The sequence below is a fragment of the Papaver somniferum genome, chromosome 2 (genome assembly GCF_003573695.1).
Source record: "Papaver somniferum cultivar HN1 chromosome 2, ASM357369v1, whole genome shotgun sequence".
NCBI lineage: Eukaryota > Viridiplantae > Streptophyta > Magnoliopsida > Ranunculales > Papaveraceae > Papaver > Papaver somniferum.
Window position 1 is genome coordinate 156,816,500 of NC_039359.1, and position 72,089 is coordinate 156,888,588.

At 36.3% G+C, this 72,089-nt stretch overlaps 3 protein-coding genes and 1 long non-coding RNA gene across 6 annotated transcripts in view; 2 read left to right on the top strand and 2 right to left on the bottom strand.

Moving 5' to 3' along the window:
• The first annotated feature begins 16,072 nt into the window (after positions 1–16,072).
• Positions 16,073–20,811, top strand: LOC113349534 (protein HOTHEAD-like). Its single transcript, XM_026593506.1, has 6 exons — positions 16,073–16,416; positions 17,262–17,670; positions 18,999–19,309; positions 19,395–19,780; positions 19,869–20,437; positions 20,566–20,811. The coding sequence occupies exons 1-6, from the start codon at positions 16,332–16,334 to the stop codon at positions 20,621–20,623; spliced, it is 1,818 nt and encodes a 605-aa protein (XP_026449291.1). The 5' UTR covers positions 16,073–16,331; the 3' UTR covers positions 20,624–20,811.
• Positions 20,812–31,919: 11,108 nt separating this feature from the next.
• Positions 31,920–35,058, top strand: LOC113349535. The gene is made up of 3 exons (XR_003360249.1): positions 31,920–32,445; positions 34,254–34,338; positions 34,884–35,058. It is a non-coding gene; the product is annotated as an uncharacterized LOC113349535 (long non-coding RNA).
• A 2,078-nt stretch (positions 35,059–37,136) lies between these two features.
• LOC113352309 lies at positions 37,137–37,901 on the bottom strand. Its single transcript, XM_026596145.1, has one exon. The coding sequence runs from the start codon at positions 37,899–37,901 to the stop codon at positions 37,137–37,139; it is 765 nt and encodes a 254-aa protein (XP_026451930.1).
• A 29,828-nt stretch (positions 37,902–67,729) lies between these two features.
• The window catches only part of LOC113349536 (receptor-like serine/threonine-protein kinase ALE2), a 6,168-nt gene continuing 1,808 nt past the window's right edge, over positions 67,730–72,089 (bottom strand). Inside the window, exons 3-12 of one of the 3 annotated variants that reach the window (XM_026593509.1) lie at positions 71,789–72,089; positions 71,421–71,645; positions 71,250–71,321; positions 71,035–71,115; positions 70,856–70,930; positions 70,357–70,728; positions 69,984–70,241; positions 69,314–69,700; positions 68,981–69,224; positions 67,730–68,774 (exon numbers count right to left, since the gene is read on the bottom strand). The exon at positions 71,789–72,089 is cut by the window's right edge and continues 404 nt beyond it. In XM_026593509.1, the coding sequence (XP_026449294.1) occupies positions 68,075–68,774; positions 68,981–69,224; positions 69,314–69,700; positions 69,984–70,241; positions 70,357–70,728; positions 70,856–70,930; positions 71,035–71,115; positions 71,250–71,321; positions 71,421–71,645; positions 71,789–72,089 (2,715 nt within the window). In that variant the 3' untranslated portion in view covers positions 67,730–68,074. Of the gene's footprint in view, positions 68,775–68,980; positions 69,225–69,313; positions 69,701–69,983; positions 70,242–70,356; positions 70,729–70,855; positions 70,931–71,034; positions 71,116–71,249; positions 71,343–71,420; positions 71,646–71,788 lie in introns of all 3 variants that reach the window. The other 2 variants (XM_026593507.1, XM_026593508.1) reach the window with 2 other exon arrangements.

Consider the following 72,089-nt stretch of genomic DNA (forward strand, 5'->3'; position numbering starts at 1 on the left):
TCGACGGGCTTTCTCCAAGCAACTGAGTTACGTTGGTAAGTTGTTGATACAGCAACATGTAATCTTCAAAGTTGGACGGCTTGTTGGAAATTCTTTCGGGTATTGTCATCGGCAGAGGGGATGCTCTTAGCTTTGCTTTGTTGCCGTGTGACCCTCTTTGTGCTATGTGCAGGAATGAAATTGAGACAGGGGAACACTCTCTTATGCGCTGCTTGTTCACGAAAGTCGTCTGGGCTTAATGTTCTTTAAATCTATATAATGCTACTTATGGTTTTGATACTATCAATGAGTGGTTCTCTAGTTGGTTTCAAAACTACCACCCTCAAACACCTTTTGGACCTTGGGAAAACTTCTGTGCTACCATATGTTGGTTCATATGGAAAGCGAGATGCGAAACAGTTTTTCAAAAGACGAATCCTTGTCCCACCAAGACAGGAAAACTCATTTTGGATCACTTCAGATGCACAAACAATTTGCAAACTAGAAACCTGACTCGCATCTCAAACAGGAGCACTGACCAACACCTAAATGAACTTGTCTTAAATATCTCTTTCTCTTATATGAGCTACTTTGATCAGGTAAGTTGCCTAACATGTATTGGTGTTGCTATTACAGTTGCAAATGGACAAAACATCGAGAGAAGGACAAGAAGAGCTAGGGTCCATGGAAAGCAAGAAGGAGATTGCCTAGCTATCAAAGACGCTCTGGAGTGGGCTATCCAACTGAACTGGAAAGCTTTTTATCTTCAAGGAAACAACATCCAAATTAACAAAACGTTGGAAGGTGGAAGGAGCAAAACTAGCTGGAAATCCAATTCAGTTATAGACAACCTTCTTTTAATTTTATCTACTTTTGAAAATGTTATCTGTAAGGACATAAAGTCCAAAAACTTCCCTGGTCTCCAAAATTTAGCTAAAGCTGGAGTAAAAAATCCAAGTCCTCAAATGTGGGAGGCAAGTTCTTTCTGTTCAGAATGTCAGTAACTCTTTTTCTTATCTATAAAAAAAACTTGGTCATTAGTTTTGAAGGATTTTGAGCATGCGAATTTATCAAATGTCATAAAAATTGGTACAAAGTTTAATTTGAACCTTCCTAAGAAGTTGGTACTTTTTTATTTTTTCCCGCTAATTAGTTTTTGTTTTCTTTGCTTTGTTTTGTGGTTTAGGATTGTATAAAGCGTTTATACACCCTATTTTTCTTTTATTAATATATCTTTTTTTTGTGGATACACTACCACCATCTCCACATCTCTTTTGCCCAAGTTGTGAATACCAGAAGTAAAAGTCAACTCCAAATATCATAAGTAAAAATAATTTGTTTTCAAAAAAAAGTTAATATTTTTTATTTCTTAGAGTTATTCTGAAATTATATACAAACTAATTTCAAAAGAAAATTATTCTTGAAGTCGGAAAGTAATTTGTTAGATGATATCCAAACTTTAGTAAAAAAATTATCCTGGCATTAGATCTTAAATCGCTTTAGAGGCATGAGAATGGGCTTCAGTTGGTAGATGTTCCAATATACTTTTATTTTCCCCCGAAAAACCTCTGAATTTTACTCACTGGAAGCGGGAGTGACCAAGTTAGATAGGAGTTACAGTGCTCAGAGTTAAAGATCTTCTAAAGATACTCCTTTCCAGGTTTTCTTAATTCAAAATCTGTTTGCAACCCAAATTATCCATAATTTGTCAATCACAAAAGAGAGCTAAAACTTTAAAATTACTAAAGTTTTGGTTTGCATTTCCAAACACTTTGTTCTTTCACTTTGGCATACGTTCCTTTGAGAAGTAATAGAGTTGGTTCGGAATCACTTTGAAAGCTAAAAATGTGTCTACTATGTTACATTGCCCACCGGAAAGCTGCCTCGGCTCCCATCAATTCTAGTTCCTCTCTTGTTGAGCAGTTACCATGAGTTCTTCTGGCTTCAAATGTATTACCTGCATAGTCCATTAAAGTTGGTCCAATTCCTGAGCTTATTATAAACTAATGTGTCAATATCCCAACTCGCTATAGTCTATACACTAATGTTGTGCCTTGCTGGACGAACGGCGGTACGTACACGTAATATAACTATATAGGAGTGAATAGCCCCTTTACACGGTTGGGATAGAACAAACAAATACGATAAATAACTTAATGCTGCGCAAATAATTGTGCATAAGGTTTGCAATGTGTAATAATGATTCAATTGCTGAAGGAGTACTAAAAACAAATAAGTACAAGGCGAGATCATGGAAAGGCATAAGGGGTTATTAATACGTAGGGTTAGACAGCAGAGAAAATACACACAATATACTGCAAGTTGTGGGAACTTAAGATCTCTTTACATTTTTTTCGATTTGATGACACCGCGCCCCTCTCTCTAGCTATACCCGCACATAGAAAATGTATGTTCTGTTGAAACTTGAAACCTTTCGACAAAACCACCACCATTTATCGAGTAGCGGTCGTTTATGTTCCAAGCTTGGTTAATCCCAATTGATCACCGATATTTTATACTTGATGGTCGCTTTTCTTGCATTTTGCATCGATATACCACTAGTATACGTATACGTTCTACATTTTCTGTAGTACTCGTATAGTCAGTAGCAGTACTACTTCTTTAATACTGTAATTTTATTGTTGCTGACAAATTCGGTTGACGGTCGTTGCACATTATGGCCTACAGTTATCAAAAGAATTTCAATCTTCCATCCACCTTTGTCCAACAAGGGCCTACTATACAACCATTTTACTTGCTTCATTTCACCTTTTTGGTGTCTGTAACATACGAATTCAGGAAATCTTGTTATGAGTTGTGACAATAATTTTGTACTGCGAGGTATAAATGTCAACCACCATTTTAACTACTCTTCAGATGTATAGTTTTTATAGTTAAATCGAAGTTACAGATCCACATATGACATAAAATATCGACCATACAAAAGAAGATGCATTTATTTTGTTAGTTACCTACCCTGCAATGTGCTTGAATGCTACAGGCTAATATGCAGATTTAAATTTTGATGGGAGGGAAAGTTGAATTAAAAGAGAATTGGAAAAAAATTGTAATTTTGTAGTACTTACTTTTCATTTTTATCCTCCAGCCCACTAAAACAGCATTATTCATCATTCCCAGTGTTTCTGCTGCCTCTATATTTCTTTACCCATACTGTCTTATCATATCCTTTCTAGATAGCGGGACTGCAGTTTCATCATCATTGGGGTTTCAAGCTCAAGATAATACAAAGATTGAAATTATTGTTACAAATGTTTTGAAGCTTCAACGCTTATTGAAATTATTATTACAAATGTTTTGAAGCTTCAACGTTTGACATATGTAGAGGGTAGTATATGTATATTACCTTCCGTGGATTATTCCAGGCATGGCCTACAACATCAACTATTTTCATACCCAACGTCTGAGATTCGCGATGCAATAACTTTTTGCTAAACATTTCCTCTAATAAGAAAAACAGATGAAAGAAAAAATTAAGCAATTGCCAACCTACAACATCAAGCATTTCTAACCAACCATCTTTGTTTACTTGGTCACTTTATGTAACATGGAATTTAATAAATCTTGTTATGAGTTGTGACAAAGGTTTAATGCTGTCTAAACATATTTCACAAATTAAATCCACTTCTTGTAATTGGTAAATACATATATTTGAATCATCCGTTGGTTTTTGTAGTACTTACAGCAATCCTTTCGGTAACGTTGTTGATGGCGAACCATTTCAATACCGATGATCGATATACACTGTACACAAGCCTGGTTGACGTTGTGAACCATTTCAGTTTAACAATGATTATCAGTCCGTATCATTAGCTAACCTCACCTTAGTTTGAAGGCTATTCATGGTTGATGATGGTGTGAATAACTTTGAGTGGTCCATTGCATTGATGCAGAAATCAAGAAACGCATGCATGGTTCACTATCAACATGCTCTTGGCCCATGTTAAACTAGAGTAATTAAGGTTATATAATAGCTCGTAGTACTTGCAAAACAAATTGCACACAATTAGTGTTGGTTCTCTATCAATATTAAACTCATTTGGTTTGTTGGTAGGTGTTGCGGGGTATGTTTGTTCTAGCGTTTGTGAGGCCGTGCGTCTTGCTGCTTGTGATGTGTTTTATTTGGTCCGCTGCGCACTCCTCCGTGGTACTGATTTTCTTGGCAATCTCTCTGTAAATGGATGGAGTCGTATGTGACAAATATTTCAAACCCTCTTTGTTGTGAAATGAAATAATTAAACCTATAAACTCCTACACCAATTAAAATTACAAGAAGTTGTCAACAAGATCACCCACCTCCATCTCCACATCTCTTAATTTGCTCAAGTTCTGGCACACAAGACATCCTCTCAAAAATATATTTTCAATTGCCTGTCATGAACGTAAATATATATCTGAGTAGCCAGTTTATACGGCTGGGATAGGACAAATATAGGCAGCACAGCTTAAGGCTGGGAAAATAATTTTGCACAAGGTAATATGCAATGTGCAGTAAAGACCCAATTACTGAAGGAGTACCAAAAACAAATAAGTAGATGGCCAGATCATGAAAAGGCATGAGGGGTTATTAATACGTATGGTTAGACAATACATATAATATAATACAAGTTGTGAGAACTCAAGATCCGTCTATAAGTTTTCGATCACTTTATTTATTTATTTGGCATCTCCACTCTCTAGCTATACGCGCACACAGAAAAGTATATGTTCGTTTGAAACTTGAACCCTTTCGACAAAACCGCCACCATTCACCGACTGGAATGGCCGTTCATGTTTCAAGCTTGATGATCCCAATTAATCACCGCTATTTTATAGTTGATGGGTGATTTTTCTTTTTGTGCTTTAAAATATACGCAAGTAGTAACTTAGCATTTTTGCTGTTTTACTTGCTCGCAGTGAACAATGGTGAACTTTGAGAACATGTTGGTAAGCAGAGACGGTTGTCTTCACTTGACTAGCTGTTGTTAAATAGTACCACATCACCTAGGGTAACCTAGGTCCTAGTCTTGGGCAATCCTAACCTTGCAAGCCGATTTTCAAGGTTAGTTAGGCCCGAGGATTTCTAACATGGTATCAGAGTCAGGCCCCACTCAATATTTCCCGTGTGTCCGTGGTTTTCTTCCGTGCCACTCCGTTTGTGTAGTCCTAATTGTTGAGGGGGGTGTTAAATAGTACCACATCGCCTAGAACAACCTAGATCCCATACTTAATAAGCCTTGGACAATCCTAACCTTGCAAGCCGATTTTCGTTAGGCCCGAGGATTTCTAACAGCTATCCCTAGCGTATGTATGTTCCACATTTTCTTTACTCGTACATAGCAGCACTATTTTAATACTGTAATATCATTGTTGCTGACAATTTCAGTTGATGGTCGTTACACATTATCAAAAGAATTTTAATCTTCCATCTGCCTCTGCAGCTTTTTATCCTAGTTTAATTGGCCCCAAAAAACAATTAGGGGTCTCCCATTAGAGGACAAAAAAGGTCATTAAAATTCAAATTGAGTCACCCCTTAACCAAAATATTTTTAAATGGCTAAACTGCCCCTAAATGATTAGTATTAAAATTTAATTAAGTTAAGTTAATTAGTGTGGTTAGATTATGTTAGATTAAACTCAGATTTTAGAATCAATTTTTTTTTTTTTTTGTTGTTGTTTGAGTTGAGAAGAAGAAGATGAGGTTTTAGAGGAAAATTTAGGGTTTTTAGAATTGAGTAATTCAAGTAGGGGAAATGATGTTGGGGAAGGTTCAAGCAACAAAGATGATTGTGTTGATGGTAAGATTATCTTAAATTCTCCCATGGATTGGATGTATGTCACAACACAGAGAAAGAGTACTCAAAGTCGAGGGATGTATACCCCAACGACTCTAGAAAGTCGTCAATGTATTGACACCAAAAATGACGACTCAAACCCTGCAACTTTTCCAGGTTATGAAAAATCGTCAGGGTATTAAAAAATTTCATTGACAACCCTGAACAGTCGTTAATGTTTAGACTGTTTAAGTGACGACTCCAAACTGTCGAAGATTCATTAATGGCGGAAATGTACGACAGTTTTGGGTCGTCATAAAAATGATCAATTCCCTGACGACCCTTTGGAAGGGTCGTTACTGTTTTGGTTACGCATTTGACGACTTAAACAGTCGTTAATGTTTTAGAAATGTCGTTATAGACTGTCGTTAATCTCTAAAAAGAGTCGTTAGTGTATGACAGTTTAGAGTCGTTATTGTTTTGATCATGATGTATATGACGACCCTAAACTGTCGTTGATGTCGGTGAAGGATCGTTAATGAGGGTCGTTACTCGAAAAAAAAAATATTAATCAAGGGTAAAATAGTATATTCATCTTCCGATTTTTACACCCCTGAAAAATTTGGGGGGCAAACAAAATTCCATGGCCCCAATTAGAAATTATGGCCCCCAATTAAACTAGGCTTTTTATCTCTTAAAGGATAAAGGAAATTTAGTTACCAACAAGGGCCTACTACAACCATCTTTACTTGGTTATTTTTTAGAAAAGCTGGTGTCCGTAACATGGGAATTTAAGAAATATTGTTATGAGTTGTGACAATAATTCTCTACTGCGAGGTATAAATGTCAACCACCGTTTTTAACTACTCTTCAAATGTATAGTTTTTATGGTTAAATTGAAGTTACAGATCCATATATGACAGACCATATCGACCATACAAAAGTAGATGCACTTATTGCTTGTTCACCTTAGCTTGACATATGGCTGAATGTTACAGGCTGATATGCAGCAGACTTAAGTTTTGAGGAAAAGGAAGGAAAGTTAGGTGAAAAAAATGCTTGTCTAGCAAAAGAAAAAGTGAATCAAAAGAATCAGGTGAAAGTAATGCTGGTACTGCTACCCTATGGTCGACCCATGAGCAGCTCAGGTAGAGTTAGCTGGGGAGGGTCATTTCTATCGTGACAATTTAAACTGTTTTGCTTTCAGAGATAGGGATAGATTTGATGTCGGATCACGAATTTGTCCCTCACACTTTTGTCACGAATAGTTCTACGCCCACGGAGAAAAAAAAAATTAGGTTGTTCTCTACTGAACCCGTTAAAAGACGTGGTTTGATCCAGACTGTGTTTTGTCATGGGTTACTTTGTCTCACATTTCAAAAACAAATATCAAAACCATCAATTTGGTAGTAAGAATGAATTAGTGTTTTGTACTTCCTATCCATTTTGTCACTGAGCCCACAGAAATAACATTCATCATCCCCTGTGTTTCTGCTGCCATACTGATATTCCTTGCCCATACTGATATTCGTGTTTCCTTTCTTATCACTTCGTTTTTGGACAGTGAAACAGTTTATCATCACTGGGTTCTAAGCTAGAAATTAAAATACTACAAAGATAAATTTCATTGGTCGGAGGCGGATATGTATAAATAATTGGTTCCAGTATATACAAAATGTTCATGTCTGGCACCATGGCTGTAGATCTGTAGATGCTTAGAAACTATCCGTGCAACTTAAAAAAATAAATGTTTACCAACTTAGATAGCGCCATTGATTACCCCTGAAGCTCAAACGAATGGATTAGAACCACTAGCCACTGCAAAAATACAAGGCCACCCTGATTCACATTTATGACTGCTCCAAAGCTGGCTCTTTCTCCTTCGTGAGAGCCATTATTATTGATAACAAAGTAACCCCAAGGTCTTGAACCAATCCATATACAGATATCTGATTCCGAAGATTGTATGTAGGTAGGGCACTACATCTAGCTAACTGGCTCTAGTAAATAATCACATAAATACATACAACTTTTTTTTACCTACCACTCATTATACGTTTATATCTCTGCGAAGCAATTTTAGCAATGATATACATACAATCAATCAGTCTTCCTAAGGAGAACAAAACAATTAACATCCATGGCCTACAGAACATCGAATAATTTTTCCAACCTAACATGTGAGATTTTGTAATGCAACTTTGGCAAGAATCTCCAATAATAAGAAAAAGGAAGAAGAAGAAAGGATTTGCCAATTACAACAACAAAACATTTCTAACCACCCATCTTTATTTTACTTGGTCTCTTTGTTGTAACATGGAATTTAATCAATCTTGCTATGAGTTGTGACACAATTTGATGCTGTACACCTGTATCCTCATCCTTCTTGTAATCGAGAATCATTGATTTTAAGTACAATTATTTATGTACAGCGGGATTTTTGTAGTTATATTCAGTATCAACGCTTAGGCTATAGGGTGGTTGATGGTGAAACATTTCAATGCAACAATGAGCATCAGTCCACGGCTCCACGTTATAAGTTAACCCTACTTTAGTTTAATGGCAATTGGTAATATGGCGTGGTTGATGGTGAACCATTTCACTGGTCCATGCATTGTGATGTAGAAATGGTTGGCCGTCAAGGCACTATTACAACTCCGGGACCATGTAAACTGGAGTAAGGTTATAGCTAGTGCAATGACAATCGTAGTAGTACGTAATAACAAAAGAAATCACACATAAGTAGTGTTGGTCACCTAGCTGCAATATATGAATTCAGTTTCTATCAATGTGTGGTTGGTTGGTTGGTAGTGATATGGTGTTGTCAGTTCTAGCATGAGTGAGGCCGTGAGTTTTCCTTTTCTTTGATTTTAAAGCGCGCAGTTTGAGTTGTCTGTGATGTGTCTTGTTTGGAGCGGGGGCGCACTCCGTGGTACTCATTTATTTGACAACCTCTCTTTAAATGGGTTTAAGACTTTGAGTTAAACTCTGTATATAAGAGGACTGAACAGATGAGGATCGTTTTGTTATATAGGTATTTGATAAACCCCACGTGATTTGGTGATCCCCTATAACAGTTGGATACTCTCCCTGTTAAGAATATTATTCAGTCAAGTCAAAGTCTGTGTCAAGTCAAAGTCTGTGTCAAGTCAAAGTCAATTGATTTGAAATCCTGTAATAGTTGGGTACTAATAGTGTCGGAAAGCTTTGTATTCCGTGCGGTTTCTCAATAACAAAATGATGCATTTTTCTTCTTTATTTTCATACTCTAATATTTCTCATGGTATCAAATAGGTTTAGATCCAAAACCTAAAAAATTTACACACAATTCTTCCAAATCAAGCTCAATACATTTTTCATAATAATTTTTCATAGTTGATTTCGATCTTAATCTCATATATTTTCCTACCTCAGAAATAAATTTTCTAATCAATCAAGATCTTCAAGATTCTTGGTTCTGGTGATCAATTCTTCTTCTTGGATATGCAAGTTTATGTTAGAAGAAGCAAACGTATCAATTCTACAGTCGACAACGTCAATTCAACAATGTCTTCCGCTGCAACAACATCTGATACTGGTAACTTTACTCTTCCTTTCACCAATATCGCCAATTTTGTGTCACTAAAGTTAGACAATACAAATTTTATTTTATGGCGTGATCAGTTTGAGTCGATTTTAATCACAATGATTTATATGGTCATGTTACTGGTGAAGTTGAAGAACCAGAGGAAAGAGTGATGGTTAATGATGTTCGTAGTCTGAATCCCAAATGGGTTTATTGGAGAAAGATGGATAAATTTGTAATTAGTTATTTAAAAGTTACTTTTGCCTCTACGATCTCTGAGGATGTTATTGATTTAACCACAGCACCGGAAATATGGGAATATCTTGAATCTTGTTTCAAAACTCAGTATAAGGCACGCAAGAACATGTTAAGAGCACAATTGTTTGGAATAAGAAAATGTAATTTGAATATATTAGTGCACTTGCAGAAGATCAAAACAATTACAGATTCACTAGCTGCTGTTGAAGAAAAAGTTAGTGAATCTGATTTGATAATGCATATACTTAATGGTTTGGGGAGGGAGTATGACAACTTTGTTGTCGCAACTCAAAATAGAGATACTTCATATTCTTTTGGTGAATTGAAGGCAAGATTTCTCACACATGAGCAGTGGTTAGCTGATCAAGAATATGATACTACTGCAATATTTGATGCACATAATACTTCAAGTCTTTATGCAAGAAATGGAAGTTCCAATTCTGGAAATGGTTATACAACAAATACTAATGGTAATAAGAAAAAGAGTGGATCAAATTTATATGGAAGAGGAAATGGTAATAAAAATGGACAAAGTAGAAGTAGTTCTTATGGGTTACAAAGTAATAATAACACAAAGAATGGTTCTACATCTACTGGTGAATCTAGAAGGTTTGATCTATCACAAGTTGATTGTCGAATATGCAGAAAGAAATGTCATTATGCAAGTAGTTGTCATTTTAGATATCATCCTCCATCAAACTCTGGATTTGTTAGTATTTCTGATTAGCCTCAGTCTTTGGATAATGGAAATTCAACTACTTGTGCTCCTCAAGATTTTACCAGTCAACATACAAATTCAGTCCAATGTTAATGATGATCCTTCAAGTTCAACTTTATGGCTGTCTGATTCTGGAGCTTCAGTTTACATGGCTGGTGATTCTTCATTATTGCAGAATACTTCTACTTACAAGGGAAAGCACTCAGTCGGAATTGGTAGTCTTTACCTATTTCTTTAACTGGAAACTCTAGTTTACATAATCAAAGTACTAGTTTTCAGTTGCAGAACATACTTCATGTACCTGATATGAAACATAAGTTGTTGTCAGTGTGTCAATTTACTTCAGATAATAAGTGTTATTTTAGACTAGATCCTACAGGATATAAGATTAGGGACTTGTCCACTGATGCACTCTTGGCAAAGGGTAAAATAGCTAACAATCTATATCTTATATCTTCCTCAAACTTACAGCACGCTTTATCTGCCTTACATGCTTCTCCAGAAATTTGGCATAGTAGGTTAGGTCTCCCATCTGTTAAAATTATCAATCAACTTCATTCTTCTAAGAATATTATTATGAATTCTTTCGAATTATCAAATTCTATGTGTTATTCTTGTCAAATAGAAAAAAGAAAAATGTTACTTTTTCAATTATCTCCATCTCATGCTATTGCTCAGCTATCTTTAGTTCATTGTGATGAATGGAAACCGTCTCCAGTTCCTTCTTTACAAGGTTTATTATATAATGTTCATAGATGATTTTAGTAGGTTATCCAATGGAACTGAAAACTTATATTTAAAATGTTTTGTTCATTTCAATAAATTAATTGAAACTTTGTTTTCAACAAAAATACAGTCCTTTCAAACATATGGTGCTAGTGAACTTGTTAAAGGTTCATTAGGAAGTTTTCTTAATTCAAATGGTATTAATCTTAGAATTTCTTTTCCCAAAATTCTTAAAAAAATGGTCTTGCTGAGAAGAAGCATAAACACATAATTGAGATGGGAAATACTTTACTCTTTAATGCCTCTTGTCCAATATATTTCGGTATGATGCTTTCTTAATATCAACTTATCTCATTAACATAACACCAACTTCAATTCTTAAAAACAAGTCTCTTTTTGAGGTTATTCATAATACCTTACCTTATTATAGTTTTCTAAAAGTTTTTGGCACTGTATGTTATCCTTTTGGGGTCATTCAAGACCAGATAAGCTTTCTCCAAACTCTGTGAGGTGTGTTTTTATAGGATACATCTATTTACACAAAGGATATAAATGTTATGATCCTGTTCTTACAAAACTTCGTATCTCCAGAAATGTAGTCTTTTCAGAACAAGAATTTTATTACTCAAATGAGTGTCTACCCTCTAGTTTTCCTTCCTCTTCTACATCTTATATTCTATCTGAATTACCTTCATCTCCTGTTATTACTGAATTATCTTGTCATTCTACTTCATTTATTCCTTCTAGTACTGGTGTGACAAGGTCTATGAGAGGTATTATCAAACCAAAAGTCTTTCAAAATCATGTTATGCATTGCACTGCTAAACATCCTATACTAATTATTTTTTCTTCATTGTTAGTTATTCCACCTGAGCCAAAAAAAATTAATAATGCAGTCAAAAATCCAAAGTGGCGGTTTCCATGAAAGAAGAACATAAAGCTTTAAAGGATAACGATACTTGGGAACTAGATAAACCTGAACCTCATATGAATATTTTGAGTTGCAAATGGGTGTATAGAATTAAGATATAAGTAGATGGTACAGTGGATAAGTATAAATCAAGAATAGTGTCTTTAGGTTATAATCAACAAGATAGTGTTGATTATAGTGAAACCTTTAGTCATGTAGTTAAATCAACTACAATGAGAGTTGTGTTGGTTTTAGCTATTACAAATAATTAGAATGTAAAAATATTGGATGTTTCAAATTCATTTTTGCATGGTTATTTAAATTAAGATGGTTACATGACTCAACCATAAGGGTTTGTGAATCCTGAATTTCCAGATTTTGTTTGTCATTTGAAGAAGAGTTTATATGGTCTCAAACGGGAACCAAGAGTCTGGTTTGAGAGGTTTAGCACTTTTTTTTTTATCAAATTTGGTCTTACAAAATCAGTTTGTGATTACTCAATGTTCATTTATACTTCTTTTTCTGATTTGCTGATATTTCTATTGTATGTTGATGATATTATACTTACTGGTAGTTTTGATAGACTGATATTATTATGAATACTTTAGTTCAAGCCTTGAGTGTTGAGTTTGCAATGAAATAATTGGGGGATTTGAGTTATTTTTTGGGTGTTGAAGCTCACAGAGATACAGATTATATAGTTCTTACACACAAAAAAAAAAAACTTTAGAGCTTTTTACATAGTCGAATATGCTTGAGAGTAAACCTTGTGATACACCTGTAGTTGAAGAATCTAGAGTTTCTATAAATGATGGTGAGTTATTAGAAAATGCAGCTGAATACAAAATAATAGACAGTGTTCTTCAATATTTAACTATTACAAGACCTGATATTACTTTGGAGTTAACTATGTATCTCAATTTATGCATGCTCCAACCGATACTCATTATCTGTTAGTTAAGAGGATTTTAAGGTAATTGAAAGGAACTATCGGAGTTGGTCTCACTCTAAAGAAAGTGATATTTCTTCTGTGAGAGCTTATACAGACTCTGATTGGGCTAGCTGTCCAGATACAAGGAGGTCTACATCTGGTTATGCAATTTTTATGGGTAGTTCTCTGATTTCATGGTCTAGTAAGAAACAATCAACTTTTTCTAGATCTTCTGCTGAAGCAGAATATAAGTTCTTATCTTTAGCGGCTTCTGAGTTGAAATGGTTATCAAATGTGTTTAAAGAACTACATATTTCAGTCAAATTTTCAATACAAATATTTTGTGATAATACTTCAGCAATTTGTTTAGCTTCTAACCTGTTTTTCATGCCAAGGCCAAACATATAGAGGTTAAATATCATATTGTAAGGGATTTGGTTGTCAAAGGGTTTGTGAAGATGCAACATGTAGCTTTAGAAAATCAACTTGCAGATATATTCACAAAAGGTCTATGTTCACAAACTTTTACTTTTTTACTTCATCAATTACTGGGGGATACTTCTATTATACTTGATGAGTGTCAGAATTCTTCACATGCTGTTTTTGAAGAATAACTCTCTTCTGACAATGAAAACAATTCTTTTTCAAGATTAGTTATTCATTATATTTGACTGTTATATTTCTTTCTTGTTTTCTTTTTCTGTTTGTTTTTCAAGTTATTTACTGTGTCTGCCAGTATCAACTTGAGGGGGCTGTTAAGAATATTATTTAGTCAAGTCAAAGTTTGTGTCATCAAGTCAAAATCAATTGACTTAAAGTCCTTTAATAATTGGGTATTAATATTGTTGGAAAGCTTTGTATTTTGTACGGTTTTTCAATAAAAAAATAATACATTCTTCTTCTTTATTTAATAACAAAATAATACATTATTCTTCTTTATTTTTCATAATCTGATATTTCTCACTCCCCTGTAACAATTGTTACTCTTAGAAAAATTACGCGTGATACCTTAATCTCAGTCTTCCTAATAACTTCTAGAGGAATGTGCACAAAATTATATTTGATGGATTTGTGCACATTTTAATGTACTCTTATTTTATCATAAAATAAAATAACTTGTTTTCTAGTGTTGAATTAAATTTTCAACATCCACGCGAATTAGACAGGTGTCATCAAAAACTAAAACGCTATTCCATTACCCAAATAAATTTACGGTAAAGTGATTGAAATTTTACTCAGTCGCGAAAGGAGCCAAATAAAAACGAGTTTGATCATCCAAGTAAAGATAAGTAAGATTAGTTGATCTTAATCGTCGATTGATTTTAAAACCTCTTCTAAGTCCAAATTATGTTTTTTATTTTATGATCACCTTCAAAATTTACACTCTTATAGCCCCGTATAGGAGATAATCTCTTTTAAAAAATAGTATTTGCCCTCTCGTACTATAATCATGGCTTCATCCCTTATTCCGAGTTGACTAAATAAAATGAAATGTGGTTTTAGTTTTCCTTGACTGATGAAACATGAAACAAGTTAAGATTTTGTGTCATTGTAGTACAATGGTAAAGTTAATGGGTGGTGATACTAGTGATATGTATTCGAAACTCGCCAACACTAAATTCATTACCGATTAAAAAAAATAAAATTTGTTTCCGTCAATTGTCTCATCTGAATCTGATTTTATTATATATAACTAAAAATTATTTAATTCAGTTAAAAATGTAACCAGCAACTCAGGTACAAAATTGCTCTTGATTCAAATACTACGGAACGAAATATACGAACCGAGTTACGCCTCAAATCAGATATCAGGAAAATAACCAAATATTTGACGTTTAATTCAGGTGGAGTCAGATATCGAATCAAATTCCGAACTCTGAATCAAAACCAAGTAAACAAAGTGAAGGCCATATGTGAATTCGAGAGTTTTGTGCCAAGAAGTGCCAAAAAGAGAAGAAGTAAGTTGCAAACATAACATATCTGAAACCCTCTTTCTTTGCAACTGAAATAATTAAATCTAGCTAATCTCAATTTCATAACAGCAATTACACCACCGTTTTTGTCACGTCAAATTCTCACACTTTTCCAAAGAATCAAAACATCAATTGAAATGCTTAAATGCTTAAACAAGTATTTGTTTTGTTTCGTTTTGCATGATTAGATAAACATCATTTTCATGAAATTAATGTATTTATTCACAGCCCATCGTCCCATGCTAGATTCGATTTGACATTTTGGGAAATTAACACAATATTTGTTTTGTTTCAAAGTCATGATGCATACCTTTTTGTTAAATTTGGCAACAAAGTAGTACGCACTAGACACTACGTGCATTACGTAGATGCAAGTATGCAACTCCACTTGTGCTTCTTCTATGTGATAACTGTTGTTGTTTACACTTGGTGAGCGATATAAGGCTCTTTCACATCACATATGGTCATCTGGAATTAGGACATGACATAATTCACAAAGCCAACAGATTTATTCGGTGAACATTAAGTTTCATGGGCACACGTATATCAAAACCGGCCTTGTTTAAAATCTCTGAGAGAGACATCCCAACTCACATCAACACTAACTAAAACACCTAACACACCGAATGTGGCACCAACCCTTCAGAACCTTAAACCACCTCTCCGTTGAAACCACCGGCCGAGCCAAGATTCTCAGTAAAAAGGGGCAGAAAATACCTGGTCTTTAATAGAGTTTTAGAGCCAATTGGCAAAAATGGGCAGCTGATCTCGTATTTATTAGTTGGCTCAGCTCCTGATTGATTTAAAAAAATACATACTACCATACCATAGTCATTATTAGGTCTCAAGGCAGTGAGTCACTGACTTGAGAATATTTAAAAATTTACTACCTGTATAGGTACTGCTAGCTAGGTTATATCTTATCTTTTTTACTCTGGCTAGCTACTACATATTGCTGTACCATAGAGGGTCATCGTATGCATTTTTATTAAATGTTAACTCTTAACTGGCATGACAAGCTGGATATAGATGGTAGAGAGAAAAGTGTTGAATGAAAATACACTCACTAGAAAGAAAGAAAAGAAGTGGTTTGTAGAGAGTAGAGAGCACCGTTTCCTAAGTCCAACTGCCTGCATTCATTTCAGCCATTAATGCATATTCAAGTTCTTTCTCTCCTTTTTCATTTTTTTGAATTTTTTTTTGTTGTATAGTTGTACTTGTCCTTCCTATGTGTTATTGAAATTAATTATAGTAAGAATTCAGCTCATCAAAATTCACGTTCATGAAGTCCTCTGCTATATATTAATGTCCACACACCACACACTTTTACATAATTTCTTTCAACAACACCCAACCAGTGAGAGACAACACACTACTGCAGCAGTAGTAGTGGTGGTAGTAGTGAGAAAATTCTAGAGAGACAGACAGATAGAGAGAGAGGAAGAAGATCAACAACTCTCTCTTGGGAATTTCTTCTCTCTGACTAATCTTCTTTTTCTAATGGATTTTGCTGTGAGGGTCGTTGTAGTAAGGCTTTCCATCTTCTTTGCTCTACTCTCTTTCAACTTTCTCTCTGGATCTCAAGGTCTTGCTCTCTCCCTCTCCCTCTAATTATCTCTCTCTATCTCTCTCTATCTCTCTTTCAATCTCTTGCTGGTTCTAGTTTCTAGTAATTAAGCTTGCTCTTCTTCGCTTATTTAGATTTCTATACGTTAATTAATTAATTAGTTACAGTCATTTCTACTATATACTATATCGAGCAAAAAAGAAATTTCTACTATATACTATTTGGAAAGAATGGAGTGTTAGAGAAGATTTTTCTATCAACCCAAGTCTTTAAATCCAAATTCCATTTCAAAATTGAGCTATAAGAGAGTTGATTTAGATCATTAGTTTTTTTTCTTTTTTGAAAAATTATTTTTCTTGCAATTTAAAAATTTGAAATTCCCTAAAGAAAATACCCCCATAAGAACAAATCTCTTCTTAATTACATTCAAATACAATGACTTAATTTATTTGAATTTGGCTTGCTAGTTTTACCTTTTTTCTGTAATTTGTATGGTTTACTGGTGGATTTGTATATCCCAACCATCCCTTTCTGTTCATCATTTAGTTTCAACAAGTTTTTCTTTAGTCCAACATAGTAACATGGTACTAAGGTGGTTGGTCTCTGGTCTCTTCCGAAGTCTTCGTGTTGATTACTTTCGGTGATTGAAATTAATAAGAAAAAAAACAGTCTCTAGTGTATATAGACTCTCTACCAAAATTCAAGAGTAGCTTATCTATTAATAGTTTTTAAGTAAATCTGTTTATTTTGTTTTTTTAACTACATTCTGACTATTTCTAGAATAATATCTCACAACAGTAATAAATTGGTATTCTGCTCTCAGAGAAAAAAAAAATACTAATATTTTTGTACATGTACTGCAGGAATTGAAGAAGAAGTTCACTCACCCTACAGATACCCATTTATCCAAAAAGCAAGTTCATTCTCATCCCCTTCCCCATCATCTTCATCGTCGTCTTCGCAATCATCGACATCGAACGGTGTAGATAAAACGTATGATTATATAATCATAGGAGGTGGAACAGCTGGTTGTCCCTTAGCAGCAACCTTGTCTCAGAATTTCAGTGTTCTTTTATTAGAAAGAGGAGGTGTACCGTTCAGAAATTATAATGTTTCCTACATGCAAAACTTCCATTTAGCATTGGCAGACACTTCACCAACATCTGCATCTCAAGCTTTTATGTCAACTGATGGAGTTTTTAATGCAAGAGCTAGGGTCTTGGGTGGAGGCACTTGTATCAATGCTGGATTTTATACTAGAGCTAGTTCAAGGTACTAGAATCACTTCATTTCATTACCAATTTTCATTTACTTATCAATTTTGCCACCTTAAGTAGCTACTCGAATATTTTACAAGCAATGTCTGGTACAGAGCAGCCCAAACAATTTTCTCCAAAATTCATAGATATGCATTCAAGTCCCATAAAAGTGATGGGAACTACCAACTTTGAGTTTTGCAGAGCCACTAGAGTTGCTAATTGGTGGGAAACACAACATTATTTAGTAATCATGCATATGCTTTAGATTTGATAGATGTGTATCCATTCATACTCACAAATTAAGGTATGGCTGCCCTTAGCCTATAAGACAACCATTTTCATCTCCATGAGTCCATGACTATAAATGCTCTCTCCCATTTCTCTACCTGTCTCTCTTGTTGATTAGATAAGGAGAAGTGGTCCATTTAGGTTCTGGTTCTCTTGTTCTTGGTTCTTGATTTCACTATAAATGCATTTTGCTATAAATGGTGTCTTCATAACAATGGCCCATCTCTGGTTCTGGTTCTCTCTCAAGTCATGTCAATTTTATCTACTGTATATTTCAATACAATCTAGAGTTAGACTCAGTAATTACCAATTTAGATAAATTTTCCACTAGATCATTTGATTGTTTTTTCTATTTAGCTTTGTCAATTATAAGAGTGGAATAGTTATAAATTTATAAGTCGTTGGTTGTTGATATCTATCGAGTCGAAATTCATCGGCGTCTTAATTGCAGATAAAAGAAGTTATTAAGTGGTTAGATATGTTTTGCTTTTTCTTCAACTAAAAATTACTATTTGGTGTGTGATGTTCAATGAAAAATGTAGTAATATCAGTGGGACCTAAATCAAAATGTATATGTTATGTCACATGGAATTTAATGGTTTGTGATAATAATAATATTGGCATCTTGGGAGAGTTAATGATTTTTGCTGAAAATTTCTAGATTTAGGAGAACCTTTAGCCTGAAGAGAGAAAATATGAACTTTCATGGTTGGCTTTTTTCTAGCCAAACTTTATGATCCAGTCTGTGTGTTGTTTCAACTCCATTTTAACCACCTTATGTTGTTGCACTACACCATCTCTTTGGTAACAACATTCTGGCTGGCCTAAATGGTCCTACATCAACTTTGATTTAAATAGTGTTCTGATGAGAAGTCTTATCTTGCAAAGAATGCACATTTCTTGATAGGACCAGCCATTCAACCCACATATTCCTTCCATTTGTGAATGAATTTTTCACACGTTTTCAGTTTTGCTGTCAATCTGTCATGTCATGGGATAATTTATTTATTTTCTATATCATTTGAAGTTTGACGATGATGGATGTACATGCAGTGAAATAAAGCAACTAGGATGGGATAGGGAATTGGTGGAGGAGTCATACCCATGGGTGGAGAAGCAAATCGTTCGCTGGCCAAAACTTGCACCATGGCAACAGGCAGTAAGGGATGGTCTGATAGATATTGGAATGACCCCCTATAACGGATACTCGTATGAGCATATTCAAGGAACTAAAGTTGGAGGTACAATCTTCGATGCGAAGGGTCACCGTAGTACAGCTGCAGAATTGCTTGCTACTGGAAACCCCAAAAATCTCCAGGTCTTGATATATGCAACTGTGCAGAAAATAATGTTTGACAAAACAGGTAATATCTTGTGCTGCTCAATAGTTTTTCAATACAAAATCGCAACTAAACCGATTAATATGAATTTGCATTCTGATGAATTCAGGGAAGCAACCGAAGGCCGTAGGAGTGTTGTTCAAGGATGAGAAAGGGAAGGTGCACAAAGCCTTTCTTAAGAAGAGAGCATCAAGTGAAGTTTTGTTGTCCTCAGGTGCAATGGGTAGCCCTCAAATGATGTTGCTAAGTGGTATAGGACCCAAACGAGACCTAAAGAAGTTTAATATACCAGTAGCACACGATAACGTTCACGTTGGTAAAGGTATGTCAGATAATCCAATGACCGGCCTTTTTGTACCAACAAAGAAGCCAGTTGAGCAGTCTTTGATTCAAACTGTCGGTATCACAAGGAGGGGCTTCTATATTGAGGCTAGTAGCGGATACGGTGAGAAACCGAATAGCATCCACAGACACCATGGACTCATGTCAGCTGAGGTTAGTAAACTTTCTGGTATTCCATTGAGTTATGTGTATCATGCTGGTTCTTAAATAACATTCTAACTGCCATGATTTTTTGTAACAGATTGGGCAGTTATCCACCATTCCTCCAAAGCAGAGGACTTCGCAAGCGATTCAATCATTCATTTCGAAGAAGAAAGACCTACCGCATGAATATTTCCAAGGAGGATTTATGTTATCAAAACTATCAAGACCCTTGTCGAAAGGACAGCTGAATTTGGTCAATACAAATGTTGATGACAACCCCAGTGTCACATTCAACTACTTCTCACATCCGCGCGACACAAAAGCTTGTGTTAATGCTGTGCGTACAATGCAAAAGATCGTAAAGTCAAAGAACTTTGTAAAGATGGCAAATGATGATAAGTTGACACTGGCGATGCTGCGTAATATGAGTGTGGATGCTAGTATGAACCTTATACCCAGACATGCCAATACATCAACTTCATTAGCACAGTTTTGCAAGGACACTGTTATAACAATATGGCATTATCATGGTGGATGTCAAGTAGGGAAAGTTGTGGATTCTGATTATAAGGTGATGGGTGTCAATGGCCTGCGTGTGATTGATGGCTCTACTTTCCTTTTTTCACCTGGTACAAATCCTCAAGCTACTGTTATGATGATGGGCAGGTATGTATATCATTTCCTGGTGTCACTCCATTTTAACTGCATGCCGTGTCATACCGACACCGACAAACTTTACAGAAATACTCATTTTTGTTTACTCCTGACTGAATTACATTCTTTGTGATGTGCAGATATATGGGAGTGAAGATATTAAGAGCAAGACTAGGAAGAGCAGGTGCTGGTGTATAAATAAATTTAACTCTCTAAATTGCATTGCCGTGGAAGTGTCGCAGAATTTGATTATTCTTATTCTTCTATATATCTATTTCAGATATAAATTAATTATTGTTATATATAATTAGCAAAGAGGAAGAAAAAAAAATGGAACAGGGATATATTCCATTAATATATTGCTCGAGTTCTAACTTACTGGTTCATTTCTCTTTCCATTTTCCCCTTTTTATAATATAAATGTGTGTCACAGACGTTGGATTTGTTCCGGTGATAGTTTTGGATCTAAAGCACTGGAAAAACATTAGAGTACAGAGAATGAAAAGGGTTCTGCTGAATGTCATGGACTGTAGGCTCTAGCCGTGACCTTCACAAAAAAAAAAAGAAAAAAAAATAGGTGGATCTTATATCTATTTCCGCAATGTTTTTATCACTTTCAGCCTTAAATTTTTTTCACTCAAGGATACTGGGTAATTCCTTACGGTGCTAGAGACTGTGATCTCATTTCACAATCCAAAACCACCATCAGAATTCACCACTCACATTTGTTACACGCTATGGCACATATGGGTTCACAGAAGAAAAAAACAACATATTTTCGACTAGTGACTACCTATGGGCTGAACTACATCAACCACTATTAGCTCCGGGCTTCTCCCTAACAGTTCACAACAACAACCATTTTGTTGAAACCTGTTTTGAGCCATATTGATTATTTTTAGGCATACTAAATGATGATGCCATCTAAGGTATGCTTATAAAGGGCGTGTTAAAACTTTGGTAAATTCCTTTCTTCATTTTATTCATAGTAGTTCTATAGATATTTATACATGACCGATAACTTGAGACTCAAAACTTTCCTAAGACACGGATTTGAGACTTTCCTTATAAGTCTCAAAATCATGACTTACATGGACAATCATTTCCTAGTATATGACCACACTTTCCTAAAATATCACTTACCTTATCAGTCTCACATTAATGACTTACATGGACAATACTTTCCATAGACTGACCACTACTGTCTTGGAAAGTATTACACTTTCCTTAATACCCCCCCCTCAAGACGGAGCATGCAGGTCACAAATGCCCATCTTGGACAAAAGACCTTGAAACTGAACTCGTCCTAATGATTTGGTGAAGATATCCGCCAACTGCAACCCCGTAGGCGTATAAGAGGGAGAAATAATTTTCTGTACTATCGCATCCCTAATGAGATGACAATCCACTTCTATATGTTTAGTTCTTTCGTGAAAAACGGGATTCTGAGCAATATACAATGCCGACTGACTATCACAAAGAAGACTCATTCCCTGTGTATGACAAACTCCCAAATCACCTAGTAATTGCTTCAACCACTTCAATTCACAAGTAGCTGCAGCCATAGATCTGTATTCTGCTTCAGCTGAACTCCGAGAAACTGTGTACTGCTTTTTGGTCTTCCAAGACACTGGTGAATCTCCAAGAAGCACAAACCATCCTGTCAACGATCGTCTAGTCAAAGGACACTTGCCCAATCTGAATCACACCAGCCTTTTAAACTTAGACTACTATCAGAGCGCAACAAAATTCCTTGCCCAGGATTCTTTTTCAAATATCTAACTACCCGAAGTGCAGCTTCCCAATGTTCTTGTCTTGGATGCTGCATAAACTGTGACAAAATATGCACAGAATAAGCTAGATCTGGTCTAGTCACAGCCAGATAAATCAATCTTCCAATCAGTCGTCGATACCTTTCTGCATCAATCAGCAACGGCCCTGTTCCAAAGCTAGACGATGATTAGTTTCCATTGGAAACTCTGCTGGTTTTGCTCCCAATAACCCCGTCTCCATAATAATGTCCAATGCATATTTCCGTTGACAAACATAAATGCCTTGCTTACTGCGAGCTATCTCCAAGCCCAGAAAATATTTTAATTTTCCCAAATCTTTCATCTTGAAACACTGTCCCAAATATGTTTTAAATTTATTTAGCTCCACTATATTATCTCCTGCAACAATCAAATCATCCACATACACCAAAACATTAAGCTGCATCTTTCCTTTGATCATAGTGAAGAGAGAATAGTCTGAATAAGATTGCCGAAAACCATAATTCTTCAAAGCTGTTGATAGTTTTGCGAACCAACAACGTGGAGCCTGTTTCAAACCATACAATGATTTCTTCATTCTACATACCATATTAGGATTACCTCTCGCAAATCCAGGTGGTATTTTCATATACACCTCTTCCTCCAAATCTCCATGTAGAAATGCATTGTGCACATCCATCTGATGTACTTCCCAATTTTTAACAGCTGCAACAGCTAGAAAAGTGCGCACTGTTGTCATTTTTGCTACAGGTGCAAAGGTCTCTTTGTAATCTAAGCCTTCCACCTGATGATTTCCAAAGATCACCAATCTTGCTTTTAAACGAACCAAATTCCCATTTTCATCATACTTTTCTGTATATATCCATTTACTTCCTAGTGCTCTCTTGCCCTCCGGTAATTCTTGCAAAACCCAGGTATCTTGTTCTTCTAGTGCTCGTATTTCTTCCTCCATGGCTTTCCTCCATCCTGGATGTTTCATTGCTTCTTTAAAGTTGCGAGGTGCAGAACTCGCAGTTATAGCTGCAAGAAATTTCTTATACGGTCTAGAAAATTTATCACAACTAACATAATATGTCAAAGGATACGGTGTACCTGAGGAGGATGATTGTGATGAATGAAGATGAGATGGACTTTTCTCGAGTGGTGTGCGTCACAAATCCCTTAAGCCTACTCGATGGAATTTTCGTACGCTTTCCTTTACCCATATCACCTTCTACTGCAACATCATTGCCCGGACTCATAATGTCAGATATCTCTTGAACTGCTACACGTTCTTCTTCCGTTGCAGTCACATCTTGAACTGCTACACCTTCTCCTTGTGTCACAGTTACGCCCGGTATGCCTACAGCGTCTCCTGCTGTCGCAGTTACGCCTGGTACTGCCACACTTTCTCCTGTTGTCGCTGTTACGTCTTCATCATCACTCCAGTCAAACGCTGGATTCAGCTGATCAGTCTCAGCTGATACACCAGTCACCTCGGTCTCAAAATCATGACCAGGCTGAACACTCTCGTTGCGAGTCGAAACTGTTGGCTGCTGCAACACAGATGTTTCATTCTTATATGGGAAACTATTCTCACAAAACTGGACGTCTCTTGACACAAGAAATTTTCTTTCATCCAAGTCATATACTTGCCATGCCTTTTTACCAAACGGATATCCAAGAAAAACACACCTCCTTCCTCTACTTGCAAATTTATCACCTTTATTACTTTGATCATGCACATAACACAGGCATCCAAACACTTTCAACTGATTATACGGAGGTTGCTTTCCAAACAATATTTCATACGGCGTTTTATTTTCCAGATTAGGTGTAGGAGTACGATTAATCAAATACGCAGCTGTCAATGCGCATTCTCCCCAAAACCGTATTGGCAAGTTGGCTTGAAATCCCAAAGCCCTTGCCACATTCAATATATGTTGATGCTTTCTCTCCACTCTTCCATTTTGTTGCGGAGTGCCTACACACGATGTTTCAAAAACTATCCCATTAGTCTTAAAATATCCACGTAATGAATTAAACTCGGTACCATTATCACTTCTAACAACTTTGATATCTTTATCAAATTGTCGTTTCACAAGAGCAATGAAATCAAGAAACGTTCGTTCAACTGCCGTTTTATTTGGAAGTAAATGAATCCACACACCTCTTGAAAAATCATCTACTATTGTTAAAAAATATTGTGCTCCACAAGACGATGTAGCCCTATAAGGACCCCATAAATCTATATGAATCAACTCAAAAATACAACTGGATTTACTTAGACTACTAGTAAAGCTACTCCTATGTTGTTTCGCTCTTGGGAAAATATCACAAACTTCATTATGCTTCTTCAATCTACTCACACCCGGCAACCTTTGCAATACTTTTTCTGATGGATGTCCCATTCGTCGATGCCACAGCTCGTATGATTCTCCACTGACTGCCATAACTTCAACTCGAGGCACACCACAGAAAATATACAGTCCACCTTGTCGTTCAACCATTCCAATCACCTTCCTCGTCAACCGGTCCTGTATAAGACATAAATTTTTAGTACATTGTACCGTACACATTAATTCATCAATAAGTTGTGTGACTGAAATTAGGTTACAAGTTATTTGAGGCACATAAAGCACATTATTAAGTCTCAAACCGCCCTGCAGAATAATAGTCCCTATTTTCTCAGATTGTGCATATTTTCCATCTGGGAGTCCAACAGTACACTCCACAATATCTTTCACATCAATCATGTCATCTCTTCTACACGTGACATGATTTGTAGCTCCTGTGTCAATAATCCAATTCGGTTTAGTTTGCTTACCTTGAAGTTGGGACGTATTTTTCTTTGCATTCAAAAACTCAAGCACCTGTCTGAGTTGTGTTGCGGTTACTCCCATCAAATCTGAGCCGTCTGAGGAATATGGACCATTTGACTGCTTTGTCTCTGATATATTTAGATTATGTGCTCGAACCTGATTGCCCGTTCCTTGTCCTCTACCACCTCTTCCATTCGCAAATCCTAGGTGATATACTGGATTCTTCTTTTGCGTATCATAATATATATTCTTGTCTTTGCTTGATTCTCCATCTCCACCCATTCTCAACGATTTTTTTTTTTTTTCAGTTTTCAACCGGCTCGTGATGCCATGTTAAAACTTTGGTAAATTCCTTTCTTCATTTTATTCATAGTAGTTCTATAGATATTTATACATGACCGATAACTTGAGACTCAAAACTTTCCTAAGACACGGATTTGAGACTTTCCTTATAAGTCTCAAAATCATGACTTACATGGACAATCCTTTCCTAGTATATGACCACACTTTCCTAAAATATCACTTACCTTATCAGTCTCACATTAATGACTTACATGGACAATACTTTCCATAGACTGACCACTACGGTCTTGGAAAGTATTACACTTTCCTTAATAGGGCGTCCTAGCCTTGATGAAATTACTAGGTTATCTTTCAACTAAATTAAAAACCTAAACTAAAACTAATCAAAATCAGTTCAATCTTTCTTCTTCTCATCTCCCGCAGCCGAACTATTCCCTACATAAACGTTCCTACAAACCCATCTTGTTTTTCATTGTTTTTACATCGTTTGATCGATGAAATAGGATTTCTTAGATGAAATTAGAAGGGGGTTCGGCTGAGATATTAGTGTCGAACCTAGCTTTGTTCTTCATTTTTTGTTTTTCAGAAGATCAGTTCGGCTGATCTGGCAATATCAATTTTAAGCCGAACATAAGCTATAGTTTAGGGAAACATTATGTTCGGCTAATTCGATTTTTCTAGGTTTTCAGCCGAACCTTTGACTTGGCTAAGTTATTGAATTCATTGAAGCTCGGATGATTCGACTTCGCTATGTGTTCAGCCGAACCTTCTGATAACTTCAGTTTTTTTTGAAAGTTGAACTACAAGGTTCGGCTGAACATAAGTTAGCCGAACATTTCTCTGAAACTCGCCATTTTCATTAAACCAGGAGGTTCGGCTTAAATCTATGGTAATACGAATCAGTCGAACCACACATATATTTACAAAATCCTAAGGTTCGGTTGTAGACTAGGAGCCGAACTGTTCTTCGCGCCAAGTTCTTCTTCCAAAATAGCAGTCGAACCTAATATTGAATTTCGAAAATTTTTGTAAACGTTCAATTTTTTTGAAGATTAGAAGCTAAAAAAAAAAATACTTCTTCAACATTTAGAATCACCCATTTTGAATCACAATAATCTCAAAAACCTAATTTTCCTTTTTTCTTCTTCCTCCTCTCAGAAAAATTGATTTATCTACTAATATAACATTAGCAACTTAACTTAATCAATGCATTAACATTACTAATTAATCAGAATCATTAACATTTGATTATTATCATTAAAACTAGTTAAATAAGGGTATACTTGTCATTATTAAAAATGGGTGGATAAGGGGTGATGGTCTTTTTTATCTAGTGATCCTATTTTGTCACCATTTAGTATGCCTCAAAAAAAAAAACAGTATGCCTCAAAACAGGTTTCATTTTGTTACTCGCTATACTACTTCTGCTGGTTGGACTCCTCCACCACCAGGTATCCCTAAACTCAACTGTGATGGCGCGTCTAGAAATAACCAAGGCATGGCAGGAGCAGGAGCAGTGCTGCGCAATGAAGAAGGAGGGTTCTCTCATCTCTGTGATATAGCATAACCACTAGATTATACTTCAGCAGTTATGGCAGAAACGAGGGAATGCTAGTTGGGCTTCTCACTGCATTCATGATCATCAAATCAGATTCACTGTCACTTGTATGCTACCTCAGTACCTCACCACCAAGGGCCTATTTGCCTCGGCACATTGAACTTGAGAGCCCATACACTTTATTTTTCGTCTATTAGTGCCCCGTAGTGCAGTCCAGACAAGAAAATATGTCCTCAATAGCACGTACGCTACTCTTCTCATCATATTAATCAGATTATGTAGGTTAAAGTTGTACGCATATGGTCAAGTTACATCTAGTATATTCAATTGGACCAACGAAATGTAGTTTAGACGAGGCACCATGGTGATCAACACAAACTGATAACCGTAGCGAGAATATGCACCCATGCCCATGCTTTAATCATTTCATTTTAGGAATAAATGAAAATATGTACCTTTTTTAGTAAATTTTTTTGTAATGCAGGAGAGTAAATAGTAAATGAGTTAATGTTCTCTAAGTTTTCACGAGAGAGAAAATTACCATAAGTCGCATAATTTGGGACAACTAAATTGAGCCCTTGTTTCAGATTGTTTTTGCTCAATCTTGTTTTTAGTAAAAAGTATGAGAGCGTGCAGTTTTTTTTATACTAAGACTGGGTCTTATGGGCATGCCCAAGCCCTTCCCAAGCCAAAAAAGCGTGGCCAAAAGGGGTCATTCCCGCAAGGGTTCCCTAGTGTGCGGGAATCCCAGCGGAAAGATTCCGGAAACGGCTAATGGTTAGCCGTTTCCAAAAAGCATAAAACGGTCATTCATTAACCGTTCTTTTGAATAATAACACTGAACCATTGTCCGTTCTTATGGAACGACTAACCATCAACCGTTTTTTCTTTCTTAGAACGGTTGATGGCTAGCCGTTCATTGATCTTTTTTCGTTTACACTCATTTGCAGTTTACGTTTTTTTTTACGATTAAGAGTATTTACGCTAGACGGGTGGATTATTGCTCAGGTTAAATGGTGTATTTTGTTTGTAGAATATGGTTGTTGTAGTATACACATGGAGTTGCTAAGTCGTATTTAGTTTGTAGAATATGTAACTATAAGTGACAAAGATGTGTAAACAATCTTATTTTATTTTGGTACTTAAACTATGTAGTACATTAAATGAAAATTACTGGAAATTAAACCTAACTCACTGTCGCAGGTATCGCGGCTTCACTTAGTCGGTGCAACAACCCTTTAAACCGTTAGGCGTCCCTAACTGCCGAGTTTAGTCTCGGGAGGGTTTGCTATAGATGTACCCACAGAATATATAGTGTTGGCGCAACCGAACTAATCTTCGTCATCATCTTCACCCTCTTCACGGCATAATATATCGGGATCGTATTCTTCAGGCAACCTCTTCTTCAGGATTAAATAACATTCGTATAATTGGAATGCTTTACCGGTTGCAGCTTCGTAATTATGTTTCGAATGAAGTTCCTATATTATACAACCAAATATTAAAATTGTGTTATTAAAACTATGTTATGAAAATTTAAGATGTTAGTCCAAAATTAGTACACTTACACATTCGTTCATTGTCTATCCAGAAGGCATGTTTCTTAAAAGTGGAACCAAAAAACTTAGGTGCAGCTTAACCTTTCTCTTAATATTTGGAACCCGGTTTTGTAAAACTCTGGATGTTCTCTGGTGTGGGTTTCTGTTCCTAACCGTCAAATGTAGAACCACAAGCTCCCATAAGTTGACCCCTGAAACAATATTTCTTGTTTCTCCTTCAGCGACAAAGACATTAATCCAAGATTGGATGATAGTTGCATCTTCAAGAGGGGTGAATCTGGCGACCATGACTACTAAAATAATAAAAGGAGGTACTGAGAATTGAAGAGAAGATATATCTAGAATAAATAAGATGTTAATAATTTGGTTGTGTTGTTATGGTATAGAGAAACATTATTTATAGTACATTGCCTGTCTTTTTGGTATCTCAATTTTCAAATCTTACTACTGTTATTGGGGTCTAGTGTGGTCACTTTGTTTACTGATGCATGTATGTCGGGTCGAGTTTTCTTATCACCAGTTGTCGGTTTAGTCATATCACTCATAAATTTATAAAACTATTTGTGAATCTGTAAGTGAGTTTTCTTATCACCAGTTGTCGGTTTTGTTGGTTCACTCATTAATTTATTAAATATTCGGAAATTGAGTTGACGGATCAATGTAATTTTCATCTTTCGACATATCAACTCACATCAATTATATTTCGACTTATTTGTTCTTGATTTTATTTTCATTCACTTTTATACGTGTCCATCTAGTATTCTAGTCAAGTGCAACTTGATCTTTGTCATAATGTATTTGGATTTTTTGAATCTTCAGTATGTTTTGTCGTGACCTATTTGGTCGACTACTTTTCCAAATAAAGACATGTACTTGTCTTAAGACTCATCAGATCACAAATAGTATGGTAACATTTTTTACTTTTCTATAAAATTCCCTAAATTGGATCACAAATACCATACCTCATTCCATATGCAAGTTTTGTAAGTAAAAATTCTAGTAAGTTTTGTAAGAAAATATTCGTGATGAGGTTTAGTAATGAAGAAGATGTCGGTGTTGTGGAAGCATGGATTTTAGAAACTAATCGATCCACAATCCCTGAAGAAGTCAATGAATCAACCGAATTTTGGAACCGCGTTTTCCAAAATTTTGAAGATATTACCGGAAACAACAATAGAAGAACAAAGAAGTCAGTAACAAACAGATTCAACCTAATTAATACTGAAATCCAAACCTTTGTTACTATTCTGTTTGATATCAACTTGAAGCATGCATCATTGTCATACGAAGTTCGAGTAAGGATATAATAAAAACTAGTTAACAAGTTGATTAACTATGTACTCTAATGTCAAATGTTTTATGTTAAGTTATCATGTTAATGTTTTCTTTTTCTTTTTCAGAAAATGAAAGCTCAGATCGAGTACCGTGAAAACAAGAAGAAACCTTTTAAATTTGATGCATTGTATGAGCAATTGAAAGATGTTGTACCTTGTTATAATCTTGAATGAATATATCAGTGTGAACATGTTTTTTAATAAGCAGAATAGTCTTAAATTCAAAAATCAAATGGATACAATAAGATTAAAGTTAACAAACACTCTAATTAAGTAAAAGCATCTCGAAATTAAAATCACAACTAATTAACAACACCACTAATTAACTAATAACCTGGACAACTAAATAACCATTAAACAAGACAACTAATAACGAAGAAAATCAACTAACCATATGCTCGAATTTTAATAGTGGTAAATAGGTTTACGTTCACTCGGACTTTGTTGGAATTGATTTTAGGCTTAAATATAAAACGTACTCAAAAATAAAAAAATATGTATACAAATATTGTCACAGGATGAAGAGACACTAGGACGCAGGATTTCACTACTTTTCATATTCTTGTGGTTCATTCATTAACTCTAGACAATATAGCTCAAACAAAAGAAGTTGTGACTCTAATTCTTTGCCAACAATAGATTTCATAAAACATCAATTGTAAATTACAAGCATAGTGTATCTAAAGCGCCTAAGACTAAGCATACACTATCTAACAAGATAACAATTGATTAATAGAAATTGATAATTATCACTGTTACTGTAGTTTATAAGACTGCTCTCTGTGTGTCGTTTCCACTGTAGCAAATACAACAGTTGTAGGTGGGTCTTATGTTCTCCGTTCCTTCTTCAGCAGCAGCAATGGAAGTTTCCTGCAACTCGATTGTTTGCGTCTCTGTAGTGTTCTAAACTATCCCAAACTCTCCATCCCCCTTCTATGACAACCCAGCATCTATTTATAACCCAACAGCAGCAAAATATCACGTAATTACTTCATATAATTCTCCATTACTCGGCATTATTCTTCACGGCTAGTTTAGGAAATAATTCAGATTTTTGATCTCTACACACGTTCTGAAGCTGCCAAATTGCCATATTTAACTCCTTCGTACTCCAAATAGTTGTTAGGGCCTTCCAAACACGAGCAGCACACGTCTAACTCGTTGTAATCCCGTGAATATTTCTTCCAGCGTATGTGTTTCCCTGTTTTCTTCTCACGGATTATTTAGCCAAATTCAGTCGACAAAATAAGCCATATCAGGTCTGTTAAGTCCATTCACATCATCCCAACAAATCCTAGCCATTTAGTCTCCTTCTAACACGCCCAAAATTCCAACCCTAATCTGCGAGGTGAAAAACTCCATTTCCCGCCAAAAATCAGTTTTGAATGTTGAAGATGGGTGCGATGGATAAATGGGTGTTGTGGAAAAAATTGGGCTATATATAGCCGTGGGTGACACTTAGCAAAAATAGGGGGTTCGTATAGCAATTGTCCTCAGGGGGTGCTCCGAGCAACTTTTCGAGCCGAATTTTCCAACAATATTTTTTTCCAAAAAATACCTTCAAACACACAAAACACCATAATAAGTACGAAATCGAGTATTAACAATACGGAACATTGAGGACAAATTAGACACAAAAAAGTGTCTATCACCATATTTAGCAAGTCAATTAAATAACTAATTACGAGGATCGTATCCCAACCGGGTACATATTTCCTCCTGCATCTTTGTTACTGCATATTTCTTCCATTCAGGCATCCTTTCCACATCCGTTAATAATATTTCCATATCTTTATGCCTAATGGACATTTCTTCATTGTGGACTTTTTTCTCTCTAGCCAAGGTATCCTGTAAAGACCCTCAAGCTCGTCAATGCTATTTGACTGGTTTAGAGATAATCAAGATACGGCTAAGCCGCTAATTTAGATAGGAAATTAGTATCACTAGATAGGTCTCGAAAAGTTATGCGAGATAGACTACTCGAACGTGTCAATCGGATACCGGACGAAGAAGATATTATCAGATTTATGAGAAGGGAAAAATAATCATTTTTGCATCTAAACCGCATGACTGCCCCTATCCGTTTCTCGGGTGCCTTTAGCATTTTGGTTGGCCTTATCTTCACCAAGCCGAGAGAGAGAAATTCATTCTTCTCTTTCTTCTTCTTTCTTTTTCTCTTCTATTCGTCTTCTCTCCTTTCCTGTCGATCTCAATTCGACGAATTGAGTTTGTTTCGTTGATTTAATTCATAAAAACTTGGTAGTATGTTAAATCGAAGGTGCCGATGTTGGTTCCATGTTTGAATTAGCTCGGGAGAAGAAGGAACTGATGTTGTTGTAATTTGAAGTTAGAGTTTCATTTGAGATTCAAAGAGGAATTAGAAGATGAAGATGATGGTTTAGATGATTGAATTAATTTGGGTTTATTAAGAATTAGGATATAAGGTTGAAGAGTGGTCTGAATTTGATATTAGGGTTCCTGAGTTGGATTAGAATTCGAATTAGGTGATGATTAAGAAGAAATTGACGACTGGGTTCTGTTAATTGAGGAACGGGATGAAGTTAATTGGATAACTTGGAGTTATTCATGAAGAACTGAGGAATTAGGGTTTCTGTTCTTCCCCCAAAATGGAAATTAGGGTTTCAATGGAATTGAATTGGGAAATTAGCTATTCAGAGGATGCTCATGCTTGGGTAAGATTCTAATTTCGGCTAAGTTTAGTATTTTTGTTTCAATTGTTTAAATTATTGAATTTTTGTGTTTATGAATAAAACTGTTGTTGAGTTGAGCATAGTATGGAACTGTGGTTGTTAGTTAGGATTATGTTAGATCACAGGGAGGAAGGGAAGATGGTGTTGTTACTGAATTTTGAATGAATTGAGTTTTAGATGAACCTGATTCTAGGGTTGTTAGTAACTCATTTGAATAAAGAAGTTTTATTGGTGGTGGTGACTTTAGCTGAAGTTGTGAAATTGATAAAAAATGGGATTAACTGAGTTGTGTGGTGTTATATGATGCAAGGAAGAGGCCTGAGATATATGCATTTGAGCTGAAAGAGAACAAGAATAAAGATGGAGCTACCTATGGTGGTAATTCAAGTGTTTCAAGACTTAGGTGATGATGTTGATGCTACATGGGATGAGATTGAATTGATGAATGAAGAACATGAAGATTTTGATATAGTTGGGTATTGGTGGATGTTAAGTAAGAGGAGCTGGTCTTGTAATTGATAAAGATTGGTATGAGTAGATCAAGTTGATTTCAATATTGTAGTGAACTGGCATTGCATGAGTTTGAGAGTGCTGGTGAACTTTCAGTGTGAAGATATGGCATTTCAGTTAGTGTATGAAGGTCATGAACTGCCTGAAGTGATAGTGGTGTTGTTGGTCAAGATTATTTTAGATGAATGTTAAGATATGCAGGGAGAACAAATATTGCAGGTGGATTGATGCCATCACATTGCAGCTACAAGTGTTGCTCAAGAAAAAGAATGTTAGAATGGGCTTTGGCTGTGGATGCGAAATGATAGTGTTGGAACTGTAATGGTGGTGGTGATATGAGTTGAATAGAAGTGGGGGTATTACTATGTTGTAGGTGCAAGTGACTGTGATTATGAAGGTTCGAGTCTTTGGTACGAGCTAGAGTTATAATTGTTGGTGATATGGCTCAAGTAAAGATTATGGAGTTCATATTGTAGGGGGTATTGCAGTTGTAATTGGGTTGTGCTCTGAGTATGCAATTGCAGATGACATGGAGTTGGGGTTGCATATAATTGAAGTGATTACAATTCCGGAGCACTGATAGTAGTGATGTTACAGTGACGGTGAACGTAAACTGTTAGGTTGTTTGTGTTTAGATGTATGGAATGAAGATATTGATAGTTGCAGAAGATATTGATAGTTGATAGTTGCAGTGAGGTTTAGATGTATGGAATGAAGTTGATGTTTGTGTTTAATGGGACTAGGAATTATTTTTGAGTTTTGGCTTGTTTTACCTGACTCAGTGAACCTTGGCTGAGTTGAATCATTGGACTCAGTGACTTAACTCATTGACACCTTGGACCAGTTGACTTTCCTTGACCCTTTGACTTTGAACTTGACTTACGTTGACTGATTATTGACATGTTGACCCTTAGTAACTGTTAGTTGACCCAAATGGACTGGGCCTTAGATTAATGGGCCGGTTTATTGGGCTTAGGCTTAGGGTCAGTTTTATTGATTATACTTTTTGGACCCCTTTATGGTAGAAAATTAGCTTTTATTTCCTTATACAAAGTTGTAGATGCTCTTTAGACTTATCAAATGGACTATAAATTCTACCTAGTGGAATTAGTAAACCCTTGTTATGTTAAAGATAGATAATGGAAAGGTGTAGAACCATAAATGTGCTTAGAACTAATAGATAGTTCACTTGGCTTATAACTGGAGAATTCTACGAGATTATGTTATGAGCCATGTATGAGCCTTTTGGCTAATCTTTGGAGTGCTTGTATGATTAACAGTTAATTGTTATTAACAATGATCGATTCAAAGAATGAACCAGTGGATTATGGATCTCAAGGTATACGAGGCTTGTCATCAAATCAGGTGGGAACTCAGTAGCCTTCTTATAATCATTGAGTTTTCTTTCTATCTGCGAGCATGATGTGTTTTTAATATCAGTACGTACAATGTTTTCAATAAATGTAAATGTGTGTGTAATATGTGTTATGTGAATCCCCCGCAAGGAGTGACCGTGTTCTATGTTCTATGTAGGCCGGGAAAGCCGGTTGAATATTACGCACTTTACATTTTTAGTAGACCGGGGAAAACCGGTTAAATATTACGCACTTTACTTTTATATCTTAGTAGACTGGGGAAAGCCGGTTAAATATTACGTACTTTAATTTTTATATCTATAGTAGGTCGGGGTAAGCCGGTTGAATATTACATAGTAGGTCAGGGTAAGCCGGTTGAATATTATATATACTATTTTATTTTGGGGAATTCACTTGTGTGCATATTATGTTTGTTTGTCTGAATTATCTGGTCTTGATGGTAAGAACTGTGATGCATGTTAGTGATTACTTGAATGTTAATTGTTTCCATTGGGCACCCCTTTGGGATGATGTTCTCACTTATTCACACTTCAGTTTCAGTTTTCAGAAGAGATGGTGCGCATGAAGATATTCTTTTCGTAGATGAAAGCATTAGCAGATTAAGAACGTTTATGGATCTTTTATATATTTGTATTCTTTGCTTATCTGTAAAACAACACATTAATATATTCATATCATATGAGAGTTTTCATCTATTAAGTATCAGAGTGTTTGGGAATTAGTTTTGTTTTACTTTATGCGATTGAGTTCCTTAAGTTCGAAGATCTAGATTCTGTAACTTCAGGTTTAGGCTATATTAATGTTAACTAAGCAGGTTTAGTAATTTGGGCGTGACATATTCCTTGTCCCATTTTCAACTACCTGGCACATTAACTCATTTTCAGCAATTTTTTTTCATGTTTGACTGCATCCTTCTTCTCAAAATACTGAATCATGTTGTTCCAGCCTCGTTCTCAACTTTAGCCATGAAATTTTCCATCTTAGCCTTGTCTCTGCTAAGTCCCCTGGATTTATCTTTTGCAAAAAAACGTGTTTGTGTTTGGGTTTCTGTTACTGTATCTGCGCCATCACCATCTTCACTTTCTGAAACAACCATATGAATCGGGGTTGACTGACTAGGTTCACCATGATATGACCTTAAATTCTCCGGGTCGCAACCTTCAACATGCTGTCTCAAAACTGCAAAAACCGCGTCATGTTTCCAAGGTTTTCCACCCCTTCCTTCAACAAACTTCATTCTTGATTCTATGTACTGCAACCATATATTGAGAAAGTGTCAATGAAGTAAATCACTGAATTAATATTATCATATGAAATGAAATTAAATTTAATAACCATGTTTGTATGAGGAAACTTACTATTTGTTCATCAGTCCATCCACTAGGCGGGTTCCTGAGAAAAGTTGCCACTATTGCAGCAAATCTTCTGTAATCTGATTTGATGGCACTCATTCTGTTTTGAAGCGCTTTCCGAGTCCGGTTTGTACGAGTGCCAAAAGTACGGTGGTATTCCGGTTCGATTTTATCCCAGAAAGTTTTTGAATCTTGATACCTACCGACTACTGAATCCGTTGCAAACATAACATAAGCCTTTACAATTGCCAAATCTTCTGCTCGTGTAAAATTAACCATTATGTTTTGGAACAAGTACAATAAATCAGACCAAAATATAAAATAATTGCAAAGAGATATAAGATTTTGAAGTGATTTTCAGGTGAGTGTAGTAATATGATGGCTAGATTTGAATTGGTGTTATTTTTTTGTTACCAAAAATCACATATATATAAGGCGTTTTCAAAAAATAACCGTTGGATAAAAACGGTATATGATTAGCCATTTTTGATTTTTGTCCGCATGATCATTCGAGCCGTTGAAGATCTAACGGATTAGAATTTGAACGGCTAACACTTTATCGTTTAAACGGTTTATGATTAGCCGTTTTACTTTGGCTGTCGTTAGATCATCAACTGTCTTTTAAATCTAACGGTTACCTAGAATAATGGCTAACAATTAACCGTTTTTCTCAAACGTTCAAATTTGAAACCATGTATATATACAGAAGCTGAGTTTTACTTCACTACCATCAAATATAAATCAAAAATTTCACTACTCAAGTTTTAAAGTTCGATTTATCAAATTTGTTGGTTTACATTTTATTAATTTGTGTTTGTTTGTAGAAAAAATAATGGTAAATTTTAGTGAACAAGAAGATATTAAACTTGTGAGAAGCTTTTGCACTGTAGTAGATCGACCAGATTTTTTGGATATGCCAGCTGAAACTTTTTGGAATGATATGTCGGTCGAGTTTCATTCAGGAGGGGGTGTGACCCAAAGATCCGTGAATGCTCTTCGGTGTCGCCTAGCTTTCCTTAAGATGAATTGCAGGGTTTTTATGAACTGTCTACGCGAAGCAGGTAATGACGTAATTTTAGCCAGAATTAAGTTTATTGAGGAAGGAAGGGGAACATTTCGTCACTCAAGCGTTAACGATATATTTGGAGTGCATTTGCATATCAATACAGAACATATCTTATAATCTACCGAGTTATTTAGAGAATATGATATGCTTATTTTATAGGTTATCTTATTGTTGTGTGTTTCTATGTTGCGTTATTTAACAAATGTAATGTATTTTCTTTTTTTCCTGCAAATGTAATGTTTTTCTGAGTACCTCCATATGTAATGTTTTTAATATTTTCCTGCAAATGTAATGTTTTTCTTAACTTAAATTTGAATTTATAGTAACCATGTCTCACCGCTCACATAAATAAAAAAACATATAATAAAATCATTCTGAATCGGAGCCCAAAAAAACTTGTCCTGGGTCGTAATGGTCTTGATCAACATCAACCTCGTCCGTGTATTCTCCCGAATCCAGATCGTTGTCTATCGCATCTCCAGGCATTTCACCATCCCTTAGACCTTGACCATGTCGTTCCCATATATGATCTGCAAGATCCGTATGAAGTCTCTCCTGAAGAATTGGGTTTTGTAATGACTCGCTTGTCTGCCTCAAGTATCCGACTATAGGTGCATGAGGTGGGTCTGGCACATATTTCCACTCCGGGTCACGATGTTCATCCTCTACAACGATATTATGCAATATCAAGCAGGTTCTCATGATCGATTTCATATCTTGCTTTTCCCAGTAGTTACATCTATTGTAAAGGATCCTAAATTTACTTTGCAGTGTCCCAAATGCCCGTTCGACATCTTTCCTCTTTGTCATTTGATATTTTTTAAATAACTCGAGAATTGGAATACCACTGGGTGCACTGTAAGCTTGGACTAACACAGAGTAACTCTTATAAATTCCATCCACTAAATAATACCCCTCCGTGTACTGGTTCCCATTGATAGTAAAATGACAAGGTGGTGCAATATCATTGAGATTGTCATCAAACAAATTAGAGGACTTCAAAACATTAAGATCATTGCTTGATCCACCCACTCCAAAATACCCATGCCAAAACCACCTATCGTATGAAGCAACCGCCTCAAGAACACAGGTGGGATAACTTTTGTGGCATGTGTGTGTTCCCGCCTCGTCCATCAGACATACCCTCTAATCCCAATGCACACAGTCCAGGCTACCAAGCATTCTTAGAAAGCCTCTAGCTGCGTTTTCCTTCATCAGCCACTTGATATCATTCACAGTTGGACGTCTCATGTATTCCGCATTATACCCAAACATAATTGCATCACAAAACTTCTTAATATAATAGTAAATAGTAGAAGCATCCATATGGGTATAATCATCAATGTTATCGGGTGGGATACCTTTACAAAGACACTTCATAACGGCATACATTTTCATGTGTGAGCTATGACCTGGAATTCTTGCAGCATCTTTTCTTAGTCGAAAATTCTTGCATCATCTTTTCTTTGTCGAAAATCGGGGTCAACTCACATATTTTGTGCATAATTTTTAAGAAAAGGGGTCGATACATACCTAAACGGCCATGGAACTTTTTCGGTCCCCAAGTGCAACCATCATTGAAATAATCCTACATCAACCTTGCATCCGCTTCGGCACGATTTCTATTGATTGATTCTCTCTTCGTCACTTGGGTTGGAACGGGTTGATGCAAATTATGAGTATGTTGCAGCATACATTGATATAGCATGAGAAGATTTTGATTTGTATCTTCGTCATCTGAATCATCGGCCAGACGGACCCCCAATTTGATTGATATATATCTCCTTAAATACATTCTTCAATCAACAACAACACCGAAGTAACAATAAAATGGTGTCAAAATTGACATCTAACAAACTTAACACAAGAATTCAAGTAAAATTGACATTTGCAAATGAATTCCAACAAAAGTGCAGAGTTTTATGACCATGATAATATCTATAACGTGTAAATTACATATACAATTAGACCATACAATATCTCATTTTCAATCACACCAAATCATATAACTTGTAAATAACCTATAAAATTAGACATACTAAGTAAAGTACCTAAAATTAACAATCTTAAACAAATTCAAGTCCTCACATGGTTGTAAAACTAATTGAATTTATGTTATTCATCAAATAATTATTGAAAATATTTTCAATTGAAAAAAAATAAAAAAAAAATTAGGGTTTAAGTTTATTGGATTACCTTTGATTATTGAGATGATTAACCTCCTCAAAAATAACCCCCACTTTCAATAAGAGCTTCCTCAACGAACCCAAATCCTGAAATTGTGTAGGTGATGTTTAGTTATTTTGGTTGAGAAGAGAAGGAAGAAAGGGGAAAAACAAGAACATGATGAAGGATGAATGAACTGTATTCGTTCTTCCTGGAACTTTTGTCTAGAAAGGGAACGGTTAATGGTTAGCCAGTTCAATCGATTTTGACTGGTCAAGATAAGGAGAACGGTTAACCATTAACCGTTTCCTCTAAAACGGACGATTAGTAACCGTTATGGAGAACGGTTGATCAATGTTCTTTTTTTTCTTAAAATGGCTAACGGTTAGCCGTCCCTGGATTTCTCTGAGAAAAACCGCAAGAGCTAGGCCCTTCGCAGGATGATGTGTAAAGGTGTTTGGGAAGTGGCTGGGAAGAGCCACTAGACCCAGTCTAAAAGATGGATTTGTGAAATAGTAAAAAACGACAAGAAATAATGTTTTCAGTTATACACATCAAAACGTTATAAAATATTTTTGGCAAGAAAATAAATTGGCAGCACCGCTCATATGTGAATTAAGAAATGTGTTTGCATCAACCAACTCATTGCCTAAGTCCTCTCCGTCACACAAACACAAAAATATGTATGACCCAAGGGCCATTCTAAGATCCAAAAATCCTATTAATTTTTTTTTTTTTGGAAAGGAGAGGGGTTTAAGGACACCCCAACCAACAAGAAAAAAAAGAGGAAAGAAACACTAACACGGCTCCAAAAAAGGGGGAGCTTACAACACAACCAACAACTTAACAGTTCCTAAAATAGACCTTTCCCACGGCATCTTCCTTGACAATATTCTTCAAATCCTCCTCAAAGGAGCTAGGTATGATCTCAACAAACTCGCCAGTAGGCTGGTAGCTAGCCAGCAGATCAGCTGCTGATTAAAGTTTTTGAGAGTCGTTGTTGTAAATAGGATTCGTTTCAGACTTGTGAAGGAAATGGAATTTTTAGATTTAATAAAAATATATATACAAAAATATTAACAATGAGCGAGAGGTACTGGGACTAAGGATTTGGCCGAATTCATTCAAATCATATTTCAATTTTAAATTAATGCAAAAGTCATAAAAAAGAATAAAATAAATTTACCCGTGTATGAAATTCACCCTCCTCCGTCGTCCCAGTGTTGGATGCTCATCATGATAAAAACACGCTCAAAATATTTATTTATTGCTCAAATGGTGTTTACAATGAAGAGAAGAAGAGAAAATGGTGTAAACAGCTAATGTGCGACCCACAGGAAGCGTCACAAAAGAACGATAAAAGAGAAGTGTTATTGTCGTGTGGTTCTAAGACCCACACCTACGACCCACGCCTGTGAGTCTGTTTCACTGTTGATAAACGACTTTCCCTGCGAGTCTGTTCTTCGTGTTCTTGGTGTTCTTCATCAGCAGCAGGAGCAGAAACAGAGTTTCATCAACTCTTGATTTCTCGCTTCTGAGCTCTCCTATTGACCCCAAACTCTCGACACCCTTCTCCTCAACCCCAGCAACCTATTTATACTCAACAGGTCGACCAAATCTTTGTAATAACTTCAATATAATCCGGCAGTGAAGAGAATATTTCCGATATATTTTTTTATTCTTCTGACTTGTTACGGTATTTGTTTCCTGGTTTATCTCTTTCACGCGTCTTCTCTGAGCTGTAGAATTTGTTTCCAACCAATACAGTCGACCCATGCACATATCTTCCATCCAAAAATTCCGAAAATAGAATATCTTCCCTGTTTTTGAGAATATCTTCCCTGTTTTGCATCCCACGATTATCCAGCCCAAATAACTTGATTCGAACACCCATACCATCCCTGTTAGGCTATAACAGGTCCAACCCAATGAAAACTAGCCCTTGAATCTCCTTATATCACGTCCAAAATTTGCTTTAACAATTACGCAGGTGAAGAACTATTTTTCCCGCCAAAACTCGGTTCAAATGGGGAAGAAAATGGTAGCCCCCTATCCAGAGTAGGGGTGCAAATAGCAGTTGCCTTGGGGGTGCCCCTTAGTAATTAGGTTACCCCTTATCCAAAAGCGAGAGTCCGAATAACACTTGTCCTCCGGGTGCCAAAATCAACTTTTCGAGCCGAATTTTCCAAAAATGTTTATTTCCTAAAAATACATAAAAACACAATATTAGTACAAAAATAGAGTTCCAACAATACGGACATTGAGGACAAATTAGACACAAAAATGTGTCTATCAAATACCCCCAAACTTATTATTTGCTAGTCCTCGAGCAAAACTAATAAAAAATAAATAAAACCGAGTTAATCTCGGGAGGGTTTACCAGAGGTGTGCCCACAAAACCATTACTCCAGACCCTAGCTTATCTATGCAGAACCTTGGAAGGCACTAAAGAATCTCCTTGGTTGGCATACTTACTGACTATAAGAGGAAGTACCCTGATGCGAAATTCCAATTGTTGTACACGATTTTGCACTCAAGCATAGTAAAATTCATATATAAGTGACAGAGCTCTGCTCAGATAGTCGCACTATGGACATCAATATCCATAGTCAAAACTAATCACATGGATAGATCAAGAAGATGGATATAAAAAAACAAAGATGGTTTTGATGTTTACTAAGTGAACCGCGTTTCCCATATCTGTCTGAAGGCCTCCGCCAAAATGAATCTATCCTAATGGATTGAGATACTAGTCTGATTAATATCAACATACTGGCATATACAAGGGTACCAGTGATCGATAACCTAACTCTAGGTCAACACAACTGGCATATACAAGGGTACCAGTGGTCGACTTTATTGAATTTATTCCTTTTGGTCAAATGGTTTGGTCTCAATTTATTTTTTTCTTTTTTTTTTTCTTTTTTTGTTCTCTTTTTTTTCTCTTTTTTTTTTTCATGGTATCTCAATCACTCTAATTCACCCTAGCATTGGTAACAACTTGAATCGTGAGCCCCACCAAATCACTTAGAAACATATTTAAAAAGAAAACAACATCAAAAAAAAAGAAGTGAAAAGGACTCAACGAGATATGGTGAAACTATCATGTTATTCCTAACAACTGAGCTCTGTGCTTTTATGAATAGACTCTTTAGATGTTGCCATCTAATCAGATTGGTTCGTCAACTCCTACAATCAAAATGCTTCCATCCACTTAGATTAGTTAGTGCAATCCTTAATAAGCATAAATTTCTAGTCTCTGGAGCTTATTTATTGCAACTAAGAACTTTCTCCCATACCCCCAAACTTAAATCTAACATTGTCCTCAATGTTCTAAAGATGAAATTAAAAGCATGAACAAGGAGAAACTGTTACCAATGAAGCAAAAGAGATAAGGAAAGATATTACCGTGTCGGATGAATATTGGGTTACCTCCAAGAAGTGCTAAGTTTAAAGTCTTCAGCCAGACTAAGCAAGGATTAGTCACCACGTAGAATCATATAGTAGTAGCCGGAATAATTGTGGGTCATCTGGATCAAAAAGTGTTACCCACAAGAAGAGGAAACTGCAACAGACCAAGAAGATACCGAACATACCCTTGCTTAAGACAACTACATCTAGTTGTGGTTCAAGTTCAGGCTCTATAAAAGGGTCTAAATAAAAGGTTTTCATCGGTTGGATTTCCTCAAAGCTAAGATCCGGTTCAGGTATTAGAGTCTGGAAAAACTCAACTAAGAACTTAAAAGCACATAACAACAACCTGAATACTTGGGGATCCTTTAAGTCAATTAGATTTGACTCACAAAGTTGACCATAATGAGAGTAGTGGTCATTCTTAAGCAAATGTGTCGATTCTAATTTCCTAAAGCATTTAGGTTTAGTCTCACAACTTAATATTCGACACATTTGGAATATAAACGTTCCCACAGTTGGAAGAAAAATATTTGGTGGGAAAACAAAGTCAATCTGGGGATCATAGCCTGGGCAAACCACATCAACCAGAGGATGGGTTTCTAACGACTGAACTTCTTCCTGGACATCATTAGGTTCGGGAAAACGAGTATGAAGGTAATTTTGTAAAATTGTCGAGGCAGAGATATCAAGTCCTAAGTGAAGGGACTTTATGAGAGTTAAAGGTAGGAAGGTAATAATCACCCCCAAACTTATAGTTTTCAGTGTTTCTAGATAGACTAGTTACAATCTCCCTAATTTTTGGATCATTAGATTCTTGAAAATGGTCAATCGATTCTTCTAATTTAGTATCAGGTGGTGCATCTTTACTCATCTCTACGGGTATATCTTCTTCATCTAATACTATTGTTTCTAAGTCGCTAGACTCTAAAACAGCATTTTCGGAATAAACCCGTTCCTCTAAACCACTATCGGCTTCGTAATCAAAAGGAAAAACTACATCATCTAAAACGGTGGTATCCCTAATCAAATCCTCTTCCTTTTGAATAGGTGAATAATCATAAAAATTATTTGGATTTGAACTAGAAATAATATAATCATTATAAAGCTCAATTGGATTAATAGATTCCTGATCACTATGCCTACATATTTAAGATTCTTCATTACTACTATCCTCATCATCATAATAGTACAAATATGATTGAACCTTATCTAAATAAGTAGTGTCTTTTATTCTAGCCTCGTCCTCTAAATTAGGCAAATATTCACTATTGATATCAAGGGTAGAATTAGAAACCCTATTTTGGAAATTTAGATTATTTCGAGCAGCATTAGCCAACTGTTCATTTTCTTCCTCTAGACGTGCCTGAATTTCACTGAGCATAACACTTATACGTTCACCACTCTCGTTTATCATCTCAGAATATCGTGTACACTCTTCTTTTGAACTATTCATTGCAACTAAAAGTTTATACGTCCTTTCAATCCGTTGTTGGTTCTCTTCTAGAGATGGAACAGGTTCAGAAATATCATAATCAGGACTAGTTTCCAAAAACGAGTAACCAGTACTACAGTGTTCCTGATTTTCTTGATCGTAAGACAAATTCGCGTGTGAATAGTAATTGGGCTCACCATGGTATGAACCATAACCTTGAAAAGGTTGGCGTTCCCAACTACTATTCCAGTCCATATTCAAATCCAGATCGATACTTATTGTATTGGCTTCTGTCATACCAGTTCGACATTCTTAATTGCAAGGGAATTCTAAACAACCACAAACAAGGCCGACTCGGCTCCACCAAAACAAACCTAAAGATTTCTATCAAACAAAAAGCATGATGGCTCCACTTAGATTTTTTTCTAGACCAACTTTTATTCCTTCGAAAAGGAATTCGTTACAATTTGAGCACACCCCTCTGGAATCAATCCGAGCTAATGTAAGTTGAATCGAGGCGAGGGAAGCTCAGTGGAGCTTTGATACCCAAGGCCTCACCGGTATCACAAGGCGGCGCAGTCACGCATTCAAATTACAGAAACCATCAAGAACTTTGAAGTATGCTTAAAATAGTAACCAATATTTTCGAAATATTTTCCTACCAAGCTCGTTACCCTATCGGTCTCGTTCTAATCAGATTTTAAGCTTGGGTTCGTGTTAGGTTTCGTTTACCTAAGGCGGGCAAGAAGGGAGCGGTGATGAAATCCGAACCCTTATCTTGTATTGGTCAGGCCTTGCCCTTTACTAGGAATTTAAAAACAGTCCAAATTTGTCCTCAATCAATGAATCACCTTAAGGAATACAATAAACCCGCTTGCAGGAGATTCACGGGTGTTTCGAAAGACTTACCTCCCGTACCAGACGGGCGAAGAACCGCTGAAGTCGACTCGGGCCACGACTCCTATGTCGTGTACGAACCCTAGGGCCGAGACGATATTGTAATCGTCGTCCTTCCCTGCAAACAGTTTATATTAAAAAAAAAATTATATATAACCCTTCTGTAGGGTTTAAAATTAAAATAAATTGTCCAAAGTCCAGTCCAATGAAAATAAATACAAAAAATAATAATAATAATTACATAAAAAAAACGGAAAGTCTCTAAAAAAAATAAAAAAAATAATTATCTCTTTTTTTTTCTCTCTTTTTTCTTTATTTTTTTGCTTTGTCTTTTTTCCTTCTCTTTTAGCTTTAAGCTTTGATTCCAAGGTCTTTAGTATCCAACTTCAAACCTGTAATACAAAGACACAACCAAAGAGACGTAAAAAGAACAAATGGAATAATAAAAAATAATAAAAACCTAAAAATTCTACCTAAGCACAAATCCGCGTCGGCAGCGCCAACTTGATTAAAGTTTTTGAGAGTCGTTGTTGTAAATAGGATTCGTTTCAGACTTGTGAAGGAAATGGAATTTTTAGATTTAATAAAAATATATATACAAAAATATTAACAATGGGCGAGTGGTACTGGGACTAAGGATTTGGCCGAATTCACTACACAGGGTTCATTCATATATTCTTTGACAATTTAAAACTCAATAAAATTAACATGGACTCTGATTTTGCCAAGATAGATTCTCAAAACATCGATTGTAAGTCCTAAGCATGATGTATCAAAACACCTAAGCTAAGCATACATCATCAAATTAAATAACAACCAATTAATTCAAATCATATTTCAATTTTAAATTAATGCAAAAGTCATAAAAAGGAATAAAATAAATTTACCCGTGTATGAAATTCACCCTCCTTCGTCGTCCCAGTGTTGGATTTAGCTCATCATGATAAAAACACGCTCAAAATATTTATTTATTGCTCAAATGGTGTTTACAATGAAGAGAAGAAGAGAAAATGGTGTAAACAGCTAATGTGCGACCCACAGGAAGCGCCACAAAAGAACGATAAAAGAGAAGTGCTATTGTCGCTGTGGTTCTAAGACCCACACCTACGACCCACGCCTGTGAGTCTGTTTCACTGTTGATAAACGACTGTCTCTGCGAGTCTGTTCTTCGTGTTCTTGGTGTTCTTCATCATCAGCAGGAGCAGAAACAGAGTTTCATCAACTCTTGATTTCTCGCTCCTGAGCTCTCCTATCGACCCCAAACTCTCGACACCCTTCTCCTCAACCCCAGCAACCTATTTATACTCAACAGGTCGACCAAATCTTTGTAATAACTTCAATATAATCCGGCAGTGAAGAGAATATTTCCGATATATTTTTTTTATTCTTCTGACTTGTTACGGGATTTGTTTCCTGGTTTATCTCTTTCACGCGTCTTCTCTGAGCTGTAGAATTTGTTTCCAACCAATACAGTCGACCCATGCACGTATCTTCCATCCAAAAATTCCGAGAATAGAATATCTTCCCTGTTTTGAGAATATCTTCCCTGTTTTGCATCCCACGATTATCCAGCCCAAATAACTCGATTCGAAAAACCATACCATCCCGGTTAGGCTATAACAGGTCCAACCCAATGAAAACTAGCCCTTGAATCTTTTTATATCACGTCCAAAATTTGCTTCAACAATTACGCAGGTGAAGAACTATTTTTCCCGCCAAAACTCGGTTCAAATGGGGAAGAAACTGGTAGCCCCCTATCCAGAGTAGGGGTGCGAATAGCAGCTTCCTTGGGGGTGACCTGGGGGTGCCCCTTAGTAATTAGGTTATCCCTTATCCAAAAGCGAGAGTCCGAATAACACTTGTCCTCCGGGTGCCAAAATCAACTTTTCGAGCCGAATTTTCCAAAAATGTTTATTTCCTAAAAATACATAAAAACACAATATTAGTACAAAAATAGAGTTCCAACAATACGGACATTGAGGACAAATTAGACACAAAAATGTGTCTATCAGCTGCTCTATTTGCTTCACGAAACGTATAGACTGCACTGCACGCCTGTAATTGGCTGTGATATCTTATTATAAACTCCCACACATGGTGGCACGTCCAAGGAGGCTTCCAGTCGTCCTTAGAAAGATAAGACACTACGGTTTTTGAGTCTGAATGCAATGAGACTTTATAACATCCCTTCATAACAGCGAGCTTAAGGCCTGCTTCAACCCCTTGAAACTCATGCAGTATGATAGAACCTGGAGTAGCACTACCAGCATACTAGAAGGCTCGCATGTCTCGTCCCTAATAAAGCCCCAAACCCAGCGCCATCAAAGAACCATCAGTGTTCACTGTAACCTCTCCCTGGCCTGGTTTTCTCCAAGTTGTAGAAATTTGTTTTCGCACTATGAATTTTGGACAACACCCTCATTGGGCGGCAATACTTTTTTTATCATTATTGTCTGTCATGACAATATCAATAGAGGTCAGCTTGAGCCGCACATCAACACAAATAAGATGAAGCAGCATCTCCGGTGATAGAGAGTGTTTAGTGAAAATTCGTCGATTCCTTTTACCCCACAGATGATAGATGCAAGCATTAAAGGCTATTTTTCTCAATGTACCAACCTCCTTGTTACCAGAAACATGTGTCACACACCACTGAATCTGCGACTCCCAGTCAGTATGACTAGTATGTCTTAACCCAAGTAAGGAATAGAGTCTTACCCAAATGGCAATGGAGAAGCTACACTGGAATATGTAGGATAAGAATCTCGCAACGATTATGTCTCAGCGAAATTATCAATGGTACGGAACAATAGAGTCGCAGAACAGTTTCAGAAATGATAGAATAAATGACGTCATCTAAAGTCACGAGAAAGATGTGACAGTCTTGCGAAAATTAGAGAGCTCGCGAAATTAACATTTGTAAGGTTGCGAGAATGTCGCAAACCATATCCGAAAATAAAGGACAGATTAGCTGTCATCCACTATGTATTTCCTTATAAATAGTCATTCGAGTTGTAAAGGAGGGGAAGATCTTTTTGAGTAAGAAACAAGTAAATAGGAGAGAGAAAGTTCAGAGCAGAGATCATTCTTGACTTCTTTATCTTTCTTGTAAGAATATTCAAAAATTAATCAATAAAATTAAGAGTGTAAACCTAAAATGAGCTGATCAACAATGAAATCATATGAGGGGTGTAGCGTAGGATTTCCTACAACTACATAATGGCGCTAGAAACAGGGACGAGTTGAAGATTATTCTAGAAAAATCTAAAGATTGATATTGAGATTTGTGAAAATTTAAAGTAATTGATTAAGAATTTTTCATAATTTCTGGCAATACTGATAGCAGTGAAGAAATGGCTAGAAGAAGAAATACATCCGAACAACCGACTACTATTAAAATAAGCAAAAGAATTGTGGGAAGAGAAAGAAGTGAAATGGGAGAATCTACTAGAATGAGAATAATAGAGAAAATATAATTCAATCGCCAATTCAACAAACACTAGTTCAAGAGAGGAATACAGATTATGACAGAGTGAGCGTACACATTTGGCGATCAAATTCAGCAGAAGAAATAAAAGAAGAGCAACAAAATAGAAATTATAGACAGGAAGAGAGAAATCAAGAAGCAGATGAAGGAATAATTCATGGAGATGAGGAAATTGGAGCGTTAGAAACATTGAGACGAAGAATACATGAAGAAAGAAGAGCTGAGGCAGAAGAACGTGCGAATTTAACAAGGCAAAATCACGAATTAAGGATGGAGAATATAAGATTGCAGAATAGAAGATCGAGAAGTATTACAAAATCATATTCAGATCGACTAGAAGAGAAATGAGGCGAAATTCACCCACAATCAATGCTGGAAACAATATTCAAGAAGAAATATCAAATCCTAATGAAGAATATCGCGAAAATAGAGAAAGAACTGATGATCGTTACATTCCACAAAATGAAACTTTTGATGATGGGAAAATTGGAGGAAATCAAGAGAACGGGCAAAATCAGAGACAAAATAACCAAGATGGCGAAGGAAATCAAGAGGAAGGAAGAAGAATTTTACATGTGAGAGAAACTCAAAGAAATCAACAGACAATTGAAGAAGAAATTGAAAGACATAATGCTGAACAAGCACGTTTAATCTGCGAACGTGAAAGATTGAGAGCGGAAATGGAAGAACAAGAGCTTCAGGAGACAATTCGCCAGAACAATCATGACAATCGAGAAAGAAGGCGTATACAAAACCGGAATAACGATAATCTCAATGAGGAGTATGATAGAGTAAAGAAATGGCTGAAAGACAGCGAATTGAATTGATAAGAAATGAACAAAATTATGGAGGGGAAAATGAACGACATCATCATTTGCGAATTCAAGATAGGGATGAGGAAGAGAATCGCAGAAGAAGACGAGATGAGGATAATGAAGAAGAGATACAAAATTTCGCAAGAGAAGATAGACGTGAACGCAGAAGAAGAGAAGCAAAATTAAAGAGACCAATGGGTCAAGATTCAGGTGTAAATAAACAAATCTTGAAAGAATTAGAAGAAATGAGAGGAATGCTAAATAACAGAGGAGAAGTAGGTAGAAGACAATTGGATGAAGCAATAGAAGAAGCTGCGAAAACTCCATTTACAAGGGAAGTACAATTAGGAGGAATACCACCGAAATGCAATTTCCCGCATTAACCAGCATTTTCGATGGAACAACTTGTGCAATTCAACATTAAAGCTTATGTGAGGTGCATGTTACAATGGGAAAATCATGATGCGGTATTGTGCAAATATTTCGCATCCAGCTTAACAGGAGAAGCGTTAAAATGGTTTGAAGGTTTACCAAAGAATACAATAACCTCCTTCAATCATTTGCAGACCACATTCTTGGGGCATATATAAGTAATAATTCCTCACGACCTGGTATAGAAGATGTGTTTGGATTAAAACAAAGGATTGGCGAAAGTTTGAAACACTTGACTAAAAGATGGAGAACTATGTGTAGCGAAATGGCTGGCCGTGTAGATGAGAGATATCTCATATTATCATTTATCAATGCTATGTTTGCAACAAACCTGTTGTATGTCCAAATTTTCAGAGTCAAGAATACGATTACAATGACTGAATTGCGAGAACTTCAAGAAGAATACATTGCTTTAGAGGAAAGAAAAATGAAATGGAATCATATCCAGTTGCGAACACCAGCTCACAAACAGCGAATGCAAGCTTATTACCCAAGCTAATAAACACAGTGGCGAATACTTCGCAAGTACAACAAGAAAAGGTGACAAGTAACAATCAGCAGAAATTGGTAGCTATGGGGAGCCGAGATCAAGAAGAGTATGAAAGAGAAATTTCTACATCGTGGAGGAAATAACAAGATTCAAAGACTCGATCAACCGCAAGAAACTTATGGAGGTCAAAGACCAAACTTTAATAGAGGACAAGGAGGTCACAAGGTATATGGGAAGAAATCAAGATGCCACCTCTAAATGCAAGTGTGGAGAAGATATGGGAAGCTATAATTTTGATGGAGAATATACCAACACCATGGAACATGGGAACGGAACCACTCCCAAACACAGAAGTCATGAATTTTGTTCTTATCATCATTTTCATGGACATACCACAAACGATTGCAGAAATGTAAAGAGAATTATTTTGAGAATGATAGATCAAGGAAAACTAAACGACTTTCTGGTAGGGCATCCGCAATCTCAACCATTACCACCACCGCCAGAACATCACAAAATGAATACGATGAAAAAGAAAGAAACATTCTTCATAGAAGTTGGTGCAAAAGCAAAAATCTATTCTGTCACTCTATCGTACATTCATATAAGACAATTGAAGATTTTCATGATAATGTTTTGAGTAGAGTGTTCGCAAGAGATAATAATGGAAGAGAAATAATATTGCGAAAATCTCGCGATAGAGGAATGGCAGAAACAGATCATTTCTTTTACCAGAAGAAATTCCCGAAGGAGAAGAGGTGCATGACAATCCATTGGTAATAAAATTAGAAATTAATCCAAAACCGAAAGAAGATGAGGATGAAAGCTGAAGATTCATGGGCAATCAATAGAATTCTAGTCGATACTGGAAGCTCTGTGAACATCTTATTTTATCATACTTATAAAACCATGGGTGGAAGAGATGATGATCTTATACCATCAACATATAAGATATATGGTTTTAATGGTACTGCTAACAAGCCTAAAGGGGAGGTTACTATGCAAATTCCATTGAAGGGAATATCTTCTGAAATCTCATTTGTGTCGTTGATGTAGAATCACCCTACAATGCATTAATTGGTCGACCTTGGCTACATGGGATTCTAGGTGTAGCTTCAACTTTCCACCAATGCATCAAATTCCCTCACCCCAATGGTGTAGGAATCATAAAGGGAGATTGGGTTGACGGAAAGAGATGTTACGAAACTGAGATAGAATCTTGCGAAGGAAGAGCAAACAAGAAGGAAAACTGGCGACAAAAAATCAAATACGTACAAATAAGTGAGAGCTTGATGGTGGATACAATCGAAAAGAAAGGAGAAGAGATGTTGCAAAATTAATGCTAGCTCAGAATAAAAAAGATGAACATACCACTACCAAGGAAGCAGTAGCAGGGGATGGCAAAGGTAATAAAAACAAGAAATGTATGAATGATTAAGTTGTTGCGATAATCTCGCAATAAGTAAAATTCTCAAAAATACATTTGATTGAACAACAAAATTGAGATTGCGAAATTCAGATACAATATAATGATTTGCGAGACTCTCGCAGAGATAATGAATTTTACAGAAAATAATCAGAGAAGAATGACAAAAGAGAAAGAGGCGAACCTTTATGGCGTACACCCTAGTTCGCGAATACAATTTCGCAAGAGGCAAATGTAAGACCTAAAGTACGTCATATAAGGGGGTACCTATTGCATGATTCAGGGAAAGGCTACACCGCCACCGGAACCTGAGTCATGGAGATTTGGGGTCAATAAAGCCCATCCGGGAGAGGCACCTTGGATTCTCAACTTAAGCATATGACTTAGGTTGGGCGACTAAGGTAATAAGGACTCTCCCAAGGAGTGCAGATCTGATCAAGGCGCCGAGGTACACGGTTGAGTCAAGAGTGTGGGGGCGTTTGAAGCGTCCTTGCCATTCTTGACAAGTCTTGGCTTATACTGCACTCGGCCTGAAGAAAACCCCACTTAGGGTGCAGTCTCGTAACCATAAACCCTATAGGTAAAAGGGATAAGAGGCTGCGAAAACAACTGGTTGTTGTTAAGACTGGATGGGAGGAGCTAACCTTGTATGGTAGAAGTACGCCTCCTTGAAGGGGCAACCAGGGGAGAAAGGGGAGATAAGGGCGGCACCCTCCATTAGGGAGCTGATAAGTGTCTTAAGACGCAAATGTCATAAGGCTTTTTATTCGCAAGGATATTAAGGCTTGTCATATTTGTGCAACAATCCTGAAGAGGCAATAATACAAAAGAAAAAGATAAGACGAGATCAATGGGTTTTCGCATGAAAGTGCGAAGACGTCCTGCGATTTCGTCGCAAGACGGCAATGTCATGGGGCTTTATTTTCGCAAGAATATTTAGGCCTGTCATATTGTCGCAACATTCCTGAAGAGGCCATAATACAAAAGAAAAAGTTAAGGCAAGATCAATGGGTTTTTGCATGAAATGCAAGGACGTCCTGCGATTTTGTCGACAAGAGGTGGCATAATAAGACCTTTAATTAGGAAGGAAAAATAAGACCACACAGGAATGAGATTTTGAAAAGAAACAAAATTCACTTCGCAAAAGGTTGCGAAATTATACAATAAGAAATTTTTTATGAAATCTCTCATTTGGATTCAAATAACAGAGGCAAGTATGGGAATGTATGAAATTAGAAAATGTTATTTATCTCCATATGAGAGATTTACTCAAAAATTCAAGAATTAATGATTTATTGATTAACTGTATTGCAAAGAAGAATTGTTTTCATTTACGCAGGTAAAATGAAGAAACACAAATATACAGAAAGAAGAATAAATGTACAAGTATTACAAAGAATCAAAGAAAGAAGTAAAGACTATTTCTTGGTTAATCCTTCATTATCTTCATCAGACTTGTTTCCTTCTTCATCTGCGTCAGAATCTTCATCACCATCAGAACTTCCATCACTATCAGATTCTTCATCGTCAGCTTCGCTATCAGAGATAATCAAACTGGGAGTATTCTGTGGGATTTCTTCTAAAAGACAAGGATAATCAGAATGTGGGATATTATGATCATCACAAACCATTGGATGGTTTGATTGCGAAAATGCATAGCGTCATTCTTAAAATTCAACGGTGATTTGATTTGATTCTTCAATCTAGAATACTTGTCGTTGCGAGAAGAAAGATTCTTTGCGAGTTCCTCCTTTTCAGCTTCAAGTTCTTCAATCTTTTCACGATATATTTTCAGAATCTGCGAACAAAAGACAACCAATTATTAACTTGATGAAAATTCATAAGAAGCAAAAGATTAGTAAAGAAGAGCAATTAGCAACCTTCTCTGTCAGAAATCATGTCTCTAATCAAGGCTGTATGTTCAACTTGGAGACTAACATTTACGCCTAAATCTTTTCTAGCATCATCTAAAATTTTCGCAGCCCAGACAAATTCATCCTCACTACTTATGAGAAGACGAGAACGAATTTGATTTTCCCTTTCGCAGAGTTCAATATTCTTGCGGTTAGCTTCATCTCGCTCAAGTTGAACTTCAAGGAGAGCCTCTTGGAATTTCGCCAAAGCCTTGGCACCTTGATCAGAGATACGATCCTTATCATCTATGAGACCGCTAATTTGGTTCTTAACTCATTGGTTTTCTCTTTGGAATCAATAAGGAGACGCTTAAATCTGTTGGCTAAGCCTAAACTGGATCTATGATCAATTTCTAAGAGGCGAAATTTCAATCTAAGTTCATTTAGAGAAAGAGATGAAATTCTATCATTTGAGAAGCTATTTAAAGAATTGTTGAGACGTTCAAGAAGGGTATCATTATCCAAGGCATTAGGAAATGAACGAAGAAGGGTAGCTTCATCAAAAAGACCATAAATGTCTGCAAAAAGGATCATTTAAATAAGATAAAACAACAAGATGAATGAATAAAGAGAAAAGAGAAAAGTAACATACCGTAAAGATGATTATTAGCTTGTTGAAGACTAGAAATTTTGTTCTTATAAGAGGAAGAATCAATTTCTAATTGCATATTCTTCTCGTGAAGACCTTTAACTTCAGCTTCCAATTCTTCATTCTTTTTGCGAAATTGAAGATTCTTCTTTTCAAGATTTTCGCGTCTTCTCTCTAGATCTGAGGCAACCGCAAAAGAAGCTTTTCCAGACTGCGAAAAGAAATAAAAAATATTAATATAGAAAGAGATTTTGAGTTATAACAATGAAGAAGTAAAAAGATAAAAGTATACCAGACTATTGAGAGAATGCGACAAGTCGGGAGTCACTGATCTAGAAACTCCACGAAGAGATCTATCACCATCTAGTAAAGGGACATCACAGAGGGTAGCGAGAGATTTGCAGGTATTTGCGAATTGGCTATCTCCCATTCCTTGTAGATAATCAGAAAAGAGGCCAGAAAGCTTAGCCATAGAAGATTCAGGTGGAGAATCTTCAGTTGCAGCAAGATCATCGTTATCCTCATCATCCTTGTCACTTTCGGAGTTTTCGTTAGGAAGAAAATTTGAAGGAGAAGAAGAACGAACTTTTCTTTTCTTTGGAGGAGGACCAGTTGATTTTTCCCTGCGAAGAGTACCTTTACCTTTATCACCAATCTTCGCAGCATCAACAGATTCTTCTACTTCAGCAATAATCTTCACACACAGATAGAAATAAGAAATGGAAGCATGGAAGTTATAGTATTATTTAAGTCATAAGAGAAAATTTCTTACCTCATCTGTGTATGAATGAAGAGCTAACAGAGTACTAGATTTCCCAGTCCTGTTATAACTATCCTTTAGTTTTTGGATCTGCGGAATGTCGCAAGAGTTAGCGAAAAAAATAGTAAAAATCAATCAAGAAATATAAAATGAGTTAAAGGGGAAAAACATACCTCTTTCTCCTTCTCGGGCCAAGAGAAAACCCAAGGTTGATATGCAGCGAAATTCACAGGAAGGACATTTGATCCAGTAATGTAGGGTCCCTTTAGCATTAAAGGAAAAACACACCATTTATCGTCTTTGAATTGGAGAGGAGTTGTGTTTTTACCAGAATGCCAATCAATATCTTGCATAAGAATTTTGGCTTCATCAATGTTATCTTTCCTTCTTAATCGAATACCCCAGCGAGTATTCTCTTTCTTCATGGAGATAAGTTCGTAGTTTTCAAAGAAATTCGCCACTGTATACTTCTCAGCAACTATCTCTAGATTTGCGAATTTTGGATCCCTAAGTTCTTTGGAGTAATGATATCCTCTAATAGCACCACGATTAGCGAACTCTAGCATCAGACGGATGCAGTCCCCACTTAGTTGGAATATGGCTCGCGAAAATCCCGGATGGGCGAGAATTTCATAAATTAAAGGAAGATCTAGGTTATAAAGAGGAATAGGGAGACCTGCGAGAATCTGACCTAGAGAAATTATGATTGATTGATCATCACAATTTTGATTAGAGAAAAGCTTGACAGAAAGAATTGATTTGGCATTCTCATCAGGAATGGTGGAGAGTATAAAACCTTTATCAGCAAGATCTTTTTGGACATCTTGTAAATTATTCTCATATCTATGACAACTTGGAGCCATGTTTGAATATAGAGTATGGGAATGAATGGAAAATAAAAGGATTGAAGAAAGAAAAAATTACAGCAGCAGAATTTGCAGAAGAATAGTAGAGTTGCAGAGATGAGAGAATTAAAATATAAGAGAAAGTAAAAAGAAAAGCGGAAAAAGGGGGGGAGAAGAGTATATAAAGAAATTTTTTTACTCGACGAAATAAACACCATTAATACGAAGAGACGTGAGTGGTTGAAAAGTAGCGGTTACAGAAGACGTGTCAAGAAATAAATGGAAGAGAGAGTACGTATGATAAATGTGGAATATGAAAAGATAAGCAGTTGCGACATTTCTCATATCATTCTCTACTTTGCAGAGAAGATATGAGAAGAGGCAAGATGTAGGATCAGAATCTCGCAACGATTATGTCTCAGCGAAATTATCAATGGTACAGCACAATAGCGTCGCAGAACAATTTCAGAAATGACAGAATAAATGACGTCATCTAAAGTCACGAGAAAGATGTGACAGTCTTGCAAAAATTAGAGAGCTTGCGAAATTAACATTTGTAAGGTTGCGAGAATTCCGCAAACCATATCCGAAAATAAAGGACAGATTAGTTATCATCCACTATGTATTTCCTTATAAATAGTCATTCGAGTTGTAAAGGAGGGGGAGATCTTTTTTGAGTAAGAAACAAGTAAATAGGAGAGAGAAAGTTCAGAGCAGAGATCATTCTTGACTTCTTTATCTTTCTTGTAAGAATATTCAAAAATTAAACAATAAAATTAAGAGTGTAAACCTAAAAATGAGTTGATCAACAATGAAATCATATGAGGGGTGTAGTGTAGGATTTCCTGCAACTACAGAATAGAAGATGGAAATCATCTTCAAGCATTAGGTTGCACAGAACACAAACTGGATCCACTTTCATCCCCCATGCGAGAAGTTTAAATCTAGTCTTCAACCCTCTATGAAGATCCATTCAAACTATAAAGCATTTTCTTGGAATACAGTGAGAGAACCAAACAAGACTCCGCCACTCTTTCATAGGAGCACGACTTCTGAGAGCATTATATGTTTCTTTGAGTGTAAAATCCTCTCAATTCCCAGCTTTCCATACCACCCTATCCTCAATCATCCAATCAGTTGTGACATTAAGGATATCCAAGTAATAAGTACCTAAAGCATTCATCAGATTTGGGGATATGGTCCATTCTCCATTGCATAAACAACTGCTCACACGAGCATCCAAGTGATGAGTAGAGTCATACTTGAAATGCGGAGGAAAGATATTCAGTAAGTTACCTTGAGGAAGCCATCTGTCTTTCCATAGCTTAGTGGACTCTCCATCGCCGATAAGGTGCAGAACCAAAGAGTTGGCTACATCTCGGTGGTCCAAAATACGTCTTTAGCACCAAGAGGAATCCGCTGGGGGTTTAAGAAGCCAGAAATCCTTCCCCTTGATTAGGTCTTCTTGATCCAAGTTACCCAAATGGTAGGCTTATCGGACATAATATCCCATATATGTCGAAGATTAGAAGCAATGTTGGTTGTTTCAATACATCTAATACCAATACCACCTTCACTATAAGGTACGCAGACCGTAATCCATTTAACAGAAGATTGTTTATACACAAGATCTATACCCTCCCAAAGAAACCTCCGAAAGATAGAATTGATGAGATTAATTGTTTTCTTTGGAAGGACAAAACACGAAATCCAGAATATTAAAATCCTAATAATTTGGAGATACAACATCTTTATTTTACCATATGTGGGTGTGGGGCTAAAGGATTCATTCACAAATACTGAAAATGAGCTGGTATCCTTAGTAACCATTTGATTATAAGTTTCATTCCTACCAACATCATAAACAAACATCAATTAAAAACCATTTTCTCTAACATATTTCACTCACCCTCCTGTAATTCATTTATAGTTTAATAATTAATGCACATGCTTTAAAAGAAAATACGAGTCAATTGAGGACAAAACTGCTTATTTTTTCTTTCATCGATCAGGAGTAAATAAATTTGCATATAAAATTATTTGTTCTACTTTGGTTCAACGAGTAATCCATGATTTGTAGATACGAGCGGGAAAAGAAATTTAGAAAATGTTCCGCTCAATGGGACAAAAAAAGAGTATAAATTTAAGGATGTGGTTAACAAATAAAATTATTGTTTAAGGGAGACATCTCTGGACTTGAATCTTTGTTATCAAGAACATTTGATTTTTACTCTAGATGCAATTTCATGGGTTGTTGTCTATAGTTTATATAGTTTATCGTAGGATAATGCTTTTTCAGTATTCGTTTCATTAAAATAAGAATATCCAATAAAGTATTCGTATTCGATATCCGCTATTCAAAATTTTTGGATAATATTCTAACGATTCAAATGAACTCGGACGATATCGAATATTCAGCTATCCATCGACAATCCTAAATTAAAGGACTAGTATCAGATGTAATTTTTTTTAAGGGGTGCAACGTCCATATAAAACACAAACCAATAGTCACCACAGGATCTATTACATTAATATTCTCATGAAATTTGTTAACCCCTTTTAGCAGTCCTACTGTACTGTCTGTACACATAGTTGAACTCAAGCCCAGTGAAAAAGAGATCGCCAAATAAAAGTACCACGGGGTGCGCCCTCACTCCAAACACAACACATTACAGACAACTCACACTGCACGCTTTGAAATCAAAGAAAATGATAACTCGCGGCTGCCGAGTAGAGGGTAATAGGGTCATCAGATAAAACAGATCCATCCATATGTTGGAAAAGAGACGAATAAGTGTAATTTGCATGGCGTGGATATGTAAGACGGTCAATTCCCAGACAATCTGAGATGAGAAAACCTAGTCCCACTGTTTTGATATATAAACTGTAAGCATTGTTATAGTCAAACTAGATTTTGTGCCCGTGCTACACCCGGGCGCTCTGCACACATAATCATATACATGCATCATTACATAATCATTTATTAGGTGTCGTGGGGCTTCGTCCCGCCCCACCGCGATATATTTTTTATTAGGGGTGGCTCGGCTTCGCCTCTCCCAGTCCCGATTCATTTTTGATTTGGTGTTGCACAACTTCACCCCGTCCTGTCTCGATACATTTTTGATTAGATGTGGTTCGGCTTCGCCCCGTCGCTACACCATTTTGATTTGGTGTGGCTCCGTTATTTGGTGTGACTCGGCTTTGCCTCGCCCCGTCGTTTGGGTTTTTTGCTTGGGGTTTTTTATTTGGTGCTACACATCATGCATCTCTTTTCTTATAATCATATTTTTGATTTGGTAAAGCTCGGCTTCGCCTCGCCCCGTCCCGATTTGCTTTGGTGATTAGTGTAGGCCATCACTAATCCCATAATCACTTCGTACTGAAAGAAGTTAACCATATTCATAACGCCTCGCCCTGACTCATTTTTAATTTGGTATCGCGCGGCTTCGCTTTGCTTCGTCCTCATCTATGATATCTCAAATTTTTTGTTGGGCATGTAAAACCAACATGAGATAAACATCAAAATGAATGATTAGAGCCGGTAAATGTCAAAATTCAAAATTATTCCTTGGAAAGATATAAAAAGAAATACCGACTTCTTTTTTCTTCCTTTTGGCCAGTTTATCCAGCACAATCTCACCGGGCATAGTAAATTTTAAATTAATGTTGCAAAGATAAGTGCAAAGTTTGACCAACAACACCACCATAATACTAACTGAGGTATCTTCTTTCTTTAATAGAAGCAAAATTTGTCCCGTAACCTGTGTGACGGTTAACTTGGTTCATATCTCATGGACCAAAGAACATGCTATTGTCTCTAACTAATATTACAATCTTACTCTTGTGTTGATTGTGTACCCTGTCCTCTAACAGAAGCTACTACAACTGATTGTGGCGTAAAAATAAAAAAAAAATAGCAAGCCATTCAAGTTCCATTGATCAATCCAACCTTCAGTGTAATAAAAGGTCAATTCAATTTAAAATTTGATAATATCAAATACAATTCACTGTTTACAATGATCGACAGAAATATTTACAGAAATTACAGACTCATGGGAATAAAAATTACAGACTCAAGGAAGAAAAAAGCAATTAGAACGTCAAACCATACCACATTCACTCAGCAATTATGTAGCTTCCACAACAGATACATGAGATTCGTCCAATATTTGAGTCATTTTCTGAGTTTTAAGCTCCTATATCTTAGATTCTTAATTCTTCCAAGTTATTCATTTCAATATGAAGTTCCTAAGACTAACACCAATCGTCTTTGTAAGAATCAAAATAGCACCAGAAAAACACCCAACAATACAAACTTCCAGATATGATGACGATATCCCAAGCTTAGGTTGATAAACAGGTGACCATGTACAATTCTTTGCTGCAATCGTCATACAATAATCCATATTTTATCCAGTCTTGGACACAATTATTTTCTTTCTAATGTTGTTAACATGATTCTCACATAATCTCCATGAACCTACACGAAAATTCATGTTTAGTTTTGTAACTTTTATATTAAATATTACTTGCACACATTTTTCACCCAGACAATGGAACCTCCTAGTTAAATAGTATCCTAAAACAAAGAAGTTTTGATTCAATTACCTGAACCTTGACGAAATACACCATGTGAATTGTGTACCCTTTCAGATTCTTTCTCCTCAGGACTCGCATCATGTCCACCTTGACCACCATTTTATCTGCAGATTCTGCACCTTCCAGTGACGAACTACACCATTTGAATCGTGTTGTATCCTTTCAGTTTCTTCCTCATCCGGAATCACATCAAGTGCATTTTGGACATTTTATTTTGGTATTGACTGGATGAAGAAGGAGAAAAACAAATTTATTCTCTTTCATTTTGGCGTTTCAAGTACACCCTTCTTGACACACTAAGGTATTATTATGACATTCATAAATTAGCAGAAACAACTACTCCAATTTGACATCTAATCAAGATGAATTAGTAGTCTTAAAAATAATTCGACAATATTCTCTTCATTCTGGTGAAAATTGCGAAATATAGCTAATTAGGAACTTGGTAATTTACCTGACTAATTAAGATGAGCAGGCAATTGGCCGATCTGGGTAATACCTGCCAATGTTACAACCCACCATATATGACATCCTCAATGAATTATCACCAGGAACATGATCATTAATCAGTTAATAGATAAACACAAAAGGAAAAACCATTGATCACAATAAAAAGGTCACGGAGACATAAGAACGGGGTAATACCTGCCAATACTTTATACCATTAGTCGTATCACTGTTCAAATAATATGTCCTTATGAAGCTTCCTTATATTTTCTTAAGTGGATCACAATAACTGCTTTAAGTCTTGCATTCTCTTCCATAAATCTCGCATTTTCCGGAGCTACCTCTCAAAAAATGCTTCATTCTGAAGGCATTTTTTGATTTGGGAGAGAAAACAAACATATGTCCTGCATTTCAGGTACTCAATTAAGTCGTATTACCTAGAGTCGCCGAGTAGTGCTAGTTACCTTAAAAAAAACAATTAAGTCCATAAAATATACAAAATATGTCTCCACTAACCACAATCTCATATATAAGAAAAAACAGCATATGCAAAAAATGTAAAGAAAAAAAATTAACTGAGAAAAAGACTAAACACATGTCAGTAAGTTCCTGGAAACCAATGACCATCATGGTCTATAGGACATAAAATTTACAAAGTTAATTTTCTATTGTAATGCATCTACAGATTGAAACACCTTGCAAAATATAGAACTTAAACTATCATAACCCAAAAATAATCATGATCACATCAGTTGAAAAAAGAATTTCAACTTTCACTTTGGATTGTTTCTACAGTTGAGTAGGAAGTAGCTTTTACTCCCTCGGTAGATTTCATTGAATCCTATAAGAAATTACATCAATGAAGGAATAAATAATAGACGCCTTATGTCAAGTAATAAGTTACCAATGGTGGATGTTGGATTTTGTATTGCCAGCAAGCCAATTTATGTCACATAGAAAACCCTAGACACCAACAAATATGCAACCCTTTTGATTTTTCCATAGTTGTTTTTTGATTCACCTTTACACAGGTAATCCTCAGAATCTCTAACCTCGCAGAGCAGCGATTTTGAACTTCCAAATAGTGTTTTTTAGGAACTACCGTGTGAGTATTATTTCCCTGCAGTACAACAACTCCATCAGTTAAATCTAGCATGTTATGCGAAAATTGTATAGGGAATGTTAACAACATTGTATATAATAAAACACCCCACTTAATACATGTATATCTGCTACTAAAGTTAGAATCATAGACTACAATTACAGTTATGGTTGTTGTGACTACTGTTTTATTATAAATGATTTCACCCATTCCAGTCTTGTAAAGTTAGAGTTCAAAAATCAATAACCCATCCCTGGGAGTGAGAAATAAAATACTGAATAGCAAAAATCTGTTTCTGATCAAGTAATTCACTACTGTAACTTCTAAACTTATCAAAATAGTTGATAAAATAATTGCCTATAACTCTAATTTCTTATTCCAAATCCAAAAATACAAAATCATATCGCTAATACAACCCTTTTCAATTTTTACTTACCTCTTCTGAAAACAATCTTCTTAGCCCATCACGATCACCTCTAATAACCAAAAAAAATCTTCTTTGTTGTTTCTGGTTCACAACCCAAAACCTCTAAAATACTCTTCTTAGCCCTACCCTTTACCCAAAACCGAATGAATGATGATAGCAATTTAAGTAAAATTAAAATTTTAAGCATAAAGAATCGAAAATTTATACTTACAATTATAACAAACGGGGTTCTAGGTAATAAGAAATCAACACTACTCTGAATTTTTTTGTATCTCTCGAAGTGCTTGAATTCCTGGTTTCTGTCTATATGGCCTCTTCTCAGCCTCCTCCAACGACAACATCATTAAAAACCCTAAAACGGAACATTGATCTCAGATTAGAGAGAGAGAGATAATAACATTAATCAGTAAATGGAAAAGGTACCCATTTATCAAGTATCATCCAAAACTTTACCAATGTTGCAAAGCACTGCAGTGATAGCTCCACAGATTAGTAAACTTAACTCGCTACCAAGAACACAATGAAGAGGCTGAGTTGAACATGCATCAATTGAATACTTATATGAGTTGAACGCCTTCAAACCCTAACTTCAATTTTGTAAAAACTGTACCTGAAAAAATAAACCCTAACCAAGCCCGTATGATCATAAATCAAGAGATTAGAGTTTCAAAAATCAAAACAAAGTTGTGCAAACCTAACCTATGTTTCGTTTGGCTTGATTCCTTCATACCCTAACTTCCATTACAGTTACTCTTCTCGTTCAGGGAAAAGTCAGAGGAGAATAAAGAGAGCGAATTTATGTATCATCGTTAATGATGATTTTTTTTGTAGGGAAGAAAACCTAGGTTTGTTCTTAGGGTTTCTTATAAGATTTTTTTTTTCGTTTTTATTTTTTTGTGTGTGATAAATATAAAAATTTCTTTATTTTATGAAGAAAAAGCCTTTTTTTTTTCTCTCCTTTGAGGAAAAGTGAGACGGAGCAATTCTGTGAGAGGGTGAGGGTCACCGTTCAACGTGGAGCCTAATGAGCTTAGGATTTTAAAGGAGTTAAATGACAAGGTAAAAATAAGGTTTACGGCAGTCAAAATTGGTCTACCCGAAAACGCAAGGTTCTCTTGAGGAAGTCAGTGACCAAACCACGGTTTGCGAGCATCTTCTCTCCGTTAATACTCGAATAAGAAACCATCACGGTTGAAACGCCTTTCCTGAGGGCGTCAACATAAGCAGGCATGTGAATTCAAATAATTCATGCCGACTAACAATTCAAGTGGTATCCTCTATTTAATTACCATTAGTATCAAAATCACCATTAATATACCATCTTCCCGGAAGTTCAAACTATGTTCAAACTGATTAATGGTGTATGATTTTCACGGGTAGGTAGCGAAATCATGTTTCAGATATCTATATCTATATGTTTTACATCATGTTTGGTTCAAGGAATTTGATTCTTGGTAATTCAATTGCGGGGAAATGTGACAAATTTCTTGAACCATACAACCCAAATTAATTCTATGTAACTGAGAATTTTGATTCCTAAGAATCTAATTCCCTCCAAAATAATAGATTTTCATTGCACTGGGCTAATAGTGCAATGGAATTGGATTCCAGGGTAAAAACAAAGTGGTTGGATTACCTCAACCAAACGCTAATTTTTTGGACTTCAATACAATTCCCTGGAATTCAATTCCACGAATCGAATTACCCCATAATTGGATTCCTGTGAATTCAATTCTTCCGACCAAACGAGGTGTTAGTGTAGTATACTCCGACCAAACGAGGTGTTAGTGTAGTATATCATATTCATTGGAAGAACACTATTATATGAATATCATTATAACCAAGAACAATCAACCTTTGTTTGTTTTTTTTCTTTTTTGCGTTGATCTGATCATCATACATAAAAAAGACGAAGGAGATGAGATAGGAACAAAGAAAAAATTTAGAGCATCTCCAACAGAAGGTGTAAAAAATCCTACGTGGATTTTTTATATAGTCCTTTTATTTATGGGGTCTACACATAGAGTAAATATAGGACCTCATATTTAAAAAACCATCTCCAACAGTGAGAATTTTAACCCTTAGAATTAAAAGAAAATCGATTAAAAACATGACGTGGAGGTGCAACCGGAGGTGTAGATAACACCTTCTTGAACACCTTCATATTTAGTAATTGGTCCTTCCTAACTTGTAAGACCCTACTGTTGAAGATGAATTTATGCTAAACGAGAGTCAAAAATCCTATGTGTCACTAAAAATAAATAGATCCACCATCTCTAGGAGATGCTCTTATGTATAATAAAAACCACAAACGGACGGAGAAAAAAATTATGAGCTTTTAGTCAAATGGTCAACATATTTTCGGATTAGTTTTGTTTTTTAGTCCACCTATGTGCCACATGTGGAGAATGTTTTTGTCGCTGCCGGTATAGAATTTTTGACTCGGGATATGATATGAGTGTGACCGGTGCTAGAGACCATGTGATCATAGGGTGGGCTTGAATCTTTTCTTAGGTCTGACTTGAGCTTAAAATTCACAAACATACTCAAAAAAATCTATGGAAAAAATGGCATTCTGCCTTATTGAAGGGTGTTTTGAGGCATACCCATATTTTTTGAGGCATACAAAGTTATTTATCTAAATAGTGTAAGTTGATAAGGGGTGTTCTAAGGTTAGTTAAATTACTTAGATAACCTTGACTTATTTATTTATCTTTTATTAAAGGATGTCACAGGGGGCTTTTATTAAAAAAGCAAAATAGGTTCATTAGACATCATTAGAAACATCAATGGGAAGTAGCCGAGCGACAAGCTGGGCTCCTACACCTTTCTGAATAACAATGCTAGCCTATGAAAAAGAGAACCACCGATTTTATAGTTTGCGTCATGACTAGCTAAGCAATTTCTCAATCTTTTCAAACGTAAAGTTGTATCAGCACTAAGTTCACCGAAGGAGGAGAAAGCCAATATGCCAATACCGTACCCTTGAGTCGTGCATTTGTCAAGATATTTAGTACACTTTCGGGTGACTGCTTCAGAGATGGCATGCCCAGGTATAAAGTTGCAAGTTCTAGCACTTGCGAAGGGCGACGCACCAGTAACATCAAAGCACACATCATTTCCATCTATCCAGTTATATACCAAAGATCAGCAGGTTTCAAACCGCAATAGTTATTTTAATTAATTTTATCTTTTAAAAAAATTATTTTATATTTAGAAAAAAAAAATCTATTTTAAAAAAAAAAAATCTGAAACATTCACCATTTTTTTCAAAAATTTGTAAATTACTTTTTTTAATTTATTTTTTTCTTTTTACAATTTTTTATTTATTTTTCTAAATTTAGTTTTATTAAAAAAATATATTTTTTTCAAAAATAAAATCGAGATGCTTAAATGATGCTATAGAACCTTCACACTTTTTGTTGTATCAGTCAGTGTTTGTCAAATTTTCAATCAGTAACATGGCTGTGAGATTGATAACAAACTTAAAATTCTCTTTCAATAACGTATCTTAAATGGGCTGGTAGTGGTATAAGGCTTTCTTAGAAATGATTTTTTAGGACCATGATTTTTTTGAGGGGACCATGGTTTTATTAGGCCACCTTCCCTATAGTGATAAGGGATGTCCTAAAACGTTGAAATGACTAACCTACTCTTAACCTAATTTAATTTAAAACCAACCTAATAACCACCTATATATATATAACCACCACCTCCTCCCACCACCACCGCCCACCACCTCCGATTATACCAACCACCGATTACCACCACCACCGCCCACCACTGCCGATTACCACCACCACCACCTCCGATTATCACCACCACCAACCACCGATTACCACCACCACCTCCTCCCACCACCACCACCACCGCCTATTTAAGAAATGTAACAACATAAATGCAATCACAATTAAGTTCTGTTACATGATAATTTTATCGAGTATAAAAGACGCCAGCCGCAGCCTGATTCTGCCATGGGACCACTCCGGATGTATTTTCCAACAAACCCTTCACTTTAATTTGATTTTGATTGCTTCAATCGAATATAAATCATCAAAATAGGGTTTTAGTAGGAGTTACAGAGCCATGTTCGGTTAGGCCGATTTTCCAAAAAACCCTACTTTACTAACCGAACTTCTTGAAAATGAATAACACGAAGAACAGTTCGGTTCTATTGGATTTAAAACTAAGTCACCGAACTCTCTGTTCGGTTGTTTCGCAAAAAAATTTAAAACTATAAAGTAACCGAACTCCACCCTTAGAACCGGAAAAAAAAACAAATCCAGTCTAACCGAACTGTGTTGTTGTGGCCACTATCTTGAGTTCCAAAATAACCGAACTTAGCCAATAGAGTTCGGTTTTTTCGCAAAAAATTTTAAAACTACAAAGTAACCGAACTTAGCCAATAGAGTTCGGTTGATTCGCAAAAAATACTTTTAACCGAACTCCTTGTATTAGAACAACAGAAGTCCATAAGTTCGGTTCCTTCGCAAAATAAGGATATCACCGAACTTTAGTTTACGAAAATAATGAGAAGTCCACAAGTTCGGTTCGTTCGCAAAAATGTTAAGTTTTCTTTGTAACCGAACTCTACCTTTGAAACTTCGTAACCGAACTCTACCTAATTCGCCAAGAAATAAATTTCGTAGTAACCGAACGTTTGCCTAATTGCACATATGAATATATAAGCCAGTTCGGTTGATTTGCAAAATATGTTGAAGTTTGCGAACCAACTGAACTTCTAACAATAGGTTACCTTTAACCTGCAGTTCGGTTGGGAACTTGGTTGCGTTGAAGTTTGCGAACTAACCGAACACACAAGATGTACCCAAATAAATTGTCAAGTTCAAAGTTCGGTTACCTACCATTTTATCCTAGATAACCGAACATTACACTGTACGACCAAAACCTCCATTAACGAGCGAGTTCGGTGACCTGTGTGTTTGGAAAACGTAACCGAACTACACTTTCAGGTGTGTTCGGTTACATGTTCTTGACATACGGTAACCGAACTGACCCAAATCTACATAAAAATTTACATTTTTTTTGAAAGTTTGGAGCAATTCAACCAACATTATCTAAGTTTGAAGCACACCTGGGTACCCAAATACCCTTCCTCCGGTTGTGGTTGGTAAAATCCATCGTTTTTCATGTTTTCCTTCTTCATCTTCTCTAACTTTACTCTCTCAATAATTCTACTTCTTTAAAAAAAAAACATCTGATTTTTTAATCACTAATTATATTTAACTTAATCATCTCACTAATCATTACACTAACTATTATTAACACTAACTAATCATCACTCAAAATTAATTAGGAGGGTAATGTACGTATTAATATAAATATCCAGATAAGGGGTGACCTAGATTTACTTCTAATGTCTTTACCCAAAATAAAACCATGGTCCGTCCCCAAAAAAACCATGGTCCCCAAAAACTCGTTCTTTCTTAGTAACATCAAATGGGCTAGTCAGTAGAAGGACTGGGCTAAGAACAAAAACCAACCAAAATTGCTAAACCAAATATTTTTTGGGCTAAATTCAGGGACGGGCTATAGCCCAGATTAGCCCCTTCATAGGCCCGTCCACTTTGCGAATGAGTTTGCTGATCTCTTTTGGGAGAAACAGCTACAGATATTCCATTGCCACAGTGAAGATAGCACCATAGATCTAGTTTTCACTGAGGATGTAAGGAGATGACGCGAAACGAATGCAAGGGACAATGTTGCCTCAACTAAGATGCAGCATTAGTGATGGAAACTCAAATATCCAATTACCATGCTCTTACAGAATTTAAGTTCTTTCCAGACAATATACTATTACAAGGTGAGAAAAAGAAAAAATTGCATGTACAATATGATTTTCTCCTATGAACATAAGTTACATCAATGAGCAAAAAAAACATCTCAAATCTTGAAGTCCTTCACCAGTCACCGAAATAACAGTGACCAATCAATTCTCCAAGGTTAACTTCTGCAACCATTTTTGAAGTTCTAAGGACTGGATTGGTCATGAAACCGTCATGGATGATGAATATTCTCAAGTGTTCTTGACAGCATGCAGAAACTTCAGCGAGGACCTGCCCATAGTCTGAATGCAAATCTATGCTCACTCATGCTTCCGGCAGGTATTCCTCGCACCCTATCCCAAAACTGACTGCTTCTCGCGGTTCTTAACGGTCCCGAACTAGAATGCCTTCTAAAAGATTCTAATGAACTCTTGTCAAAACCTGGTGAACTAGTGAATATGTCTGATACAGATAACGGCCTTGTCATTTCTTGAGAAGAATCAAAATCATAATCGATTATTCTATAATCAGCTCGTGAAGAAGGTTCTGGAGGTAGATCAGAACCTGTACTAGTTCTGGTATCAGTTCTTAGAAGCGTTAAATCCTCTTGGCTAGAACTTTCTGATACTACTACGTTATTTTCATCGCATTCATTACATACTAACTTTAAGGCTTGGACAACTTCACCCATAAAAGGACGGTTAGATACCTCTGGTTGTATACACATTGAAGCTATCGCGGCTACTTTGGCTACGCTATCGAATGAAACAGACCCAATAGATGGATCAATGATCATTTCCAAGCTATCTGAATTATTAAGAAGCGGACGTGCCCAGGTAACCAAGTTCTCTTGACCTTGTGGTCGTGACATGTCTACAGGTTTCCTTCCTGTCAGAAGCTCGAGAAGAACTACACCGTAACTATAAACATCACTCTTGACAAGAAGATGACCCGTCATTGCATATTCTGGAGCTACATATCTGAAAAAGGGAATTTCGGAACATGAATTTTAGGAGATTACTGCAAGCAATATAACTAGCTACCTATATGTAACCAGAAGATCTGAGCATAGGCAATTTCGCCTTTAATCTAGACAAATTTTTCATGAGAAAGGCGAAGAAACATTGGTAACAAGTAGCTTGCCAAAAATAATAAATTCGATAAAGAAACAAGAATGAATTCATACCCAAAAGTTCCCATAATGTGAGTCGAGATGTGCTTGTTTCCATCATCCAGGGCTGTTCTAGCCAAACCGAAATCAGACACCTTGGGAGTAAAATCATTCTCCAGCAAGATATTGCTGGACTTGAAATCCCGATGAATCACGCGAGGGTTTGAGTCTTCGTGTAAATAAGATAAACCACGAGCAGAACCAAGTGCAATTTTCAACCGCGAACTCCAATCAAGTGGCATAATTTTCTTTCCCACACCTGTAGCGCGAAATAGAACAAAACCAACGAAAATGTGAGAGGATCTTTTATTTGCGAGAACATGATGAATGTAAAACCATTATACGTACCATGTAAGTGAGAATCCACGCTGCCATTTGGAACGAGTTCATAAACCAAGCATCGAGAGCGTTCCTCTGTGCATATTCCAATCAATTTTACCAAGTTCCTGTGATGCAAACGGCTAAGCATCTCAACCTCAGCCAAGAATTCTCGACCACCTTGCAGATCATTTCTTTTGAGAACTTTAACAGCCACCTTTGCCCCGTCATCAAGAATACCATAGTAAACAAGTCCAAAACCGCCTTCTCCGAGTATTTTTGATGCATCAAAGTTATTTGTTGCTTTTAAAATCTCACCTATACTAAATGTTTTAGCCGATCCCGTATATGTTCCAATGCTAGAGCAAGATGTAGAGCTTAACCCACCACCTAATATCATGGCTTTGTCCATAGCTGCTGTATTAAAATTTCAAATTAGTGTTGGATACTTCGATATCCAATTGAACTTAAAGTACCGCCTCTCATGCAACGATTTTTCCCATTGATATACTTCCATAACATTATTCCTTGTAACTACTATATACTGGAAGTTGGTCAAAAAATAGAAAACTAAATATCGACTTATTAAAATGGCTGCGGTTTAGGTAGTCCAGAAACTATCTTTATGAATCCTGGTAGTTTTTCCATAAAAAATAAAGAAGAATAACTGGCAATTTAACACTTGTTGCGAAATTATTACCTGAGGATTTCGATGGTGGTACTAAGCCCGAATTGTCTCCCTGCTTTCTCAACAATAGCCAAGCAACTCCCATACATAATCCAATGACTATCACCGATGATAAAACTATGATAGAAATCATGTTCCCGCCAATCCCTCCTTTCTTTCTCATTTGAATATTAACTGCGAGAGGATGCATTGTCCTTCCGTGATTTCCATGTACAGAATTTAACCCTCCATTTAGCATGGAGGGAGCTGAAGGCGGTGAGGGAGGAAGACCTGAAAGAGATTAAGAAGTTAACAGAAATACATACTCCCAACATGTTGACAAAGATAGATGGCAAAGAAGAAAGAAAACGTAAGCAAACATAGGAAGGAGGCTCTTATAGTATACCTGGATATTCAACGTATAATACTTCGTGATCACCAAAGATAGAAGTTTTTAGGAAAACCCGTTTTTTCCAAAACTGTTCATAGGTAAAATGTGCCGTGGCATTGTCGAATTTTTCACCAAATGGTGCCAGATCAATGTGAACAATGGTCTTATCTAACTGCTTTCCATCTGCATTTGCTCCCATAATACGAACTTGACTTTGTTGCATAAAAACCCCGGCTGCTACTTGCTCGGCCAGTTCTGTAACTAATGGGAAGAAGGTAATTAAGGCAACTTTAAAACGAAGTCCAACTTGCATTGGCCAAACACAGCCACAGAATGCTCCTGGAGGTGTATTAACAAATGGCTCTGTACATGACACTGACGTACAATCTACAAATCCAGAAAAACGAACTCATTAGGGACACTGTGACGTCAAAGTTTAGCATCACTTTCTTTGATTGAGGCCAAGTAAAGTAGTTTTAACATACACTTCAAATGTTATAGCTTTGTGTATTACCTTCATTAGGAGGTGGAGGTGGTAATGCTAGGACAGGTGTTGGAAAGTGAGGTTTCGACTTCGGTCCAAAAGCTCCTAACAAAGAAAATTTTATAGGTTAGATGAACACAAAACAAATCAAATAATTTTGAAAACAAAATATTAAGGAAAAGTATATTATAATAGTTCTTTATCCATACTTTTGGCTCCGCCAGTTGAAATTGTTGATATGGATGGAGGTGTGGGAGAAGGAGATGGGGATGATGGGAAGTCAGCAGGACCTGAAATGTAGACACTGCGTGAATTATTTATGAAATTATGCAATTACCTTGACATTACGAATAAGGTTTTCTACAAAATAAGTCAAAAGGACGACTGTAAGACAAATAATGGATCACTTTTTAGTCAATCATACCTTTCTTTTTGGGTATATGAAGACGGTGCCTTGGTCTATTTCTCTCCGGGAGTACAGTTGGAGGTTCTGAAGCTGCAGGAGAAATAAGAAAGCCTTCACTGCAAATTAAACATATTAAAGATGCAAATGAAACAACTCAGCCAAATAAATAATTTAAACAAAATTCCAAACCTTGGCCACCAGAAGGAGGAGGTAAATATGCTATCGGTTCAGGAGCAGACATCCTGGGCTTCTTATTTGCATAGTTTACGGGTGATGATGCGGGAACGTGTAGCCTCTTGTGGGCATTATTTGGTCTCATGGGCTCTTGTGGTGCATGAGTTTTAACAGGAACTTTGTAGCTCGTTTGACCGACTCTGGGGGGAGGAGCTGACACCGGAGTTACAATGGGAGTGTCTGCCAAATACCAGAAATCTTAAAAGATCAGAAACCATGCAGGTTGTTGAGTTGATTGTCAGAGTATATCAAAAATGAAGGCACCAAACAGTTAAGCCCAACTGTACAAGGAAACAATGGCAGTGGTATAACAGAAACAATACCTGGTGTATGAGACGAAGAAGTTGGTGGTATGGGGGGTGGAAGCTCTATAATGGGCATTGGTGGTGGTGCTTGATTTTGTGCTTGCGATGTTAATGGAGGTAACGAATTCAATATGGGAGGCATTGGTGGAGGTGATGAATTCTGTATTGGAAACAAAGGTGGAGGTGCTGAATATTTTATTGGGAACATCGGTGGAGGAGCTGAATCTTGTATCGGGAACATTGGTGGAGGTGATGAATCTTGTATCGGTAACATTGGTGGAGGCGCTGAATTTTGTGACGATAACATTGGTGGAGGAGC

Coding starts and splice junctions, on each gene's coding strand:
- LOC113349534 (XM_026593506.1), top strand. CDS start 16,332: ATGGATTTTGCTGTGAGGGTCGTTGTAGTAAGGCTTTCCATCTTCTTT. Junction 19,310..19,394: donor AATAATGTTTGACAAAACAG/GTAATATCTTGT, acceptor TGATGAATTCAG/GGAAGCAACCGAAGGCCGTA. Junction 19,781..19,868: donor ATGGACTCATGTCAGCTGAG/GTTAGTAAACTT, acceptor TTTTTGTAACAG/ATTGGGCAGTTATCCACCAT.
- LOC113352309 (XM_026596145.1), bottom strand. CDS start 37,901: ATGGACGAGGCGGGAACACACACATGCCACAAAAGTTATCCCACCTGT.